This window comes from Giraffa tippelskirchi, chromosome 7 (genome assembly GCF_054371585.1).
Source record: "Giraffa tippelskirchi isolate mGirTip1 chromosome 7, T2T-mGirTip1v1.2.pri, whole genome shotgun sequence".
NCBI lineage: Eukaryota > Metazoa > Chordata > Mammalia > Artiodactyla > Giraffidae > Giraffa > Giraffa tippelskirchi.
Window position 1 is genome coordinate 74990849 of NC_137281.1, and position 72089 is coordinate 75062937.

At 38.9% G+C, this 72089-nt stretch overlaps 2 protein-coding genes and 1 non-coding gene across 8 annotated transcripts in view; 1 reads left to right on the forward strand and 2 right to left on the reverse strand.

The window, feature by feature from the left end:
- The first annotated feature begins 6371 nt into the window (after positions 1 to 6371).
- AGGF1 (angiogenic factor with G-patch and FHA domains 1) lies at positions 6372 to 47537 on the forward strand. The gene is made up of 14 exons (XM_081505935.1): positions 6372 to 6929; positions 10930 to 11032; positions 12000 to 12202; positions 13024 to 13188; positions 15639 to 15827; positions 28320 to 28650; positions 29450 to 29561; positions 30724 to 30775; positions 34781 to 34882; positions 35760 to 35925; positions 37441 to 37523; positions 42169 to 42296; positions 43917 to 44016; positions 45251 to 47537. The coding sequence occupies exons 1-14, from the start codon at positions 6720 to 6722 to the stop codon at positions 45449 to 45451; spliced, it is 2145 nt and encodes a 714-aa protein (XP_081362061.1). The 5' UTR covers positions 6372 to 6719; the 3' UTR covers positions 45452 to 47537.
- An 8592-nt stretch (positions 47538 to 56129) lies between these two features.
- Positions 56130 to 72089, reverse strand: part of ZBED3 (zinc finger BED-type containing 3) — a 17913-nt gene continuing 1953 nt past the window's right edge. Inside the window, exons 2-4 of one of the 6 annotated variants that reach the window (XR_014058460.1) lie at positions 61134 to 61249; positions 58034 to 59607; positions 56130 to 57475 (exon numbers count right to left, since the gene is read on the reverse strand). Coding sequence is in view for 4 of the 6 variants with exons in the window: in XM_081505942.1 (XP_081362068.1) it covers positions 58958 to 59593 (636 nt within the window). In the remaining 2 variants the exon portion in view is untranslated. Of the gene's footprint in view, positions 59608 to 61133; positions 61250 to 70992; positions 71183 to 72089 lie in introns of all 6 variants that reach the window. The other 5 variants (XR_014058461.1, XM_081505942.1, XM_081505941.1 and 2 more) reach the window with 5 other exon arrangements.
- Positions 69328 to 69465, reverse strand: LOC145516021 (small nucleolar RNA SNORA47). Its single transcript, XR_014061203.1, has one exon. It is a non-coding gene; the product is annotated as a small nucleolar RNA SNORA47 (small nucleolar RNA).

A 72089-nucleotide genomic window follows, 5' to 3' on the forward strand; every position in this document is an offset into this window, starting at 1 on the left:
TGGATTTATTTTAGTTAGCAAAAACAGGTACCAGTGTAGGTCTTCTGTAGACGTGAAGTGGTATAACACAAGCTATAGAAAAGTGGGGAATTTTCTCCAGATATATGCTCAGGAGTGGGATTGTTGGATTATATGGTAGCTCTATTTTTAGTTTTTTAAGGAATCTCCATACTGTTCTCCATAATGGTTGTATCAATTTACATTCCCACCAACAGTGTAGAAGGACTCACTTTTCTCCACACTGTCTCCAACACTTATTGTTCGTAGATTTTTTGATAATGGCCATTCTGATGGTATGAGGTGATACCTCATTATAGTTTTGATTTGCATTGCTCTAATCATTAGTGATGCTGAGCATCTTTTCATGTGCTGTCTGGCCATCTGTTCATCTTCTTTGGAGATAAGCCTATTTAGATCTGCTCATTAAAAAATTTTTTTTTATATTGAGTTGCTTGAATTACTTATGTATTTTGGAGATTAATCCCTTGTTGGTCACTTTGTTTGCAAATATGTTCTCCCATTCTTTGGGTTCTCTTTAATCAAAGAAAACCATAATTTGAAAAGATACATGCACCCCAATATTCATTGCAGCACTATTTGCAATAGCCAAGACATGGAAACAACAGAAATGTCCACTGACAGAGTGGTAGATAAAGAAGATGTGGTACCTATATACAATGAACAAAATAACGCCATTTGCAGCAACATGGATGAAGCTAGAGATTGTCATACTGAGTGAAGTAAATCAGACAGAAAAAGACAAATAATAACCTGTAATAACTTATATGGAAAAAGAGTCTAAAGAAGAGTGGATATATGTATATATATATAACTGACTCACTTTGCTGTACAGAAACTAACACAACATTGTACATCAACTCTAATAAAAATTTTAAAAAGAAATGATAAGGAATTGATTGAAGCTTAATTCAATCAATTGAAGAACTGATGCTTTTGAACTGTGGTGTTGGAGAAGCCTCTTGAGAGTCCCTTGAACTGCAAGGAGATCCAACCAGTTCGTCCTACAGGAAATCAGTCCTGAATATTCTTTGGAAGGACTGATGCTGAAGCTGAAGCTCCAATACTTTGGCCACCTGATGCAAAGAACTGACTCACTGGAAAATACCCTGATGCTGGGAAAGATTGAAGGCAGGAGGAGAAGGGGAAGACAGAGGATGAGATGGTTGGATGGCATCACCGACTCCACAGATGAGTGTGAGCAAACTCTGGGAGATAGTGAAGGACAGGGAAGCCTGGCGTGCTGCAGTCCCTGGGTTGGCAAAGTGTCGGACATGACTGAGTGACTGAACTGAACTGAAGGATAAGGATAGATTTATACTTAAGGACATATGGCATGGAACAGCAGACTAAGTTATGTTACTTAGAACCTTCATGCAATTCCTACTTGATACACAAAGCTTTTTTTTCCTCAAAAAATTTGTCACTCTTTCTTCTAGACTAATGGTCAGAGGTAAGTTATAGATTAGTGGCAGGATAGGTCAGAATTTAGGATTAAATGGATTACTGTTGAGCCAAATTAAAAAAAAATTACTTCAAGTAGCAGCTAATAAGTTTATTTATTCATTCTATAAGGAATGGTCAAAACTTAAAATCTCATCTATAAAATGAGCTAGGAAGTACCTTTACCTTAAAGTTACTTACAAGTGGTGTTTATGGGATTCTTTATCCCACCCCACCCTACCCCAAAGGTGGAAAAATAGCTTTTAACATAAAGATCTGGACAAATTCTTGATAAGACTCATAATGCTGTAAGGTAGGTTAGATGGGGGGGCGGGGGCAGCACATCTCTATTTTACAGCAGAGAGGACATACTGTGTCTTCTCACTAAATATCTTTTGATGGCTAGGAGAGCACCATGGTTCCTTGTTGAAGGACTCTTAAAGCCTAAGGAATAATGTGTGCAGGACCTAGAGAGGGCAGGTTCCCGCTGGAGAGCTCACCCCCTGTGACTTAACTAGCAGAAAGTGCACGGACAAAAAGCAGTCACAGCGGCCACTGAACTAGGACATCTGACAGGATTCTTATGTTCATCAAATATTTAAGGATGCCTGCTCTGTGACCGGCACTGGGCTGAGCCCTGGGAGAAGACGGACAAGATGTAGTTGCTGACCTCCATACACTCAGGGCCAGCATTCTGAGGTCAGGCTCTAATTCTAAATGACCCTGGCTAAGGAAGGGAGTGTGTTTCAAGAAGCCCTCATCAGTTTAAGGGCTGCTGAGCAAATGCCAGTTTAATGTAGACGAAACACCAAATAGACCCATTGAAACAGAAAAACTTTCTCTCTTGCTTGCATAGAATCTTGCTGCTTATTTTCCCACCAGGGATGCTTCCCTCTGCAAACCAGACCTAAAGAAATTTGCCTTCTTGTACTGGGGGTTCCTAACCTCACAGAATCTGCAGAAGCACTAAGTAAGCAGAGTATCAGAACACTACGTTTCAGTCCTGGTTTAGTATTAATTCTATGGTTTGGTTTAGTCGCTAAGGCGTGTCCGACTCTTGAGAGATCCCACAGACTGCAGCCCGCCAGGCTCCTCTGTCTATCGAATTTTCCAGGCAAGAATTCCAGAGTGGGTTGCCCTTTCCTTTTCCAGAGGGTCTTCCTGACCCTTTTCATACTGTTCATGGGGTTGTCAAGGCAAGAATAATGAAGTGGTTTGCCATTCCCTTCTCCAGTAGACCACATTCTGTCAGACCTCTCCACCATGACCTGTCCATCTTGGGTGGCCCCATACAGCATGGCTTAGTTTCACTGAGTTAGACAAGGCTGTGGTCCATGTGATCAGATTGGCTAGTTGTCCGTGACCGTAGTTTCAGCCTGTCTGCCCCGATTCCCTCTCTCAGTGTCCACCATCCTACCTGGGTTTCTCTTACCTTGGACACGGGGTCTCTCTTCACAGCTGCTCCAACAAAGCGCGAACAGTATGAAAAGGCAAAAAGATAGGACACTGAAAGATGAACTCCTTAGGTCAGCAGGTGCCCAATATGATACTGGAGATCAGTGGAGAAATAACTACAGAAAGAATGAAGGGAATGGAGCCAAAGCAAAAACAACACCCAGCTGTGAACGGGACTGGTGATAGAAGCAAGATTCAATGCTGTAAAGAGCAATATTGCATAGGAACCTGGAATGTTAGGTCCATGAATCAGGGCAAATTGGAAGTGGTCAAACAGGAGATGACAAGACTGAACATCGACATTCTAGGAATCAGTGAATTAAGATGGACTGGAATGGGTGAATTTAACTCAGATGACCATTATATCTACTACTGTGGGCAGGAATCCCTTAGAAGAAATGGAGTAGCCATCATGGTCAACAAAAGAGTCTGAAATGCAGTACTTGGATGCAATCTCAAAAACGTCAGAATGATCTCTGTTCGTTTTCAAGGCAAACCTTCAATATCATGGTAATTCAAGTCTATGCCCTGACCAGTAACGCTGAAGATGCTGAAGTTGAACAGTTCTATGAAGACCTACAAGACCTTCTAGAACTAACACCCAAAAAAGATGTCCTTTTCATTGTAGGGGACTGGAACGCAAAAGTAGGAAGTCAAGAAACACCTGGCATAACAGGCAAATTTGGCCTTGGAGTACAGAATGAAGCAGGGCAAAGGCTAACAGAGTTCTGCCAAGAGAACGCACTGGTCATAGCGAACACCCTCTTCCAACAACACAAGAGAAGACTCTACACATGGACATCACCAGATGGTTGATACTGAAATCAAATTGATTATATTCTTTGCAGCCAAAGATGAAGAAGCTCTACACAGTCAGCAAAAACAAGACTGGGAGCTGACTGTGGATCAGATCATGAACTCCTTATTGCCAAATTCAGACTGAAATTGAAGAAAGTGGAGAAAACCACTAGACCATTCAGGTATGACCTAAATCAAATCCCTTATGACTATACAGTAGAAGTGAGAAATAGATTTGAAGGACTAGATCTGATAGACAGAATGCCTGATGAACTATGGATGGAGGTTCATGACATTGTACAGGAGACAGGAATCCAGACCATCCCCAAGAAATAGAAATGCAAAAAAGCAAAATGGCTGTCTGAGGAGGCCTTACAAATAGCTGTGAAAAGATGAGAAGTGAAAAGCAAAGGAGAAAAGGAAAGATATACCCATTTGAATGTACAGTTCCAAAGAATAGCAAGGAGAGATAAGAAAGCCTTCCTCAGTGATCAATGCAAAGAAATAGAGGAAAACAATAGAATGGGAAAGACTAGAGATCTTTTTCAAGAAAATTAGAGATACCAAGGGAACGTTTCATGCAAAGATGGGCTCAATAAAGGACAGAAATGGTAGGGACCTAACAGAAGCAGAAGATATTAAGAAGAGGTGGCAAGAATACACAGAAGAATTGTACAAAAAAGTTCTTCACGACCCAGGCCGTCATGATGGTGTGATCACTCACCTAGAACCAGACATCCTGGAATGTGAAGTCAAGTGGGCCTTAGGAAGCATCACTATGAACAAAGCTAGTGGAGGTGGTGGAATTCCACTTGAGCTATTTGACATCCTGAAAGATGATGCTGTGAAAGTGGTGCACTCAATATGCCAGCAAATCTGGAAAACTCAGCAGTGGCCACAGGACTGGAAAAGGGCAGTTTTCATTCCAATCCTAAAGAAAGGCAATGCCAAAGAATGCTCAAACTAGCACACAATTGTACTCATCTCACATGCTAGTAAAGTAATGCTCAAAATTCTCCAAGCCAGGCTTCAGCAATACGTGAACCGTGAACTTCCAGATGTTCAAGCTGGTTTTAGAAAAGGCAGAGGAACCAGAGATCAAATTGCCAACATCCGATGGATCATCGAAAAAGCAAGAGAGTTCCAGAAAAACATCTATTTCTGCTTTATTGACTATGCTAAAGCCTTTGACTGTGTGGATCACAATAAACTGTGGAAAATTCTGAAAGAGATGGGAATACCAGACCACCTGACCTGTCTCTTGAGAAACCTGTATGCAGGTCAGGGAGCAACAGTTAGAACTGGACATGGAACAACAGACTGGTTCCAAATAGGAAAAAGAGTACTCAAGGCTGTATACTGTCACCCTGCTTATTTAACTTATATGCAGAGTACATCATGAGAAACGCTGGGCTGGAGGAAGCACAAGCTGGAATCAGGATTGCTGGGAAAAATATCAATAACCTCAGATATGCAGATGACACCACCCTTATGGCAGAAAGTGAAGAAGAACTAAAGAGCCTCTTGATGAAAGTGAAAGTGGAGAGTGAAAAAGTTGGCTTAAAGCTCAACATTCAGATTACTAAGATCATGGCATCTGGTCCGATCACTTCATGGCAGGTAGATGGGGAAAAGTGAAAACAGTGGCTGACTTTATTTTTCTGGGCTCCAAAATCACTGCAGATGGTGACTGCAGCCATGAAATTAAAAGACTCTTACTCCTTGGAAGGAATGTTATGACCAACCTAGATAGCATATTAAAAAGCAAAGACATTACTTTGCCAACAAAAGTCCGTATAGTCAAGGCTATGGGTTTTCCAGTGGTCATGTATGGATGTGAGAGTTGGACTATAAAGAAAGCTGAGCGCCAAAGAATTGATGCTTTTGAACTGTGGTGTTGGATAAGGCTCTTGAGAGTCCCTTGGACTGCAAGATCCAACGAGTCCATGCTAAAGGAGATCAGTCCTGGGTGTTCATTGGAAGGACTGATGTTGAAGCTGAAACTCCAATCCTTTGGCCACCTGATGCGAAGAGCTGACTCATTGGAAAAGACCCTGCTGCTGGAAAAGATAGAGGGCAGGAGGAGAAAGGGACGACAGAGGATGAGATGGCTGGATGGCATCACCGACTAAATGGACATGGATTTGGGTGGACTCAGGGAGTTGGTGATGGACAGGTAGGCCTGGCGTGCTGCGGTTCATGGGGTCGCAAAGAGTCGGACACGACTGAGCCACTGAACTGAACTGAACTGAACTGAACTTCCTGACCCAGGGGATATGGAACCCGCGTCTCCCGTGTCTCCTGCATTGCAGGCAGATTCTTTACCGCTTGAGCCATTAATTCTTGGCAAATCATTTCTTGGAGATTCACTCTTCTTCTCTGTAAAATAAGCAGGTAGGAAGTGAACTCTGTGCAAAAAGTTTGAAAACGTTTGAAAAAGTACGATGGTAAAAGCCTGCAAGATTGCTCGACCTAGTTCATCTCTCCCGGTGTACAGTCTGGAGCAGCTTTCGCATTGGCTCTCCACGCCCTCGGTACCGCCTCGCCCCGCCCACCCGGTAGCCGGCGCTGTGCGCCGTAAGGCCCTTCTAGACTCCCGTCGCTTCCTTTTCCGTCTCGGCCCGCCCACCGTCGGCACCATCGTTTCCGGTTCCGCCGAGAAACGGTCGGGTTGCTTCGGTCCCTTCTCTAGCCCGCCCATTTCTCTAACGTTTTTGCGGCTTACGGGGTCGGTTGGACGGGAAGTTACCAATAAAGTTTTATTGTTTGAAAGCCGGCCTGGCTGGGCCGTGCCCACTATCCTTTCCCTTGTTTGTTTGGCCGCAGTCCCTCTCGGCTACAGGGAGCAAGCTTCAGGGCGTCATGGCCAGGGGCCGCCGCGGCCGGGCGGAGCTGAGGCCGCCTTTCGCTGCCCACGCGCTCCCTTGGCTCCCGGGTCCGCCGGCGTCCACCTCAGTCTGAACGCAGCTCCCTCCGCACCCACGGGCCGCCTCGTGCCGGACCCCATGGCCTCCGAGGCGCCGCCGCCTTCGTTGTCTCCGTCGCCGCCTCCGTCCCCCGAGCCTGAGCTGGCCCAGCTGAGGCGCAAGGTGGAGACGTTGGAACGCGAGCTGCGGAGCTGCAAGCGACAAGTGAGGGAGATCGAGAAGCTGCTGCATCACACGGAGCGGCTGTACCAGAGCGCCGAGAGCAACAACCAGGAGCTCCGCACCCAGGTGCGCCGTCCGGTTCCAATCCCACGCCCCACCCAGCCCGCGGCGAGGCCTTCGAGGGCTGGGATCGCCTCGGGAGGGCTCCCTGGCAGGGCACTGGGCTGCTTTAGAGAGTACCTGAAAGAGTTAAAAGTTTTGTGCTATTTTAATTACAAGAACCTTTGGAACAAACCTAAGAGTTGGGGTACTCGGTTAAGATGAAATGCGTGAGCTGCAGTTGCGGCCGGGCGTGAAGTGAACTTAAGGACCTTGAGTTTTCATTCTCAGTTGTAAAATCCCCTTGGCAGTAGGCACATTTATAATATTCCAAATCACTTTTTGAGTTTGTAAAGCACCGATTGCAATCAGAGTCCCATTTATCATTGTCTAGAAGGGTGAACTGAAATTGAGCTTTCCAGTTCCAGTTCAGTCGCTCAGTCGTGTCTGACTCTTTGCGACCTTGGTTGAGCCTTGAATTGAGCCTTGGTTGCCCGTAAAATGAGAATGATGGCATCAACTGATGAAGGTTAAGTCAAATTAAGCGTCAATAAACTTTCACCGGTTTGATCGCTATGTATACGTGAGGAGTGGTAAAGGTGGCTCAGTGGTAAAAGAATCCACCTGCCAATGCAGGAGACGTGAGGGGGGGGGGGTCCAGAAAATCGTGTGGAGCAGGTAATGGTAACCTCTTCCAGTATTCTTGCCTGGGAAGTCCCATGGACAGAGGAGCCTAGTGAGCTACGGTCCGGAGGGTCGCAACGAGTCAGACACGATGAAGCGACTAAACAACAAGAACGTATTAATGAGGTTGTTTCCGGGCATTTATCTTGAATTGTCTGGTGGAAGTCGGGAAGATAGAACTCTTGCTTGTTAAAGACACTAAGCAGCTAACTCTTTCCCATAAAATATACAGTAAGGGCAAATATTTAAACTAACAAACATCTGCTGCTACTACCAAAGCTGAAACTAGAGTGAAGCAAACAAGGCATCTAAGGCACAAAATTTAAGGAGGACTAACACTTAGGCTAATGAAAGTTTAGGATAGTACCTGAGAATCACTACCCCTTTGAATTTTTAAACAGCATAATTTTTCCAGCTTGATTTTTGGGGGCTATTGCACTCTTTCCCAACAAGTTGTATTTACACGTAATTATTAATTTCAGTTAAACTTTGTCCTTTGACATATATTGGTACATTTCCTAAAGCCACATATGTAGGCTGAAAATTAAAGTATCAGACTTTGTTATGCTTTGTCAAATAAGGTATGCAAATAAGTGCTGAGTTGCAGTGACTTTCTGTGACCATTGTATGGAGTTGTAGAAAATTTGTGTTTGGTTACTCAACAGCTATTTCTTGGACACCTACAGGAAACTACAAATACGGTTAAAATATTGTGGGGAAAAGGGAGCAAAATTTGATAGCCTTAAAAAAAAACGCCTCTTTTAATTCTAAATTGTGAAAGTACTGCCTGCTACAGAGATTCTAAAAACCGTTTCTGCTAGTCTTTGAAGAGCCAGCATTTTGGTTATTAGTGTTAACTTGATAGTCATCTAATATGAAAAATTGAAATGCACAGAAAGCTGTAACTTTCCTAGTGATAGTAATGACTCTACTATCTTTCTAGTCAGCCTCCCATGGTGTTGGGTGGAGTTCGTTAACTGTGCTTGTTAATTACTAGATAGTGGTTTATCTGGAGCAGTAAAAAATTGGCTTGAGAATTGAAGCTGAACTAGCAGGAAAATACATAATGTACAGGCTTTGGAGTCAAAGAAACTGTGCAAATTACTTTATCTCTTTAGATTTCTCATGTTTAAAATGGGGATTAGGACAGCCAGTTTGTAAGGTGATTTTAAGAATGAATGAGATGTCATCCAAATTACCAAGTGCAGTGCCTAGAATGTAGCATGTGCTAAATAAATTATCTTCTTCACAGTAATAGTAGTAGTAGTAGCCAGAGCCAGGACTAGGGCAAAGCAGTCAGTAGCCTAAGGTGAAAAATTCAAGGGGGTAGTGATTCTCAGGTACTATCCTCAACTTTCCTGAGCCTAAGTGTGAATGCCTCCTTAAATTTTGTGCCTTAGGTGCCTGCTTGCTTCACTCTAGTTCCAGCTTTGGTGGTAGCACCAGATCTGATCATTTATGAAATGCATAGATAATCAGTATATAATCAGTCTTACCACCTGTCTCTTTTTATTCTCTGTGTAACGTGAAAGAAATACATGGAAGCTTGTATTTTAGTTTCATGCTTATAAGGAATATAATCTCACATTGCATCATCGAAAAAGCAAGAGAATTCCAGAAAATCATCTATTTCTGCTTTATTGACTATGCCAAAGCCTTTGACTGTGTGGAACACAATAAACTGTGGGAAATTCTGAAAGAGATGGGCATACCAGACCACCTGACCTGCTGCTTGAGAAATCTGTGTGCAGGTCAGGAAGCAACAGTTAGAACTGGACACGTAACAATAGACTGGTTCCAAATCAGGAAAGGAGTATGTCAAGGCTGTATATTGTCACCCTGCTTATTTAACTTATATGCAGAGGACATAGTGAGAAACGCTGGGTTGGATGAAGCACAGCTGGAATCAAGATTGCCGGGAGAAATATCAATAACCTCAGATATGCAGATGGCACCACCCTTACGGCAGAAAGTGAAGAAGAACTAAAGAGCCTCTTGATGAAAGTGAAAGAAGAGAGTGAAAAAGTTGGCTTAAAGCTCAACATTCAGAAAACTAAGATCATGGCATCCAGTCCCATCACTTCACGGGAAATAGATGGGGAAACAGTGGCTGACTTTATTCTTCTGGGCTCCAGAATCACTGCAGATGGTGACTGCAGCCATGAAATTAAAAGACGCTTACTCCTTGGAAGAAAAGCTATGACCAACCTAGACAGAATATTAAAAAGCAGAGACATTACTTTGTCAACAGAGGTCCCTCTAGTCAAGGCTATGGTTTTTCCAGTAGTTATGTGTGGATGTGAGAGTTGGAGTATAAAGAAAGCTGAGTGCCAGAGAATTGATGCTTTTGAACTGTAGTGTTGGAGAAGACTCTTGAGAGTCCCTTGGACTGCAAGGAGATCCAACCAGCCCATCCTAAAGGAGATCAGACCTGGGTAGGACTGATATTGAAGCTGAAACTCCAATCCTTTGGCCACCTGATGCGAAGAGCTGACTCATTTGAAAAGACCCTGAGGCTGGGAAAGATTGAGGGCAGGAGCAGAAGGGGACGACAGAGGATGAGATGGTTGGATGGCATCACCAACTCAATGGACATGAGTTTGGGTGGACTCCGGGAGTTGGTGATGGACAGGGAGGCCTTGTGTGCTACAGTCCATGGGGTCGCAAAGAGTGGGGTACGACTGAGCAACTGAACTGAACTGAACTGGTCTCACATTGAGATCCTGTTTGACTGAGGTGTGCTAATAAGGGTGCTCCTATCTGTTGATGGGTGTTTTTCACGCTCTGTTGCTCTGGCCTTGACTTTCAGTGAGGCACAGGGAGGCCAGATGCCCCTCTGAGGCAGTCACCTCTGTTTCCTTCTGCTCCAGTTATTTAGGTATAAGATTACTATTTCAAGAAAAAAGTGTGTTAAATTATATGAGTGACATTATTTAAGTGAATAGTTAATTCCACGTGGAGAACACTGAATGATACTAGGTAATTTAATTCTCCTCAAGGGGAGCTGCTGACCGGTTAAGATGTTATTATAAAGACATTCTTATTTTGTTAGGAATAAAATAAATCTGTTCACAGAGTCTTACTAATTTAGTCAGTCTGATTTTTGGGAGGAATAGTCTGAGGTTTTGCAAGAGAGTATAGGAATAAAAACATCTCCCTTTGCAGATGTAAAAGGTGAAAGCCAATTATAGTATTTTCAGTTTTTCTGAAAGGAAACTAGCTGATACTGGTACTTCTGCAAACTTTTACCAGGAAAAATAATTATTGTAATTTTAGGAGAATAATGTACATATTAGTAGATTGCGGTATGGTTTATTTTTCCTAAAGCCTTGTTTTCTTTCAGGTAGAAGAGCTCAGTAAAATACTCCATTGTGGGAGAAACGAAGATAATAAAAAGTCTGATGTAGAAGTACAAACAGAGAACCACCCTCCTTGGTCAATCTCAGGTATTCATCTTATAGTGAAGCTATCCAAATACTTTTACCTTCAGATCATGCCAATGTGGTGTTTTCTTTAAACTTAAAAAGTGTATACATATAGATAAATAGACCTGTTACAAAGTTGACTTTTCTCTATATGACTTGGTATTTTCAGATAATCTATTTGCTCTTGTGGTGGGAAAGTAGAAATTATTGTTACTCTTATAAATACATAATATTGCTGATGTTTTCAGTGGCACATTCACTGAGTAATTTTTGCTCTGCTGTAAACCATCTCCTCTCATCTCGCCTTACTTGTGACCAGGGGTTATGTTGATGTATTCCACTTAGCATCAATTCAGTGTCAGTCTCTGAGGTCCTTCTGTGAGGAGGATGGGCCTACAACCATGGCCTCATCAATGGCATGATGTTGTGAGGCAAAATAACTGAGCACCTGGGTTTTAATAAACAGAAATCACAGGAAATGGTCTTTCCCAATCAATTTTGCCTTCTTTATTCTGTGCACAGCTTAGCTGAATTATGATATTAGGTTTTCTTAAAAAGTCAGCACCATGACTGAAATTTGATGGAAAAATGAGCCCTTGACATGTTGTCTTTATTCCTGTGTCATTTGATATTCAACAATACTAAAGTATGTGGTTAGATATTTTTAAGAGTTGCTAATTTTTTTTCGACAGAGCAACCTATCTACCTGTTTTCTTTTTTTACTCTTGCTATGGAAAATCCAGATCTGCTTACCTTTTTTTCTTTTTATCTCGACAACTAGGATACTGAAGGTGACATTAGAATCAAAGATATATACTTCTGCAGATTTACTTGCACTATTCATTTTAATCTGTTAAAATGTGTATAATTGTAAAAATACAAGTTGCATGCAATATGTGCTCTTTTGTGTTCACTGGCAATATTTTGGAATTAAGTTCTTTTTATATACACTATTCTAATATAATACCACTTTTTGTTTTTGTAATAGATTATTACTATCAGACATACTATAACAACGTTAATCTTCCAAATAAAGCATCTGAACTCTCAGTTCAGGAAGATAAGGATATCAAAGCTTCTACTTTTAATTCTAAAGACCAGTCACACATAGAAAATGATACTTATGCTGGTACTGATATAACAGAAGATGTCAATTTTGAACAAGAGGACCATTTTGCCTCGAATTCACAGGTAATAGAATGCTTTACTTGAAACTGTTATTACAGGAACTTGTTCTTCTTTGTTGTTATTACAGAGAAAAATAGAGTTCTTTCTTTTATCACAGCATATGCAAGGGTTGTAAACATGCTGTAATTATGTAGTAAATTACACACTTTTTGAGAAGCAAAAATTAGAACTTATTCATATGTGTAATTGTTTTCCTACTCTATTGTGTTCCAAAAAAAAGTAAGATACACAAACTAAAACAAAATTTGTCAGTATGTTTTGACTCAACCAAAAAATCTTGAACAACCACGATACCGTGTTCACACCAACTTCTTTTAATGCTTCCTTTATGTCTAATATCATGCCATTGTCAAATTTCCCAGAATGTTTTATAAATTAGTTTCTACAGTTTGTTTGAATCAGGATCCCGTAACGGTTATACAGGGCAACTGCTTAGTATGTGATATATAATTCATAGCTTTCCTCTCCCATCTGTTTTCTAAAATTGTTTCCCTTTGTGCCTGTAACTGTTGAAGAATCCTGATCATTTGTATTAAAGAATAGTTCAGTCTGTATTTTGCAGATTGCTTCCCTATTGTATTAGATATTTATTTTTGAATAATGGTCACTAACTTGTAGTGTCTTCAAAACTGGGTCAGATTTGAATTAACTGACATATATTTTTTAAAGTGAATCAAATTGTAATTGATAGCCATCCCTTTCCATTGCAGAAACTAAGGTCTTATATTCCACATAGTTTATAGGTCTATTTATTGTTTCAAATTCTGCTACTTTTTAATTTAAGGATGTTTTTGTCCTGTTTGACATGATTGTACCATATCTAGGAGCCAGCATCTGCGTTAGCAACAGAGAATACATCCTTAGAAGGTTCGTCACTAGCTGAAAGTTTGAGAGCTGCAGCAGAAGCTGCTGTATCACAGACTGGATTTAGTTATGATGAGAACACTGGGTTGTATTTTGATCACAGTACTGGATTCTATTATGATTCTGTAAGTATCTCAGACTTTTTCATGCTGGATGCTTGTGTTTTTAGCCGCTTGAATGCTTAATATTAAACCTTAGGTTGAATTAAGAAGAGCAGGGAGCTGCATGTAAAACTTGTTTGATTCAGAGCTATTTGATAAGAATAAAGGTTTATAAAATAGCTTATGGTACTATACTTTTATGTTTATTTAATTAGATGAGTTAATTGTGTTATTATAGATTATTGTTTTAGAGAGATCTAATAACCTTTACATGTAAAGTAACATACAGAAATGTTAGCATATTTATTAATAAAAAGAGATGAGAACTGCATTTTGTAAAATGTTTAGAACTTAACATTTTTTCATAGAATTTATATAGAAGTAACATTGTTAGTTCTAGGCTTGGGGTGAGATTTTTCTTTTCAATTGTTTCAAATACCTGTATCTTTGTGAATTCATTTTAGTCCACAGAGGAGTCTTTTTTTAAGAAATTCTTTGTGGCATGTTTATTAGTTAGTGTTCTATTTTCTGTGGCTTTTAAGCTTTCTACTTAAAAAAAATCAATCTGTTAACAGTGAGAACTAGGGAATTAGTGTGGAATCAGAAATACAGTGAACCACTAACTAGGACAAAACCAGAAAATAAAATTCTTGATTTATAATGCAGTGTTTTGACTGTTGAAGATCTAGTACTTAGTTGGATTTTTTCAGGTTTTGATGACAGTAATGATGGAACTCAGTATACCCACATTCTTCAACCTCTGTGGTCTGCAAATATGATCTGGTCCTCAGGAATTACAGAATGTAGTGAGTGCCACAAAGTGGAGCAGATATTCACCATTCCAGTTATAGCAACTGTTATTAACTAATCTAGGGAACATAATGATAATAGTAAATACTTTAGATAATCGATTTCATTAGCTTGTCAGTTTGCACTTGGTATAGTACTTTGTAAATACTCTGTAAAGAGAGGGTTTTCTTTCACAGAAGTATGCCAATTGAAAATGTTAATTAATACTCAGAAAATAAATGTTTAAACTCTTATTACCAAAGAAAATAACGATTAGTTAATTGGTTTCTAGGAAAATATGCAATTTCCAAGTATATGACATTAGTCTTTGTCATTCTTCTACCTTCCTTTCTTTTTTCTTTTTTTTTATAAATTTATTTATTTTAGTTGGGGGCTAATTACTTTACAATATTGTAATAGTTTTTGCCATACATTGACATGAATCAGCCATGGGTTTACATGTGTTCCCCTTCCTGGACCCCCCACCCACCTCCCTCCCCATCCCATCCCTCTGGGTCTTCCCATTGCCTTCCTTTCTGTAACTTTCCTCCTGACATCTCTTCCGTAAATGCTTAATTACATTCTGCAGGTTGTGTGTCTTTGGAGTAGGGACTTCATTGTTTTGCCATTTTTATTTTGCTAGTTTTCATTTTAATTAAATAAAAATTTTCTTACATATTTTAAATGTCCGTATTTTGGGCTAAAAGGTAGCAGATTAAAAAGATTTCAGTTGTAGAAGTTCTGTTATTGCTGGAAATAAAGATTTAAAGCTTCCATTCAGTTTTTTAGCTAAAAGAAAGATAGTGAGAATTATAAATATCTTTTGTAAGAGATTTACAAAATGAATTAGTAAATTGCAATAGTATCAACACTTAGAAAAATAATTCTTTTTCAGGAAGCTTTAGTTGCTTAATCTCAGTGTATTGCAAGATGTTTCCAGGTCTGGTCTGCATGGATTTATGATGTAAATAAGATATAGACTGTTCAGTTAAATCTTGGCCAGTATCTAATAAATGCAGATGATTCTGTAATTTTATCTTTCTAGTTTTTATCCATAATTGACCAAAATTCTGTATTGCATGGCTGCTTTACAGTAAGTCTTATGTAGTTACTTAGTGTAGAATTGATTAGTGAAGACAGTTGTTTGATTTCTATGTAAAGAATGTTATGTTACAGTATTGGTGAGCTTAATTTTATTTTCAAATTTTCTCCAGAGTTTTGAATCATGAACTGTAAGAGGCAAATCTTTGTTTTATGACATTGAGAGGAGGGTTTAGGGGTTTATACTACCAAATCATTACCATGTAATTATATAGATAATGAGTCTGGAATTGCTTTTATGTGGTCAGCTTTTTCTCATGCATACCTTAGTTTTCATGACTTCTAAAGATTTCTTGTTGAACCATCTGAAGTTGCTATTTCTGTAAGCATAAACATGGTCAAATGTTGGCAATTACATGAGATTTAATTTAATATATGTTATTTATTTTCCACACTAGGTAAACTAGAGGAGATATTGAATGGTAAAGTATTTTGGAAAGTTACAAGCATTTTTATTATGTTATCTTTATTATTTTTTTTCCAGAAAAAACTGTAATTCTTTAAAGAAACACATTTACTAGGAAGTTTAGTTTTCTATTTTATTTCGTCATGAATAGAACTTACTGTTCCCTTCACTTTGAAAGGAAAACCAGCTGTATTATGATCCCTCCACTGGAATTTATTACTACTGTGATGTGGAAAGTGGTCGATACCAGTTTCATTCTCGAGTGGATTTGCAGCCTTATCAGACTTCTAGCACAAAACAAAGTAAAGATAAAAAGTTGAAGAAGAAAAGAAAGGATCCAGATTCTTTTACAACAAATGAAGAAAAGGTAACGTCATCATAATTTTTAAAACTTACACAATGGTGATATAGTTAAGCCAGTTTTGTTTTTTTACATTCTACTTTATTTATTTGGCTGCTCTGGGTCTTTTTGTGGTGTGCAGGCTCTTTATTGTGGTGTGTGGGCTTCTCTGTAGTGCCCAGGCTCAGTTGGCTGGCAGCATATGGAATCTTGGTTCCTCCAGCAGGGATAGAACTCCAGTCCCCTGCTTTGGAAGCTGAATTCCTAACCACTAGACCACCAGGGAAGTCCCAAAGCCAAAATTTTTGATGCAACTGAAAATCATTAGTAACTCTGCTTTTTTTTTTTTTTTTTAATTTAATTGGAGTATATGTGCTTTGTAGTGTTGTGTTAGTTTCTTCTGAACAGCAAAGTCATTCAACCACAAATATGTATGTCTTCTCTTCCTTGGATTTCCTTCCCATTTAGGTCACCACAGAGCACTGAGTAGAGTTCCCTGTGCCATACAGTTGGTTCCATTAATTATCTATTTTATACATAGTAGTGTGTATATGACTTCCTGGTGGTGCAATGGGAAGGAATCTACCTGCCAGTGCTAGAGACACAGGAGACGCAAATTCAGTCCCTGGTTCAAGAAGATCCCCTGGCATAGGAAGTGGCAACCCACTCCAGTATTCTAGCCTGGAGAATCCCATGGACAGAGAAGCCTGGTAGGCCACAATCCACAGGGTCACAAAGAGTCAGACACGACTGAGCAACTGAGCACACACCTATAGTGTATATATGCCAGTCCCAGTCTCCCTGTCCACCCTACCCAGTAAGACTGTATTTTAAATATAGCATTTAATTAGAATATTATATCATTATAATATTATAAGAACGAGATACCAGAATATTATCAATCAAGAAACTTCTACATGGGGCAAACATGGACTTTTTACAAACTCTCAGTTACTAGAAGTAGAAAAAAATTTTTTCTTTTTTTTAGCCTGAAATAAGCCTTATTTTATTGACCACTGAAAAAAATTTAAGTTTGAAGCAGGTAGATATAGGGCAGATAAAGTGCTCTTGTGTTGTGTGATTTGGAAGAAGACCATTCAGAGCGTCTATTGATAATCTGATGTCGGTGCACAATTCACAACAGAAGAAAAACAGAGTTTATAAGCAGATATGGGTAAAAGTTCAATATTCTTAGTTGTGTTGAGCAGTTACTTATGTTAGGAAACGTAAGAGAAACATCCCCTGCTAGCAAATATAGGGCATATGTGCGTTTATTGGTTTAAACTGGTCTCTTTTGGGAAAATAGGCTGCTTGCTTGCCTGTGTGCTCAGCCGTGTCCGACTCTTTGTGACTCCGTGTCTGTTTCTGTCTTGTAAGTAAGTTTATTTGTGTCATGTTTTAGATTCCATGTATAAGTGATTTATATAATATTTGTCTTTCTCTGATCTAGTTCATTTAGGATGATAATCTCTAGTTGTATCTACGTTGCTGCAAATGGTGTGATCCTTCTTTATGGCTGAGTAGTAGTCCGTTCAGCTGATCTGTCTGTGAACTTTTAGATTGCTTCTGTGTCTGCCTGTTATAAATAGTGCTGCTGTGAATATTGGTGTGCATGTGTCTGTTTGAATTACTTTTCTCCGGATATCTGCCCAGGAGTAGGATTGATGGACCATAATGTAGCCCTCTGTGTGCATGCTCAGTCTTGTGTGCATGCTCAGTCGTGTCCCACTCTGTGCGACCCCATGGACTGTAGCCACTAGGCTCTTCTGTCCGTGGGATTCTCCAGGTAGGAATACTGGAGTAGGTTGCCATTTCCTTCTCCAGGGGATCTTCCCAACCCAGGGATCGAACCCGTGTCTCCTACACTAGCAAATGGATTCTTGACCACTGAGCCACCTTGGAAGCCCTGTGTAACTCTGTTTTTAGCATTTTAAGGAACTTCCCATACTATTTTCCATAGTGGCTGCACAACTTATATTCCCATCAACAGTATAGGAGGGTTCTCTCTTCTCCACACCGTCTCCAGCATTTATTATTTGTAGACTTTTTAATCATGGCCATTCTGAACAGTGTGGGATGTTACTTCATTGTAGTTTTGATTTGTATTTCTCTAATAGTCAGCAAAGGAGCATCTTTTCATGGGCCTTTTGGCTATCTATATGTTTTCTTTGGAGAAATGTCTGTTTAGGTCTTCTGCCCAATTTTTTGATTGTATTATTTGTTTTTCTTTTCTTACTGAGTTGTATGAGCTGTTTATGTATTTTGGAAATTGTCATCAGTCACATCATTTGTGAAAATTTTCTCCCAGTCTGTAGGTTGTCTTTTTGTTCATTTATAGTTTACTTTGCTGTGCAAAAACATTTAAGTTTAATTAGATCCCCTTTGTTTATATTTCTGTTGCTTTGAAACACTGACATATGAAAACATTGCTACTATTTATGTCAAAGAATATTTTACCTATGTTCTCTTCTAAGAGTTTTATGGTAGCATGTTTTAATATTTAAGTCTTTAAGGCCATTTTGAGTTTATTTTTGGGTAGGCTATGAGGGAATGTTCTAACTTTACTGATTTTTATATGTGGCTGTCAGCTTTCCCAACATCATTTGCTGAAGAACTGTCTTTTCTCCATCATATATTCTTTCTTCCTTTGTTGCATTTAAGTCTTTAATCTATTTTGAGAAAATGGTCCAGTTTCACTTTTTTGCATTTAGCTGTTTAGTTTTTCCAACACCATTTACTAAAGAGGCAGTCTTTTCCCATTGTATATTCTTGCCTCCCTTGTCATAAATTAGTTGCCCATATAAATGTGAGTTTATTTCTGGGTTCTATTCTATTACATTGATCTGTGGGTCTTCTTTTGTGCTGGTACCATACTGTGGGTTACTGTAGCTTTGTAGTATATTTTGAAATTAGAGTGCATGGTACCTCCAGCTTTGTTCTTCTTTCTTAAGATTGTTTTGGCTATTTGGGTTCTTTTTTGTTTCCCTACAAATTACAGAATTTTTCTAGTTCTATGAAAAACACCATTGGAATTTGATAGGGATTGCATTAAGTATGTAGATTGCTTTGGATATAGTATAGCCATTTTAACAGTATTAATTCCCGTAATCCATGAGCACACTATATCTTTCCCTTTCTTTCATCAATATCTTAGAGTTTTCAGAGTATGAGTCTATTATTACCTCTTTGGTTAGATTTATTCCTAGGTATTTTATTCTTTTTGATGCAGTTATAAATGTGATTGTTTTCTTAATTTCTCTTGTAGTTTGTTGTTAAGTATATAAAAATACAGCAGGTTTCTGTATTTTTGTAGATTTGTGTTCTGGAACTTTACTGAACTCATATTAGTTCTTATAGTTTTTGGTAATGTCTTTAGGATTTTCTATTTATTGTATCAGGTCACCTGCAAACAGTGACAGTTTAACTTCTTTTCTGGTTTGGATTTGTTTTCTTTCTTTTTCTTGTCTGTTTTCTGTGGCCAGGACTTCCAATATTGTATTGAATAAATGTGGCAAGTGTGACACCTGTCTTGTGCCTGATCTTAGAGAAAATGCTTCAGCTTTTCACCATTGAGTATGATGTTGGATATGGGTTTGTCATATGTATGTGTGTGTGCTAAGTAGCTTCAGTCATCTCTGACTGAAGCTTTGTGACCCCATGGACTATAGCCCACCAGGCTCCTCTGTCCATGGGAGCCTCAGGCAAGAATACTGGAGTGGGTTTCCTCCCCCTCCTCCTCTGAGGTGGGGGGTTGTTATCTATGACCTTTATTATGTTGAGGTATATTTCCTTTGTATCTACTCTGTACTTTATCATAAGTTGATGTTGAATTTTGTCATAAACTTTTTCTGTATCTGTTGAGATATTCATATGATTTTTATTCTTCAGTGTGTTAGTGTGGTGTATCATGTTGATTGATTTGTGGATATTGAACCATCCTTGCATTCCTGGGATAAATCCCATTTGATCATGGTGCATGGTCTTTTAATGTATTGTTGAATTTGGTTTGCTAGTATTTTTACATCTGTGTTCATCAGTGATATTGGCCTGAAATTTTATTTTACTTGTGGTGTGTTTGGTTTTCGTGTCAGGCTGATGCTGGCCTTGTAGAATGAGTTCAAAATGTTCCTTCCTCTTTAACTTCTTAGAATAATTTGAGAAAGATAGGTTTGTTAGTTCAGTAGTTCAGTTCAGCTCAGTCGTGTATGACTCTTTGTGACCCCATGAACTGCAGCATACCGAGCTTCCCTGTCCATCACCAACTCCCCGAGCCTGCTGAAGCTCATGTCCATTGAGTCCGGTGATGCCATCCAACCAGCTCATCCTCTGTCATCCCCTTCTCCTCCTGCCTTCAGTCTTTCCCACCCTCAGGGTCTTTTCCAGTTAGTCAGTTCTTCGCATCTGGTGGCCAAAGTATTGGAGCTTCAGCTTCAGCATCAGTCATTCCAGTGAATATTCAGGACTGATTTCCTTTAGGATTGACTGATTGGATCTCCTTGCAGTCCAGGGGACTCTCAAGAGGCTTCTCCAACACCACAGTTCAGAAGCATCAGTTCTTTGGTCTTTAGCCTTCTTTATGGTCCCACCTCTCACATCCATATATAACTACTGGAAAAACCATAGCTTTGACTAGACGGACCTTTGTCAGCAAAGTAGTGTCTCTGCTTTTCAATATGCTGTCTAGATTGGTCATAGCTTTTCTTCCAAGAAACAAGCATCTTTTAAATTTCACAACTGCAGTCACCATCTGCAGTGATTTTGGAGCCCCCCAAAATAAAGTCTGTCACTGTTTCCATTGTTGCCCCATCTATTTGCCATGAAGTGACGGGACCAGATGCCATGATCTTTGTTTTTTGAATGTTGAGTTTTAAGCCAGCTTTTTCACTCCCTCTTTCACTTTCATCAAGAGGCTCCTCAGTTCCTCTTTGCTTTCTGCCATGAGGGTGGTGTCATCTGCATATCTGAGGTTATTCATATTTCTCCCGGCAATCTTAATTCCAGTTTGTGCTTTATCCAGCCCGGCATTTCTCATGATGTACTCATTACATACAAGTTAAGTAAGCAGAGTGACAATATACAGCCTTGACATACTCCTTTGCCAACTTGGAACCAGTCCGTTGTTCCATGTCTGGTTTTAACTGTTGCTTCTTGACCTGCATACAGATTTCTCAGAAGGCAGATTAGGTGGTCTGGTATTCCCATCTCTTTAAGGATTTCCCACAGTTTGTCGTGGTCCACATAGTCAAAGGCTTTGGTGTAGTCAATAAAGCAGAAATAGATGTTTTTTGGAACTCTCGTGCTTTTCTGCCTTTTCTAAATCCAGCTTGAACATCTGGAAGTTCTCGGTTCACGTACTGTTGAAGCCTGGCTTGGAGAATTTTGAGCATTACTTTGCTAGCATGTGAGAAGAGTGCAATTGTGCGGTAGTTTGAACATGCTTTGGCATTGCCTTTCTTTGGGATTGGAATGAAAACTGACCTTTTCCAGGCCTGTGGCCACTGCTGAGTTTTCCAAATTTGCTGGCATATGGAGTGCAGCACTTTAACAGCATCATCTTTTATGTTTGTTAACTATTCTCTAAATGTTTGGTCGAATTCACTTGTGAGGTCATCTGGTCCTAGATTTTTATTAGTTATGAGTTTTTTGATTACTGAATCATTTTCATTTCTGGTAAATGATTCATTGATATTTTTTATATTATCCTGATTCAGTCTTGGGAGACTATTTTTCAGGATTTATCCATTTTATTCTGAGTTGTCCATTTTATTGGCATATATGTTGTCCATAGTAAACTCTTATTCTTATTTCTGCAATATCAATTGTAACTTCTCTTTGATTTCTGATTTTATTTATTTGGGTCCTCTTTGATGATGAGTCTGTCTAAAGGCTTAACAATTTTGTTTATTTTTTCAGAGAACCAGCTCTTAGTTTTACTGATCTTTTTTCTATTTTTAGTCTCTGTATCCTTTCTTTCCTCCTCCTTTTTTTTTTGTCTGTGCCTTGCAGCTGCAGAATCTTAGTTCCCCAACAGAGGTTAAACTTGTGCCCCCCTGCAGTGGAAGCACAGAGTCCTAACCACTGGACCTCCCGGGAATTTCTTGTATCGTTTATTTCTGCTCTGACCTTTATTATTTCTTCTCTTAACTTTGGGTTTTTTCCTTCTTTTTCTAGATCCTTCAGCTGTAAGGTTAGATTGTTTATTTGGAATTTTTCTTATTCCTGAGGTAGGCTTGTCTTGTTCTTAACTTCTTAGAACTGCTTTTGCCTCATCCCATGGATTTTAGATAACTATGTTAACATTTTCATTTGTCTCCAGTTATTTTTTCAGATCTCCTTTTTGAATTCACTAGTGACCAGTTGCTTGTGTAGTAGCTTGTTGTTTAGATTCTTATGTGTTTTTTGCAGTTTATTTCTTACAGTGGGTTTCTAGTCTTTCACTGTTGTGATTGGAAAAGCTGCCTGATAATTCAGTCTTAATTTTATTTGAAATTGAGAAATTGAAGTATAATTGATTTACAGGATTGTGCTAATTTCTGCTGTACAGAAAAGTGACTCAGTTATACACACATATATATTCTTTTCTTAAAATATTCTTTTCCATTAACGGTTTATCCCAGGAGACTGGATATAGTTGCCTGAGCTATACGGTAAGACTTTGTCTATCTATTTTAAATGTAGTAACTTGCATCTACTAACTCCAGACTCCAAGTTCATCCCTTTCCCTCCCTCTCTCCCCTTTGGCAACCACAAGAGTGTTCTCTGTGTCTGTGAGTCTGTTTCTGTTTTGTAAATAGGTTCATTTGGGCCATATTTTAGATTCCACATGTAAGTGATAGCATATGATATTTGTGTTCCTCTTTCTGACTTACTTCACTTAGTGTGATAATCTCTAGTTACACCTCAAGCCTTAATTGCTTGAGGCTTGTTTTGTAGCCTACCATGTCATTATCTTAAAGAATGTTCTATCCTCACTTGAAACAAATGTGTATCCCTGCTGCTTTTCAATAGAATGTTTTCTGTGTATTTGTTAGGTTCGTTTAATCACATGTGTCGTTTCAGGACAGTATTTCCTTACTGATTTTCTGTCTAGATGATCTGTGCATTGATGTAAGTGGAGTGTTAAAGTCCTCTACTATTATTGTGTTGTCAGTTTCTGCCTTTATGTTTGTTAGTATTTTCTTTATGTACTTAGTAGGTGCTTCTATGTTGGGTACATAGATATTTATATATACAGTTGGTATATCTCCTTGTTGGCTTGATCCCTTTAGCATATAATATGCTTCTTTGTCTCTTTTTGCTGTCTGTTTTGTCTGATGTAAGTATTGCTCCCCCAGTTTTCTTTTTGTTTTCATTTGTATGGAATACCTTTTTTCTGTCCCCTTATTTTCAGTCAGTGTATGTCTTTAGATCTGAAGTAAGTCTCTTTTAGGCAGCATATATGTGGGTTTTTTTTTAAAAAATCCATTCAGCCACTCTTGTGTCTTTTAATTGGAGCTTTTAGTCCATTTACTTCTGAAGTAATTATTGATAGGTATATATATATTGCTATTTTGTTGATTGTTTTGAAAGGGGATTGTAGTTCCTTTTTGGTTCTGTTTTCTTTTGCTCACTTCCCCTATGATTTGATGACTACCTTTAGTGTTATGTTTGGATTCCTTTTCTTTCTGTGTATCTGGTATTGATTTTTGGTTTTTGGTAACCATCAGATTCATTCATATCTGACAACCTATATATATGTGATTGGAGTTTCCCAAGTGGCACTAGTGGTAAAGAACCTGCCCCAGCTACCAGTGCATAAGACATAAGAGACCTGGGTTCGATCACTGGGTTGTGAAGATCCCCTGGAGGAGGGAATGGCAACCCACTCTGGTATTCTTGCCTGGAAAATCCCATGAACAGAGGAGCCTGCAGGGCTACATTCCATAGGGTTGCAAAGAGTTAGACATGATTAAAGCAACTTAGTATGGTACAACAGCACATATATGTGGTTATTTTAAGTTGATGATTTCTGAAGTTTGAATGCATTCTAACTGCTATTTTTACTGTCCTTGCCCCCTACATCTAATGGTTTTGTGGTCATATTTTATGTTTTTGTTTTGTTTATCCCTTAACTGCTTATGTGGCTGGCTATAGATGCTTTTTACTACTTTTGTCTTTTTCTACTGGCTTTATCAGTTGTTGATTTGCTGCCTTTACTGTACGATTGCTTTTACCAATGAGATTCTTCCCTTCATAAGTTTCATATTTCTAGATATGGTTCTTTGTTTTCTACTTAGAGAAGTCCCTTTAATATTTCTTGTAAAGCTCTTTTAGTGATGCTGAACTCTTTTAACTTTTGCTTGTCTAGGAAGTTCTTCATCTTTCCTCCCAATCTGAAGGATAGCCTTTCTGGGTAGAGTGTTCTTGGTTGAAAATTTTTTCCTTTTATCACTTTGAATATATGGTGGCATTCCCTTCTGCTGAAAAGTCAGTGATAGCCTTATGGTAGCTCCCTTGTGGATAAGTAGTTGCTTTTCCCTTGTTGCTTTTAAAATTCTCTTTCTTTAATTTTTGCCATTTCAATTATATTTTGTCTTCACGTGAACTACTTTTGGTTCATCTTGTTTGGGACTCTGTGCTTCTTGGACCTGGAGGTGTTTACTTCCCCAGGTTAGGGAAATTTTCAGCTATGATTTTTGTCACATACACTTTGTGGTTATTAGTATGCTTGATATTGTCCAGAGGTACCTTTAACTATACTCTTTTTTTGTTATCTCTTCAGCTTGAGTGGTTACTACTCTTTGCCAGATTGCTAATCTGTTCCCCATATCATCTAATTTGTTGTTGCTTCTAGTATATTTTCAATTTCAGTTTTGTATTGTTTAGCTCTGTTTGGTTCTTCTTCATATTTTCTAACTATTGAAATTTTATGTTCATTCATTCTTCTTCTAAGTTTGGTGAGCATCTTTATGATCATCACCTTGAGCTTTTTATCCAGTAGATTGCTTATCTCCATTTGTTCTTTTTTTGCTGTGATTTGACTAGATTTTAATTGTATTCTTTGAAGTATGGGAATATCTTATAAAATAGTGGAAAAATCTTTTTTAAACCTATATTTTAGAAGAATGTTCTTTTTCTGAGGTTATGTCTTGTACCTTTGTTGAGAACATATTCCTCCGTCTCCTCACTGTGCTCTATTCACTGTATTTATTTCTATGTGTTAGGTAGACATCAAGGTAGGTAGGTTGATTATGTTTCCCATCTTGGAGAAGTGGCATTATTTAGTAGACCTCCTCTGGGCCCCAAGCAGCACATGCCCTTCTGGTCATCAGAACTTTTTACTCTGGGGACGTTCCCTCTGTGGGCTGTACACATCCTTCTGTTGTGGTGCGACTGATTACTGTGGGAGCGCTGGAAGGCAGGGCTGCCCCTTGGCTTGGTTGGCTGTGAGGCCAGACCTTGTATGGTGATTGCAGGCCCAGTCGAGAGAAGGGTAGCCTTCCTGTGAAGTTGACTGTATCACATAGGGGGCTCAAGGCTGTTCCTGGCCCGTTGGATGAGTCCCTGTGTGGCTCTCTTTTTGGAAAGCCAGGGGCTTGTGCTGGCCAGCAGGTGGGCAGGGCAGGGATGCTAGCACTAATAGACCAGAGGAAAGATTCCAGAATAATGTGTTCCAGTGCCAGTGTTACTGGGGGTAGAACAGATTCCCCAAAATAGCTGACCCAGCCTCCTTTCAAACTACTGCCTCTCTGTTGAGACTTAGAACATGTGACATCTTACATATGCCCTTAAGAGCTGAATCTTATTCCTGTATCTCTCCAATTCTCCTAATCGTAAACTCTGCTAGTTTTTCAAAGCTATATATTCTAGGGGCTTGTCTTTCCAGTTCAGGATCCCCAGGCTGGGGAGCCCCATTTGGGCCTCCCACTCCTCACTCCTTGGAAAGAACCTCTGTGCTTGTGATATCCTTTCCATTTGTGGGTTGCCAACGCAGGGGTATGGGTCTCCACCTCTCCTACCCATCTTGTGTGGTTCCTTCTTTATGTCTTTAGTTGTGGAAAATCTTTTCTGCTAGTGTTCAGGTATGTCATTCTCATAGATAGTTGCTCTGTAAGTAGTTGTAATATTGATGTGTCCGTGGAGGAGATGAGTTCAGGGTCTTCCCACTTCACCGTCTTGGCCACCTCCTCTGTTCTTGAAATTTTATCTCAGTTCTCTATTTGATTTGTTTTTATTTCTCTATTATTTTCATCGACAGTACCTACGAATTGAAGAGTAAGTAAGAAAAATGCCAAAAGTTATTTTTCTTTTTTTCCAAAGACCTCTGTGTTAGTGTGGAGAAGGCAATGGCAACCCACTCCAGTACTCTTGCCTGGAAAATCCCATGGACAGAGGAGCCTGGTAGGCTGCAGTCCATGGGGTCGCAAAGAGTCGGACACGACTGAGCGGCTTCACTTTCACTTTTCACTTTCATGCACTGGAAAAGGAAATGGCAACCCACTCCAGTGTTCTTGCCTGGAGAATCCCAGGGACGGCGGAGCCTGGTGGGCTGCCGTCTATGGGGTCGCACAGAGTTGGACACGACTGAAGCTACTTAGCAGCAGCTGCAGCTGTGTTAGTGACTCCTACCTACTAGTAGTCATTGAACTATTTGAAAGGATGTGTTAATGAAACTATTTCTCCCAGCAAAGCAAAGAATATATAGGGGTCCTCAAATGACCTTTTCTGACAAACTAGATGATGAAATTTGATAGCATTCTGTGAGATTTTGGTCCAGTTTAGCTCTCATGACCATTCATCTTTACCATCCTTCTGTAAAAATATGTTAATTTAGGACAAGGACTTAAGAAAAATACTAATAAAAAATTTGAATTTCCCAGAGTGTATAAAAGGTAGTTGTGTTGCGTGGGAGGAAACCAGTTTTAGGACATCCTCATCCTTTTCTTGAGTTTTAAGATATTCTTGGGCCTCACTTTTTGGAAGTGCAGAGTATACGGAAGGAAGGAAGTAGGGTGAGGAGATTAGAGCAATAACTTGAAATATGCATATATGCCTGATGTAGGCCCTGGGCCTGCCTTTTATCTTAATGGATATTTATCTAACATTCGAGACTGACAGTTTTAAAAAGCAGTAGCTATTTCTATTTTGCTCATTTTCCTCTACATGTGTTGTCCTATAAACAATAATAATAATAAAATATATAATATTGGAAACTGCTTTTCTTTTAAGCATATATAGATCAGGAAATTATTTGGCTATAATTTACAGTGGTCTTTAAAGTGCCTTATAGCTTTTCAGGAACTTGCTCTTGTTATTGTCCTTGGTGAGTTTGTGTTGCTGGAAATACGTATAGTTTAGCATGCTGTGAAGGTTTAGCCAGTCTTCAGACTGAATTTGTGCTACTCTTAAAAATATGTGTTTAGGATGCTCTCGTATTTTATAAAATAACAGCAGAACATATGACTTCACCTCATCATGTTGCCCTAAGGTAGAAAGAAAACTAGAGTGTGTTACAAATTAGAGGAAGAAACTCTGCTTCTTCTAAAGTTAAAATAATAGATGTGTTCATTTGTCCTAGGGTATGCCCAGTATGCATGTATAATAATTAATAAAAGGCTTATGCCAATTAAGTTGAAAGTTCAGAATAAAAGAGATGTAATTGACTCATCTGTACTATTTTCTGTGTCATCAAACTGACTCTATGAAGTATTTTAGCAAAACTTCATTTCTGATATATTAGGTACATTTAGATCTTTAAATCCCTGCTCTAATTAGTGCTAATTCTTTAATTCATGTATGTTGACTTAATAATTGACTCAAAGTTCAAAAAGAAAATTTAGGTTTAGTTGTATTCTCTAGGCCTGCGCTGTTCTGCCAGCTCCATGTGGCTACTGAACACTTTAAATGTAGCTAGGATACTTTACCTAATTGAGTATAAACTATACTCAGTTTTGAAGACTTGGTACAGAAAATCCATATAAAGTATTTGTAATAATTTTTATATTGATGAAATGTCATCTTTATATATAGTTAATAATATTTTGTAAGTACTGGGTTAGGTAAAGTAACGAAATGAATTTCACCAGCTTCGTTTTACCTTTTTAATGACCCTGTTAGATAATTTTAAAGCATATATATATATATACGTATACACATATAAAACTTGCATTTTATTTTTGACAGCATTGTTCTAGGCTCTAACATGGTCCAAGCAATATGTGATGAGGACCTGGATTGAGACAGTTAAGAAAATGATACTAGATAAGGAGAGAAAATTGGGATCAATTTCAAATATAGTCTGTAGCCTCAGTAATTGATTCCATGGAGTGGTTAAGGAGATGTCAAAGACTTTTGATTTGGATAAGTGGATGGTAACATCATTAAGAAAGGGAACATGATAAGAGGAAGAGGCAATAGAGATAATAGGTATTGTTATTTCACTGAACATATGTCTTCACTAATTCATTGAAACATTTAGGGTTAAACATTATAAGATGATCATGATTAAGATTCTTCTCTCCTGTTCCCACCTCTTTCCAGAATTTGAATTCAGAAGATCAGAAAACTTCCAGTGTTGAACATATAAGCTGCAGTGAGGGAGAAGATTTTGCAAATGTGAAAAAGAAAGCCAAAATAGACATTCAGTACAAAAATAGTCCCCCCAAATACACTGTTCCAGTTAGTGCAAAGACTGTAAAATCTCCTCTTTATGAAAACATTTATAATTCAGCTTCATTTAAAGATGAGAAAATCATAGACACTGATAGTGAGCCTGAAGAAGGTGAAATTACAGACTCTCAGACCGAGGACAGTTACGATGAAGACATGACCAGTGAAGACAATGCAACTGCAGAAGATACTGAAGATGAAGGTGAGTAAATAGCCATTATTTGATGGTCATTGTAAAAGTACAACACAGTAGTTAAAAGTGTTAGTAGCCCATATATTTGCCAAAAATTGATTGTTTTAAAGAGATTATTTCAATAACATTATTTAAAATGATAACTTTGGTTATATTTACAGTAGGGTGTGAATGAATGACTACTACTTGGATCCTAAAGTTTAATTGCATTGAATGGCCTACTTGGTAGAATAAAAAACCAAATTACCTACTCTTTCCTAAAGTCTGTACTAAGTCTGTTTTAATGGATTAGATATTTATTGTCCACTTTTGTAGTTGAGGGAGGGAAGGCAGTTGCCTTTAAAGAGTAGGCCATGAATTCAGCTACATAGGTATTATGGTAAATCTGATTTTTTTTTTTTTTACTTGAGGATATAATGATTTACTTTTAAAACTCAGAATTTTGTATTAGTGTGTACAAGCTTATTTTGTTCTTAATGGATTTTCCTCTCATTTTTTTCTTAAAAGGGTAGACTCAGTTTTTCTCACTTAAAAATGCTTTTTTGGGGGGCATATTTTCAAATACCAATACCTTAAAAAAGAGTTGATTATTTTGTAACTGTGATAGCTGCTGTATATCTTTAGGTTGATTATTTTAAATTGCTAATGTTGTTAAAACTTACTTATTGTGTATGTCATATAGCAGAATTTGAGAAGGTGGTTTTAAACAGAAGGAAGATTTTTGATCAGTTTATTTTAGCTTTATGTATGCCTTCTGCTGTTCCCTGGGCATTTGTTATTTTTGAAATAATACCCGTTTCTTTGGCAGATGAAGAAAAAATCTGGCCTCCATGTATTAGAGTAATTGTAATTAGATCACCTGTGTTGCAGACAGGATCACTTTTTATCATTACAGCTGTAAATCCTGCTACAATTGGAAGGTAACAATGTTTATCGTATTCTGTTTATTTTTCTTATTCCAATTAATCATTAAATATGCGTGGTACTTGTAGAATAGACAAAAAATGATGTCCTTGTCCCTTCCTCTCTCACTCAGAAAATATTCTGACACTTACCTTTTGTCACGTGCTTTTGGAAGTCAGTTGCAGATATAACTTGTCCCTAGAGCAGTCTACCTGTGTAAAGAAATAAAATCTTGGTGATACCATCCACAGAGATTTCATCATTTTCTTAGCTTTGGTATTGCTTTTTTTAGGCTTAAGTTACTTACTTAAACCCAGTATGACCTCCTTCTTTGATCCTTTTCCTTTACCCCTATATAACTCAAACCAGCTTGGTAGAGAAGTAGATTTTAATCGTGAGTAGGATAATTTCCTTTCTTCCCAACTGGAAAGATAATATATCTTTAATTCTGGTTTCTTGCAGTATCTTAATTTTAAATTCGTGGAGAATAGTGTGTTCCTTTTACACGTAGTAATAGAGGTGGAAACATAGTCAGCAGATGTGGACTGACATTACTGCAGAGGCGATTTTGTCCTCCTGTATGTTTACTAGATGTGACAGACGTACCAAAGCAGGGCCCCCAACCCCTGGGCCAGTTAGGAGATGAGTACTGGGTGAGCGAGGAAAACTTCATCTTGTTTATAGCTGCGCCTTGTCACTCGCAACACACTTCAGATGTCACTGTTTCCTGTCGCCTCCAGATGGGACTATCTAATTGCAGAAAGCCAAGCTAAGGGCTCCCACTGATTCTACATCATGGTGAACTGTATAATTATTTCATTGTGTATCATAATATAATAATAATAGAAATAAAGTGCACAATACATGTAATGCACTTGAATGATCCTAAATACCCTTGCCCTGATCTGTGGAAAAACTGTTTTCCACGTAACTGGTTCCTGGTGCCAGAAAGGTTGGGGACCGCTACAATTACCTTATGAGAGTTAAGGTAATTCCGGGACCTGCTTTCAAACATGAAATTTAGAGTAGCATTACGGAAACTGGGTTTAGTCTGATAGAGAGACTTGCATCCTAACATTATCTTTTAAAGCAAAATTATCTTTAAAAAAATTTTAAATATGACATTTAAATATGCTTCAAAAAGTATTAAAGGCATTTTAATTTTACTTAACTCTGCAGAGAAAAAGGTATGGAGCATACTCTCCGAATCCCTGAAGTTGGTGTCAGTAAGGTAAGTTCTTTAATTTTTCAGATACAGCCCCCTCGATGTGACTTTGTAAATCATCATTACGGCAGAAAGCTTAGGGTTTTTCAGATGAAAAAGAAAGGTTAATAGTCAATATAGTAATGGTAATGAAAGTAATGCAGGTTGTTTATTCCATTACTTGAGAAAAAAAAATTCTCCATCAAAATTTGGATGAACTAAAATAATGTTTAGTTTTTAACAGTCTGGAGCAGGATTAGAAAATGTAGACTAAGTATTAAAGTAATACCTGTTTAGCATATATTTATTGAGTGAAGTCAATATGCTGGATATTGTGGCAGTTCAAAAATAAATCATACGTGGATTCAGGCTACTTTAGTGCATAGTTGAGTCCAGAGTATTTTTCAACTCAAGAATATTCTCTACCATTCAAGGCTTTTCCTAGTTGATTTTACAGCTTTTCCTAGTTGATTTTCTAATGGTTTCAGGAAAAAGAGCAGTTGGGTTTTTCAAAACAAACAAAAAAGAACAGAGTTGCAGCTAAACTTATAAGGTTTAACTATCAAAAGTCTCATTTATCTTTTTTCTTTACTATATTTTCTGTGGTTTTCCCCCTTCCCTTTTATAACTCTTTTTTTTTTGACCTTTCATCAACCCCATTTTGTTTCTATTTAATGGATTAGAATATGATTCTAAGCTATGTATTTTTTGTGATTTTTGTCTTTTTGGAATGAAATTTGTTTTTTCATTATTAGCTGAAAGTCTTATTATTTTACTTTGTTTGGATTCACTCAGGGGGAAGGAAGTCCTTGTCATCTTAATTCAGACCGAATTATCTTGCTTTTTTACCTTCTCATGATGCTTTATTTTTCTGCCTCCAAAGAAAACCCTGTCTATAACTTAAATAACAAAGACGTCCTTCTACTTCATTCTGAAATGTAGGTAGTTCTCTTGTGGCGTTTCTGCTTTTCCTTTCTTTGAAACAAACATGTCCACTGGTAGGGTAGGTAATTTGTTAGTTGTGTGAAATCAGTTTGATAGTATATATCACACATATCCAGGTATATGAAAAAGTTAAAGTCAAAAAACTCCAACATATTTCATATTAATAGTAGGAGAAAAACAGAAACGAATATTTAACCAGTGGCTAGGAGAGGACTTTCTAAGTTTAAAAAAAGAAACAAAATCACAGAAGATGGGGTAATTTTGAATAATTTAAGTTTGAAATTCTTTATATTAAGAAATAAATTTAAATGGCAGTCTAAGATAATCAGATATGGTAAAATATATATCCCTTATATTTTAAAAGCTCATACAAATTCATTTTTTTAAACTCCACTCTGATACCAACAGGTAAATGAGTGAAGGACATAGAGAAGTAATTCACAGTAGAGGAAATATGCTTAACATGTGAAAACCATTCAATATTTGTAGTAATTCAAGAAATACAAAAGAGACCAAAGTGTCAGTTTTCATTCATCCTGTTTGTTAAATATCATTCCTATTGAGAGCGTAATTTAGAAAGGTCTTTGGAATAAGGTTTCCAGTCATAAGATTTGAAATTATTTAAACTCTTTGATACAGTTTTTCTAAACAACCCAATTGAAAGAAATGTATGAAGGACATGAAGAGAAAGTTTGCAGAAGACGAAACCCAAATGGCTAATAAATATAAGAAAAGATTTCAGCCTCACCTGTAATCGGGAAAATGCAAATTAAAACCACAGTAATGAAATTTAATTTCACACTTGATATGCTTGCAAAAGCTAAAAATTCTGACAATACGAAGTGTTACTTAAGACTGTATAGATCAACGGGAATTCTTATAGACTGGTGTTGAGAGTATAAATTGGTCCATCCACTTTGGAAAATGATATGTGTGTGCTTAGTCATGTCTGACTTTTTGCGGCTCCATGGACTGTAACCCACCAGGCTCCTCTGTCCATGGGATTATCCCAGCAGCAATATTGGAGTGGGTTGCCATTTCCTACTCCAGGGGATCTTCCTGACCCAGGGATCAAACTTGTAGCTTCTGCAGTGGCAGATGGATTCTTTACCACTGAAGCCACCTGTGAAGCCTGGAAAATCGTATGGCAGTATCTAATAAAGTTTGTTTGCATGCAGATGGCTTAGCAGTTTCATTCTTAAGTGTATACCCCCAGAGAAACCCTTGTATTGTCCACAGGAAGAGTGCATGGACAGGGTTGTTCATAGAAGCATTTTGAAAAATAGTAAAACCTTGGGGAAAAAACCTGGCTGTTGGCATTAGAAGAATATGTATTATAGCTTATGGTACAGCCACAACTGTACTACAGCTAGATGGTATTAAGCCAAAGATGCAAGATAAAGGAGGTAAATACTGCTAGTGTACATTTGTCAAAGCTCATCAGGCTGTATATTTAAGACCTATGAATTTTCCTGCCTATAAATTATATCTCAATGAAAAATTTATACAGTGTGATTCCTAATTAAGTTCCAAACAAAACAAAATGAACATATGATTTTTATGAATATATACATACATGGTAAAAGTATAAAGAGATGCATCATGGTTAAGTAAACATCAAACCTCTGAAAGGAAGGGTGGGGGATAGATAGACTGAGGTACACATCGATGAATAATAATTTATTTTGTTTTAAGTATCTGAGGTAAATGTAGCAAATTGTATTAAAGCTGGGTCATGGGTAGCCACTTTTCAATATATTCTTTACGTGTTTGAAACATTTTATAGTAAGTTTATATTTATGAAAATTTTTAAAAACTTTATTGAGATACAGTCTATATACGATATACAATTTACCCTTTGAAAGTACATAATTCACACGTTTTAGTGTATTCACAGTTGTGTAACCATTGCTACAGTCAATTTTAGAACATTTTCATCACTATGGAAGGAAGTATCATACTCAACAGTAGTCCTTCCCCATTCCTTCCTGACCTCCCACAGCCCTAGGCAACCACCAGTTTACTTTCTGTTTCTGTAGATTTGCCTGTTCTTCACATTTCATGTAAATGTAATCATCTATTAATAATACAGTATGTAGTCTTTTATAACTAGCTTGTACACTTAGCTTGTCTTCAGGATTCATCCATGTTGTAGCAAGTATCAGTACTTCATTTGTTTTTATTGCCAAATAATACTCCATTGTTCAGATACACTATAGTATTTTGTTTACCTGTTCACCAACTGTTAGACATTTGAATTGTTTCCATTTTTTCAGTTATTAAGAATAATGCTAAGTTTGTTTGGAAGTGTAGTTTTCATTTCTTGATACCTACCTTGGAGTAGAATTGTTGAGTCATATGGTAACTCTCTGTTTAACATTTTGAGGAACTGTCAAACTTCCCCACAAAGCAGCTGCATCATTTTACGTAACCACCATCTATGTATTGTTTACGGAATTTTAAATTAGATATTTTTACAGCTCTATATCCAGTTAAATGTACATGTATTGAGTACGTGCCCAATATATGTGAGGTACTATATTATATACTGAGTGGTAAGCAAATTGTCAACTAAATGTAAGCAATAATTGTAATCAGTACAGTGGCATTCACATATACAGTAACTTTGTGTAGTTTAAGTGTTATATAAACAAAGTGCTGTGGAGCAGGAGGGAGTGATTAGTCCTGAGTATTGAAAATTTGGAAACTCTGAGAAGTTGACCTTGAATATTTCAAATCACCTTTGTATTAAAAATTTTTAATGATGTGAACAACTATATTAGGTGAAAAATTATTTCAAATTATATATAGTATAATCTCAAGAATATTCTAAAAGTAGAAAAGATAGGACACATACTAAGTTATTAATGGTAATTATAGGTGGAGTTACAGGTGGGTGACTTTTTCTCCTGCAGTCTTCTTATTTCTACTGGAAGGATTATAATTCTTTTGTATTCAGAAAAAAAAATGTATTAAGAATAATACAAGTTAAATCATTAGAGTCCACTGCATTTTATCATGGAGAAATTATTATCTATGGTTTAAAAAAGTATAATAATTTATAATTACTTGGTTTCTTTTTTTAAGTTTCATGCAGAAATTTATTTTGACCATGACTTACAAAGTTATGTCCTTGTGGATCAAGGCAGTCAGAATGGTACAGTTGTTAATGGAAAACAGATTCTTCAGGTGAGTGTATATTTATTAATTAAATACTTGCATATTCTTTTAAAAAACCAAACTGAAATAGTTTATCCCTCAGGGCATAGTTATCATAGTGATTATACATATCATTTAGTTCAGATTGGTGTTCAAGCCCAGATGTATTAATGTGGGAGAGAACTCTTAGAGCTGAAAAATATATACAGTAAGTAGATACTTAACTGCTAAGTTTTGCCTTCTAATTATGTATCTGTGCCTTATTTTTAGAGATAAATGCATTTTAAAGCCATGCAAAGTAAATATTCTTATAGCAACTTTAGGGGCCATCCTTTTTTTGTGTTTTTTATTTTTTTAGGCTGTTGTAACAGAAGTGTTAAATTGGAAAACTCCTTAAAAGCAGAGGCTGTGTCTGTTCAGTTAACTCTTCTAACATGTAGCAGAGTGGTTAGCACCTAATAAGATAATATGTGGAAGGAGGAGAGGGAGGGAGGTCTTAGTCAAGGATCAAAGATGAAATAAAACTTAATTATCAAGAGAAGAAGGAAAAAGGGAAATATGATGCAATTTATCTCCTTAATACGTCGTCTTTTTGACTGATGATTATTCATTTTGGTAATAGATTGAAGTTTGGGTTGTATATTTCTCTGATAGAATTGGTATGGAGATGGGGAGATTACTGGATTTTGATAATATAAAAATGAGAAGTTGCTCAATTCATCTGTCTTCTCCACTAATAGAATATTATGCATCACCCTCATGTTGTGGAAATGTGTATGTATACATATGTCTGTCTCATTGAGAACCATCTCAAAATTTTTTGTTGTAATCTGACATTATTTACAGTAACCATAAAATAAATAATCATATGTAACTCTTGTATTTCTGTTTTTTTTTTCCCCTTTAGCCCAAAACTAAATGTGATCCTTATGTACTCGAGCATGGGGATGAAGTGAAAATTGGAGAGACTGTGTTGTCGTTTCATATTCACCCTGGCAGTGATACCTGTGATGGCTGTGAACCAGGGCAGGTTAGAGCTCACCTTCGTCTTGATAAGAAAGATGAACTTTTTGGTATGTGAAACATACTATTTATGTGTGTGATAACTTTTTAATTCACCAAAGTGTTCTAAAAAATCAGTAGCTACCAGCTTCATATCTAATTGATATAATACTCTATTGAGATACATTTATATTTCAGTGAATATTATCAGATGAGGCTAAAAAGATAACATGTTTTGAAATGCGAGACTTAGGTAGTAGATTATGCTTGTAGTTGATTTTTCTATGTAATAGTTTAGTTGTACTGTTATAGCATTAGGTTACTTTCTGACCAGGAATGATAATTATTAGCTCCACTGTTGCTAATCCAGTCTGTAGGCTTTTTATCTTTTTAATTATTTGTTTATTTGACTGTGCCGGGTCTTAATTGTGGCATGCAGGGTCTTAGCTGTGGCATGCAGGCCCTTTCTTGCTGTATGCAGGATGTAGGTCCCTGACCAGGGAGTGAGCCTGCGCCCCCTGTAATGGGAACACAGAGTGTGAACCACTGAACTACCAGGGAAGTCCCAATTCTGCAGGGCTTTGAAGCAGCACTGCAGTGGTAGCTAAATGTCCTTCAGAGGAGTAATTGTGACCTAGTTAAAGATTTGTTGTGTTAGTCACTAAGTTGTGACCTTTACAACCCCACGGACTATAGCCCACCAGGCTCCTTTGTCCATGAGATTTCCCCGGCAAGAATACTGAAGTGGGTTGCCATTTCCTTGTCCAAAGGATCTTCCCAACCCAGGGATTGAACCCACCTCTCCTACATTGGCAAGTGGATTCTTTACCACTGAGCTACTTGGGAAGCCTAAGGTTTCTCTTTAACATATATTTACTGCTATAAAAAGTCATCCACAGTTAACTCTGATGTAAAATAGTAACATAGAAAATAATACGCTGAGGTATTAAGACTTATTGGTTGATATGTCTGCTTTCCTAATTACAGTTTGTTGATGTATTATCTGTATATACCATTATTTTCTGTAATAGTACTGTAAAAGGTTGCTATCTTGTTAAAACTTTCTTATCTAAGGCTTTAAAAATTGAAAGAGATACTCTGAACTAGTAATTTTCCTTACATAATTTTTTCCTCTTAATGCTAACTAAATATGTTCATTATGTGTTTTTTGTTTTCTTATATACTACATTATGAAAATGAGCAGGGTACATCACACAATAATGTGACTCTTGAATTCTGTGTTTTTTCTTTTGCACAAACTTATGTTCTTTCAGAGAATTCACAATATTTCTACATCTGGGATTCTACTACAATAACCATATTGAAAAATTAAGATGTTCAGTATTTCTTTCAGTATCTAAACTGTAACATTCTTATACTCTTTGGGGTTTGATTTACTTTCCAATTGGATTTAATTACCAAAATGCTGAAAGGACATCATCACAACCCAAGATACTTTTATATTAATTTATTTGAACTTTTTGTTAATCTGGAGATGGAATACTAGTACTATTAGTTTTTCATTATTAAATAAACAGTATTATATCAAACTTAGTGTGTTTTTTTTAAATCAATTTTCCTTTTAGTTGGTCCAACACTAACTAAGGAGGAAAAAGAGTTGGAAAGGAGGAAAGAATTAAAGAAAATACGAGTAAAATATGGTTTGCAGGTAAGGAAGTTAAATATTGTTACGTGTGCTAAACTGTGTGTCTGGTTTTGTGTAAAACTGCCTTTAGATCAGCATGCTGTGCTGAGTTGCTCAGTCATGTCCGACTCTTTGCTACTCCATGGGCTGTAGCTCACCAGGCTCCTCTGTCCATGGGACTCTCCAGGCGAGAATACTGGAATTGATTGCCAGGCCCTCCTCCAGAGGATCTTCCCAACCCAGGGATTGAACCCAGCTCTCCTGCATTGCAGGTGGATTCTTTACCGTCTGAGCCACTAGGAAAGCCCAAGAATACTGGAGTGGGTAGCCTATCCCTTCTCTAGCCGATCTTCCCAACCCAGGAATTGATCATTGCTCCTGCATTGCAGGCAGATTTGTGACCAGCTGAGCTACCAGGAAAGCCCTTAGATAGCATAGTCAATTTTTATGTATAAAAGAGAGGAGCTACTCTTAATTATTTTGAGATTCATGTAATTCCTGCTAGTTGTTTACTGTTTACTTCAACAACTGTTGAGATTGGAGTAGAAAAGTGATGATGATACTCTACATTTCAATAGCCATTTCTGATTTTTAAAAATTACATTAAAACAATACCATTGAAAAATACAGTCAGAGTGCTAATGCTGCCTGATTCCAAGACTTATTATAAACTTATAATAAAGACTAGCATTGGCAAAAAGAGAAACAAATATGTTGATGGACAGACTAATGAGTCCAGAAATAGACCTACATAGACAGATGGATGCATAGATAAATATGTATATGTGTATGTGTGTGTGTATGTATGATTTTCAGCAAAGGTATAAAGACAGTTTCGTGGAGAAACGATAGTCTTTTTCCAACAAAGGGTGCTGAACTAATTGGAAAGTCAACACGGCACATACCACAACAAAAGCAGTAACAGCAGCCTTGATCCACACCTCATAACATACAAAAATGAACTCAAAATGGACTATACATATACATCTAAAACTTAAAACTATAAGACTTCTAGAAGCAAACCTTAAAAAAAGAGTTAGGCAAAGAATTTTTAGATATCTAACACTAAAAGCACAATCCTTAAAAGCACAAATTGTACTCTTCCAAAATTTCTATTCTTCCAAAGATGTGTTAAGAGAATGAAAAGATAAGCCACAGACTGGCAAAAATATTTGTAAATATTTATCCAATAAATGTATCCAATAAAGTTTACAAAGAACTCTCAAAATTCAGTAAAGGAAGACAATTTTAAAATGAGCAAAAGATTTGAATAGACACTTCACCAAAGCAGATGGCAGTTATGAAAAGATGTTCAGTATCATTAGTTACTAGGGAAATGCAAATTAAAACCATGTAAGACGGTATTGTGTTGCTGGCATGTGGAAGAACTGGAACTCTCATATAGTGCTGATGAGAATACATGTGGTACAGTGGCTTTGGTAAGAGTTTAATATTTTGTCTAAAAGTTACGTGTACACCTACTGTATGATTCACCATTCTACTTCAAAGTATTTACCCAAGAGAAATGAAAGCATATGTTCATACAAAGACTAGGGAACAAATGGTCACAACAACTTTTTTCCTAATAGCCAAAAACTGGGAAAAAAAACTTATCTCCATCATTAATGGATAAACAAACTATGTTAAATGTATATGTTAAACACTCCTAACAATAAAAAAAAGAAACAAACATATGCTGTTAATACAGATTACAATGTGGATGGATCTCAAAATGATTATGCTGAGTGATTATGCCAGGCAAAAAGAGTGCAGATGACTATTGAACAACACAGGGATTAGCTGTGCCGAGTCTCACCTGAGTTGAAAAATCTTCATGTCTGTACTCAGCCCTCTGTAACTACAGTTCGTCTATATCTGGTGTTCTGTACCTGCAGATTCAACCAATTACAGATAGGGTAGTACTGTCATATTTACCAGTGGAAAAAAATCTGTGTATCAGTGGACCTGCAAAGTTCAAATTCATGTTGTTCAAGGATCAACTGTACATACTATGGACTTCAATTCTATAAAATTCTAGGAAAGCAAACTAATGTATCGTGGCAGATCAATGTTTGCCTGGATACAGGAGACTAGGGATGCACAGGGAGAGGGACTGAAGGGATGGATTATAAAAAAAAGGATAAGGATACTTTTGTGGGAGATGAATATCTATTATCCTAATTGTGATGGTTTCATAAGTGTATCAGTTCAGTGCGGTCACTCAATCGTGTCCAACTCTTTGCGACCTCATGGACTGCAGCATGCCAGGGTTCCCTGTCCATCACCAACTCCCAGAGCTTGCTCAAACTCATGTCCGTCAAGTCAGTGATGCCATCCAACCATCTCATCCTCTGTCGACTCCTTCTCCTGCCTTCAATCTTTCCCAGCGTCAGGGTCTTTTCCAGTGAGTCAGTTCTTCGCATTAGGTGGCTAAATTATTGGAGTTTCAGCTTCAGCATCAGTCCTTCCAATAAGTATTCAGGGCTGATTTCCTTTAGGATGGACTGGTTGGATCTCCTTGCAGCCCAAAGGACTCTCAAGAGTCTCCTCCAGCACCACAGTTCAAAAGCATCAATTCTTTGGTGTTCAGCTTTCTTTATAGTCCAACTCTCACATCCATACATGACTCCTGGAAAAACCATAGGTTTGACTAGACAGGCCTTTGTTGGTAAAGTAATGTCTCTGCTTTTTAATATGCTGTCTAGGTTGGTCATAGTTTTTCTTCCAAGGAGCAAGTGTCTTTTAATTTCGTGAATGCAGTCACCATCTGAAGTGATTTTGGAGCCCCAGAAAATAAAGTTTGTCACTGTTTCCATTGTTTCCCCATCTATTTGCCATGAAGTGATGGGACCAGATGCCATGATCTTAGTTTTCTTAATGTTGAAATTTAAGCCAACTTTTTCACTCTCCTCTTTCACTTTCATCAAGAGGCTCTTTAGTTCTTCTTCGCTTTCTGCCATAAGGGTGGTGTCATCTGTGTATCGGAGGTTATTAATATTTCTCCCGGTAATCTTGATTCCAGCTTGTGCTTCATCCAGCCTGGCATTTCACATGATGTACTCTGCATATAAGTTAAATAAGCAGGATGACAATATACAGCCTTGACGTACTCCTTTCCCGATTTGGAACCAGTCTGTTGTTCCATGTCCAGTTCTAAGTTCATAAGTGTATACAAATCTCAAAAGTATCTAATTGTACACTTCATGTATAATTTATTGTTTGTTAATTATGTATCAATAAGGCAGTTAAAATTACCATTTAATTCTATAATAGAGCAAGAAAGTAATTAATATTGCCAGTTTACATTGGAGAAACTAGATCTGGTCATCCAGCTACTAAGTGACAGAGCTAGAAACAGAATGTAGGTCTTAAGTGTATTTGTCCAGTGCTTTTTATACTTTATGAAGATATCAGAGAAGATGCTGCCAAAATAACATATTTTTCTGCAAAATTGTATTTTTTGTTGTTACTGTGGTACTAAAAGAGAAATCATAATAGAAAAAATGTCAAGAGGTTAATTTGGGAGGAAAGTAGAAGATCTATAAGGAGACAATAAAATGTTTTCTCAAAACTTTAGCTCAATTTCTGCATCCTTTTCTGAGGGTGAATACCCATTAGGATTGGTGGTTCTTTATTTTTCTGTTTTGAAAGCAAAATTAAGTAAAAACTTCTATGCTGCTTTCCTTACATTGCTCTAGCAGTCTGTAGTGTGTTTTTTGATGAATGTTTTTTATACTTTTTACATGTGTGTGATCAGTCATGTCCAATTCTTGCAACTCTGTGGACTCTTGTGACCCTATGGACTGTAGCCCACCAGGCTCCTCTGTCCATGGGATTTTCCAGGCAAGAATACTGGAGTGGGTTGCCATTTCCTACTCCCAAGTTTTTGTATAAAGGTTAGCAAATAGTAACAAAAGGGAAGAGAATTTTTTCTTTGAAACCCCACACTGAATTGCCTCTTTTATGCCACTGGCATGCCTTGGGCATACCTTTATTGTTGAACCAGTCTTACTGTAGCATGCTGAAGATTGTATGTCTGCACTTGAGGATTATAAATTTCTTTGCATTCTGCCACCTTGCATAGAGCTTAATTTACTATTTACTCAGTAATTTTTCATATAGTGAAGCTGTATTGAAGTAAAAAGCTATTATGATTGCCAGTATAAAAGAGTATTTGGTTTTTATCTATTTTTTAAAAGACGTTCTACATTTTTCCCTTTTAAGGAACAGTATCAAAACTTTTTAGATCTTTTGGAACTTTCAGTTCCTTAGAGAAAAGGAGAAGTAGGTTTTTTTGCCAACCCCTGGGGTTCTCTATGTTTCTTTTAATACTGGTAGTCATATGAGAATATGAATACATATTATTAATTCAAAATATACTATTTTTTTTACTATATTTTCATATAATTACATATTATAATTTATATATAGTTTATATTATCTTCTATGTACAATTTATATTGTAGCACAACTTGAAACAATAATAAACATTTTAAAGGGGATAGACTAAAAATATTAATAGCATAATTGTCTTAATTTGTATCATGTCTTAATTTATATCATGATTTATTTAATAGAGACCACATTGAACCATATTCACTAAGCAAGGCAAATATACAGACATTTTTTCAATTTTGTTTTCCTCAATGAATATTTCATGTTTATAAAGAATACAGACTACGAAGATGAAAAGGCATTGAAGAATCCAAAATATAAAGATAGAGCTGGAAAACGTAGGGAGCAGATTGGAAGTGAAGGAACTTTCCAAAGAGATGATGCTCCTGCATCTGTTCATTCGTAAGTATTAAATTTTAGTTGCTTGAAATAGTCTTTGTACCATAATCACACTCATAGGACAATCTGATTTATAGGACTGTGGAAGTTCTACTTCTGTTTACATTTTCCTCTAATATTGGTATTCTGCTATTCCGTGGAAAATTACTGATCGTATACATGAATATGGATACATACCTATTTATCACATATAAACTTACACACACACACACACACATATATATATGTATAAGTAACATTCTTGCCACCCAACTGAGTGACCATACATTTATATACTGTGTATTTAGAAGGCTGGGCTAGTAAGAAATTGGCAGTGGATTGATACTTTTGATAGTTATTTCAGTACTCAACTGCTTCTTTTCTTGACCCTGAAATACTATTTTTCTTACTTATTTTTGATTCAGTTCTTTCCTCTTGGTAAAGTAGCATTGATAAACATGAATAAACATGAAAACTGTAATTTTGAAACCTACAATATTTCTACATTTAATCATATATTAGCTACATTTTTTCCTCAGAATATAAATTCTAGGTTTAGTTATTTAAATTTTTCATGTAGAACTAGCAATTATTAAATTTTGACTTAATATCATATTTTATTGGTTCTAAGACATATTACTTGGATAGAATTTTATAGTTACATATAATAGCAATTTTTTCATTATGGTACGTAAACTAACAGTGCATCTTTGAATTTATGGAGTCAGATTTTATGAAATACAATATTTTAGACTACGTATACCAAGCAACTTGACAAATATTTTTAAGGTTTAATATTTTTGAAATAATTGCTGGACAATATGAAGATTACATTACAGTTAATAAATAATGAAATACATTGATCTGGCATTGCTTCGTCTATTTTTATTAAAGAGCTAATTTAACATTTTGTAGAACTGAAAAGACAATGTGATAGAACATAAAATACCCTTAAATTAGACCATAAAATCATAAAACAAAATGCAACTAGTTAATGAAAGTTTTACTTTCATTTTAACTTTTTAAATTGATGTTAAATTCATAAATATTCAGTATTAATATTAATTATATATCATAAGATTAACACATTGCAGAATCCAGTCTTGGTCAAGAAATAGAAAATCATGAGTAACCCCAGAAACCTGTCCTAGTGCCCCCTCTTAATCACTACTCCTCTCTCCTCCCCAAAAGTGACTCTTCTACTGACTTCCAACAGTGTCAGATTAATTTTACTTAATTTAAAATTTTAAGTATATGGAGTAATTTAGTATTTATTTTGTGTCTGTAATTTTTTTATCCATCATTACTTTGTGAGGTGCATTTTATTTTCATTGCTGTATATTCTCCTGTATAAATATGACACAATTTATCCACTTTACCACTGATGGACATCTGAACTATTTCTGATCTGTGGTTATTGTTAGATTTGGCTGTAGAAATTCTTGTCCATGTCTTCTTGGTGCACTGTATACATGCTTTCCTGTTTAGTATATGTAGGATTAGAATTTCTGTGTCTTCAATTTTATTAGGGAAAGCCAAGTAGTTTTCTAAAGTAGTTGTACCAATTATTTTTAATTCATTAGTTTATTATAAATGTGATTTAAATGGTCTCAAAATCAACTATCATCTTACTTTTCTCTAAAGTGAAATTACTGATAGCAATAAAGGTCGGAAGATGTTGGAGAAGATGGGTTGGAAAAAAGGAGAGGGCCTAGGGAAGGATGGTGGAGGCATGAAAACTCCGGTAAGACTTGTGATTTCTTTCATTCATTACTCTTATAACGGATATTATTTACTGTATACTTACTATATGCTAGGGCGTTCTGTAAGTGCTAGGAGTATGGTAGCAAGCAAAGAGACATGATAACTACCTTTGCGGCAATCACAATTACCAAATTTTTGTGTTTATGATTTGTTTTGTTTTTAGGGAGCCTCTTAGAGACTTCCTAAACCTCTAGATAGTCAGTGTTTCCTCCTGAGCCAGAAGTTCTTCTCTGCCTTTTATTTTCAATGGCTTTGTTTACTGTGCCTTGTCCTAACATGGAGGAACAATCAAGTGTTACTTTATGAATAGTCAGATTCTGTACTAGCTGGAGAATCTGTTTTAGGTTCAAGATTCAGAGCATGTAACAGGCAATAGAGTGAATCATGTCTAGAAAACAATACAGTGGTTTAATTCTGCAGTCCCATGGTTCTTTGGAGGTTCAGATTCTCTTTCACAGAAACGTTACAAAGTAGTAATACGAGCAGCGAACATTCTTGATAATGACTTGGTACCTAAAGAAATAACGGAAGATTTAATGTAAATCCTCTCATTGGAGGTACAGAGGAAAGAACATGGGTTTTGCAGTCAGGTTAGAGTATGTGCTCTGTCATTTGCTGTGCGACTTAGGGCATGTTTGGACTTCAGTTTTCATATGTTAAATGGGGATAATGAGAACTTTTTCAGGAATATCTGAAAATAAAGCCCCTAGGTTGATGCCTGACATACCTTAGACACTCAGTAACTTGTGGCTTCTAATGGTTCTCAAAATAATGAGAAGTCCTCCCCTCCTTTTATGAAAACAATCAAGGTTTCTCTTTATGACTCAGAGGTTTAACTTATCCTTCACTTAACTTAGGTGAGGCTCAGACTGCAGGTTTAAATACATCCATTGCTTTTACTTGTGGTTAGAGTAGATGACAGATTGATTCTGCAGCATCCCAATGAAATACGGTGATTGCTGTTTAAGGACCACTCTGTTTTATTATAGAGTCAACTGTACTTACTGATAAGTAAGACAGTGTAGAAAAATGAGTGTAAGTTCCACGTATAACCATATATGTAATACTCCCGTATGTATTTGATGCATTTGACAGTTTTGTCTTATGCATCAATCTTTTCTAATTCAAAGAATTATAAAGTATCAAATTGGATATAGCAGCTTTCAGTCTGTTTAGGTGCTGCAGTAAGTTCTCTTCTCAACTTTTGGTAACAGATCCAGCTTCAGCTTCGGCGAACACACGCAGGCTTGGGGACAGGCAAGCCATCTTCAATTGAAGATGTTCACCTTCTCCAAAACAAGAGCAAAAAGAACTGGGAGAAAGCACGAGAGAGGTTTGCTGAAAATTTCCCAGAAACTAAAGCTCAAAAAGATGCACCAGGGACCGTGCCTTGGGTCAAAGGGACTGTAGAGTGAAGGTCAGTCATAGAACACAATTAACCTATTTTATAGAGTTTGGAAACTCTTGTATAATTGCAGAAATTTCCCCTCAAAAAGAGTCAGTGACATGAGGGAACTGTGTCAGTTTACCCCCTCATGATTCAAAAATTTGTAATAAAGTGTGGTTTGCAGAGCTTTTAAAAAACATTTTTAAAAACTAATAAATAGTGACTGAATCAAGTTATGCTGTGAGTGGACTAAAGTTCACGGGGCATGGATGGGCTTATCAAACTTTGTTATTTTATTTTGTCATTTGCAAGACCCATATAAACAACTAGCCATATAAGCAAAATTCATGTAACCACTAACGTAAGTGTACATTTGTCTTTGTCTCCTTATATTCATTATTGTAAGATGCATAACAGAAGAAACATCAAAAGTTTATAAAAACAACCTGACTGTATGCATCCTTGTTTATACCCTTTAGGACCTAGATAGAAAATGTTGAAAAACATAGGTAGTGGTGTATACATTATATTTGAAATAACTCAAGACAAATTATTAAAGAACTAATGAACAGGTGACATGTAGAAAATCAGTCTTCCATTGTTTTCTTCTGTGAAGAATCTGTGGATTTGTATTATATATTAAGCATTTACATTTGGTTTGTTTCATAGCTAAAATATGAACAATTGAGTACAGTATTGCATTATTCAATGTGCTGGCATTTGTAGTTTTGATATATCCCATTGCTGGCAATGGAGTTGTGCCAGAAATATTTGATTTCTACTGCAAAAGGATTACCTAGCCAAGGCTCCAAACTCAAGATGTTTATTGAAAATGCCTTCAGATGCAATAAACATTATAACATCAAGAAAAAATAATTCATTGAACCAATAATTCAAACATTCTGGTCTGCTTTGAACTCAAGACCAGGCAGAATTTCCCTCTGTAAATTGACAGCACAGTAGTGAAACCAGCCAGAATTTTCCTCGGAAAATTGACAGCACAGTAATGAGAGGAGATAACCTCCGATCTGGGGAGACTGCAGTGCAGCTTTCTGAGTGCAGGTGTCACTGCTCTGCCGGTTATCGCTGTTTTTTTCCTTTGTGGTCAACTTTTCTCTCAGCTTTTTGCTGGGAAATCAATGCTGAAACTGATCTTTTATCACAGTGAATATAAACTACAGCTCTTTCATCTACTATAGTGTCTTCAAGATACAGAAATAGGCAAGGAAAATTCTGGGGAAAAAAGTATTTCAATAGGGAAGATAATTCAGAAAGAAAAGCTACCTTTTGGAATTTCTAATCTTAATGGTAGAGGATACTTAAGAAGAAGGAGGGGTGTGAAAAGAAAATGTATTACTAAAGACGAGACATATGACCAAATTTGTCAAGTCGCTGCAGATGGGAAAATCAGAGGTCTTATAACTCCAAATTTGGATTAAGTATTTTTCTGTATCCTTTCTGGCCACTTACGGTAACACACACACACACACACACACACACAAACACACATGGTCACTTACATACCCTAACACACACACAGACACCTGGCCACTTGCATACCCTAACACACACACCTCTTCCTGTCCGCTTACATAGCCTAACACACACACACCACACACCTCGCCACTTTCATACCCTAACACATACACACACACACAAGACTTGGAGGCAATAGGAGTGTCCTGGATTATTTTCTCTAAAGTAGAAAAATTACTCATGTAAATGTGGTTCTGTTCCTGGTGCCCTGTATACAGGTAACAATATAGGACCTTCAGAGTAAACTTGCTTCTGATAGCTATCCCTCATTGGGTTAGTATACAGTTGTCTATATAATATTTCCCACTTTTATTATTAGATTGCGGAAAACTTTTTCATTGTTTTCCTTTGTTAAGAAAATGGAAACTTGAAAATGGTGAAAAAAAATTGATAAATATGTGATGTTTGCATTATTAAAACCCTTTGCAGATCTAAAGTCTCAGGGCTATACTGTATACTGGTTAAAGCACTGAATAATGTCTGGTTCTATTTCTACTTGTGAAATGAGAGTAATATTTAACTCACATGTTTGTCTCGAATAAAAAATGAGAAAATGTATATAAAAGCACTTTGTAAACTATGAAAGTAGTACAGATGTGAGCTTCTGTTTGTTTAGAAGCATAAATGTGGATTATGTACAATTTGAATTATACATAAAAGTGTTTTGTTTCTAATATTTAAAATTATAGTTTATTTACACAGTATAAATTTAGTAATTTAATAGCCTTTAAGTGTTTGTTTAAAGTGAAGCTGCAAGTTGCTGAATTTTGAGAAATCTAACATATTTTGCCAGAACATGAGAAGCTGGCAAAATTGAGAACGGAAGATAATGTCACCATTATAGTAAAATAACAGAAATTGTCTTCTAAATGATAGTTAAAAAGCACTTTTTCTCAGAAAGGGAGGGGTTTTATTTTTCTTCTGTTTTTAAAGGTTTTTACTTCTGTTTAATTTATTCTAGTTGTGAACTTACGAAGTTATGGTTCACCCAATTAAAATACCTCCCAGCTTTTCATGTAAACGATTATTTCTTAATTTGGCACATTTTCAAAGAGCAGCCAAAAGAAGATATAAATTTCAACTGAGGAGAAGAGATGTCAGAGATTGTGTACAGAGGCCGTCCTGTTGGGTTGCAGGACAGAGGGCTGTGCTGGGCAGGGAGCCAGAAAGGCGTTTCTGGACCCAGCACCTGAAGTTGTTCTCAGGAACTGTTGATGATGTCTTCCCCATTGTGTTGTTCTAAGTGTGCTTCGTATTTTTTTAGGGCATCACTTATATCTCTGCCTTGAATCTTTAAAACATTTCATTTTACTTTTTTTCAGGCTTTAAAGTGGAAATACATTTGCATTCTTTAAAATGTCAGTGTTTATCTGTGTGTCTATGTGTATCAGGACCCAGGCTCTCTCTTTGTCTTTCTGCTTTACTGCTCTTAGTTCTGGCTTATGTCCTTGTAATTGCAAAAGGACTTTTAAAACTCCAGTCATCACATTCAAGTCCAAAACAGAGGAAAGAGCAGTATTCCTGTTATTTCTCCTTTATCATGAAAGCAAAAGCTTACTCAGAAACTCTCATAACAGACTTCTCCTTAGAGTCATTAGCCAGAACCTGATAACATGACTGCCCATGGCTGCAAGAGAAGTTGAAAAGGTGGGCAGCAGGATGGTGGGCAACAGGATTGGCCTAAGCCAATCGTGAGCCATCACAAGGTGGAACATGTTGCTGTTCGAACAAAATCAGGCTTCAGTGAGCAAGACAGAAGGAGGTCAGTGACTACTGAATGGGCAGTAACTGTCTGCCAGATAACCCAACTGTCCATCAGTGGTGACTGGGGGGTTGGTTAAATTGTAATGCAGGCCCACTATGTAATACTGTAGCCATTCAGGTGAGTAAGATAGAACTGTCTGGATGATGATGGAGAAGAATATTCTTATTACATTGCTGATTTTTAAAAAAAGATTTTAGAAAAGTATGTAAAGCATAATCCCACTTAAAAAATATATAAGGGTCATATCATTATTAATTACCCATAGAGTGAGCAGATTTTTGCTTTTTATTATTTCTATATTTGAACTTTAACACAGATAAAACCTGTGTTGTTAACTGTGTGTACTCAGAGACATTATAGTAAGTAGGAATGTAAACACCAGGACGTGGAGAGGCCTTCAGGGCGCAAGCCCAGGTGTTTTCCTTATGCTCATAAACCCAATTTCATTTACCACCTATACTTCCATGGCTTCCAGGTTGTCTTAGCCAGGATACGTGTCCAAGCAGCTTCTTCAAGACGGAACCCAGAGTCTTCTCCAAACCTGATCTTTTTCAGTTTACTGTCGGCAAGCAGCATCATCTACCCAGTTATGCAAGTCAGAACCTAGCAGTCAATCTCCATTTCAATACCACACCCTTTTTTCTCTTCCCTTGAGGGCTTCCCTGGTGGCTCAGACAGTAAAGCGTCTGTCTGCAATGCTGGAGACCCGGGTTCGATCCCTGGGTCAGGAAGATCCCCTGGAGAAGGAAATGGCAAACCACTCCAGTACTCTTGCCTGGAAGATCCCATGGACAGAGGAGCCTGGTAGGCTACAGTCCATGGGGTTGCAAAGAGTCGGACACGACTGAGCTACTTTACTTTACTGACTTCCAATATATTGAATCAGTTCACTGTCACTATTCACCCGGATTATTCTACTAGCTTCCTAACTTGTCTCCCTGCAGTCACTCCTTCCCTCTAGTCCGTCTTTCACTCTGCAGAACATAGTGTCTTCACAACTCTTTACTCGTCATCTCCTGCTTAAATCCTTCCATGGCTTTCCATTACTCTGAGGACAGAAAACGAAACCCTAGCGCCTAAGACCCCAGCTGGTCTAGCCACTGCCAGCCTTTCCAGTCCTGTCTTGTGTTGCCCTCCCACTCATTCCCTGGGCTGTTTTTCAGTTCCTCAAACATTCCACATCCTCTCTCATCCCAGGGCTGCCTACATGTTGTTCTATTTGAAATGCTCTTCCTCTGCCCATTTACCTAGTTAACTTTGACATGTTCTTTAGCTCTCTGCTAATGGATTCTTCTATAGGGATGACTCCCTTGTCTCCTGAGACTGATTGCCTTTGGTTCATGTTCTTGAAAATCCAGATTTGTTTCATTTAGACTACTGACTTGGGTTCACAGCTAAGTATTAGTGTGATTCGTATAATATTTGTCCACGTGAGCAAGATTTTGGTTTTCCTCACGACTCATTCCTAGTGCCTTGCACCATACACTTACACAGAAGAGGTGCCTAGCACCATACACCATGGACACATAGAAGAGGAAGAGCAGGTTGGATTTGAGGAACCACAGTGGTTTGGTATCAATGGAGCTTTATGTGACTGAGGAAATGGAAGAAACCAAGGCTACAAGAGAAGGTAAAGCAAAGGCTTTCAAGCCATTTTGACCATGATCTGCATTAAGAAATACAGTTTATGTCACAGCTCACTGCGTGAGGGTCTGTGTGTACATATATAACAGGTTTTATATATACCAATACTGCTGCTGCTGCTGCTGCTAAGTTGCTTCAGTCATGTCCGACTCTGTGCAACCCCATAGACGGCCGCCCACCAGGCTCTGCCGTCCCTGGGATTCTCCAGCCAAGAACACTGGAGTGGGTTGCCATTTCCTTCTCCAATGCATGAAAGTGAAAAGTGAAAGGGAATTCGCTCAGTTGTGTCCGACTCTTAGCAACCCCATGGACTGCGGCCTACCAGGCTCCTCCATCCATGGGACTCTCCAGGCAACAGTACTGGAGTGGGTCGCCATTGCCTTCTTCTTATGGGCTTCCCTGATAGCTCGGTTGGTAAAGAATATGTCTACAATGCAGGAGGCTCCAGTTCGATTCCTGGGTGGGGTAGATTCACTGGAGAAGGGATAGGCTACCCACTCCAGTATTCTTGGGCTTTCCTTGTGGCTCAGCTGGTAAAGAATCTGCCTGCAATGCAGGAAACCTGGGTTCAATGCCTGGGTTGGGAAGATCCCCTAGAGAAGGGAAAGGCTACCCACTCCAGTATTCTGGCCTGGAGAATCCCATGGACTGTATAGTCCATGGGGTCACAAAGAGTCGGACATGACTGAGTCACTTTCACTTTCACTTAGCCATTAGTTCATGTAATGCATTTTTATTTTTGTTCTCCAAATCACTGATTCCAATCACTGCATTGATTTTATAATCCACTAATGGGCTGAGCCCTACAGTTAGAAGAACACTGATCTAAACTTGGTTTTCAAACTGTTTGATAGAACCTGTGGCATTGCCTTAGGAGCTACAAGTGTGTGAGTGTGAGAAAAGAGAGATATAGAGGTGGCAACAGGATGGGATGCTAAACTGGTGAGTCCAGTTCTCATGCCATTGACAGAAGAGGAGCAGGTTACCATTTCCTACTGTAGGGGATCTTCCTGACCCAGGGATGGAACTTGCTCTCTTGTGTCTCCTGCATTGACAGGTGGAGTCTTTACCACTGCACCACCTGGGATATAAACAATACTTTCAGATTTGTCTCTAAATCAGACATTTTTAGGGGAATCTTACAAACTCTGCCTTCAAAATATTTCAGTCATGTTTTTAAGGGTTTTGGATATATAGACAACAGTAGAACCTTAGAGGCTGCAAGCCTCTCACTTGATTATGCATCTTCTCTGACTACCTGAAAATATTAGTACCTCTGCCTCATCAGACATTTGGGTTTTGTCGTCCTAAGTCTGTGATCAATAGAGCACTGAAGTACCAAAGAAACAAAACAAAACAAAAAACATTTATCAAGTTGTTAGAACTTGGAGTTGATGGAAAACATTTAAATCAAAAGTCCCTGGAGGATGAGGAGCAGACACACTTGGGGAAGCTACTGTGATGGACACAAACAGTGTCTTGTGTGTGCTGAGTAAGGATGACTTTCAGAAATCCTCCCAACAGAAAGCCAGCTTTCCTTATCTGTGTTAAAATGCCATGGTGTTGCATTGCCCAGAAAGCAAGACAGGGAAAAGTTGGTGGAATATTATTAAATGTATTTAAACATGTGACAGTGTGTTACTTAGCTTCCAATTACTAGCAGACTTCAGAGGCCAGGAAGGTTGCCAACTCATTCATCTGATCATTACTTACCTTGACCAAAGGCCCAGGAGAATATATACTGAAATAATAAAGCTCTCATTAGCATTTAATGCTTTTCCTTAAAGCCTTCATTTTAATACTATGAAATCAGATTTCAGAGAATGTCATAATTAAGATTTTCATAAAGAGAAACATTTAATACTGTTTAAATATGTAATGACTCCCAGTGCCATCTGAATTCATTCACATCATAAACCCACTAAAATGGGCTTTAATCGCCACTACGATTATGCTCCCTTTACTTAACCTTAATGTACAACACCTTCAAGGCCAATTTATGAACCACACACACACAGAATTATTGCTGCTTTATTATAATCACACCCTATTAACCAGAAATGTTAATCTGGTTATATTCATCAAACTGGGCTCTGAGTAACTGGCAGCTCTTTTCAAAAATCAACTTTTCCTGGAAAGATGAATATTTGGTAACTTTAGAACACGCCAGAAACTCCAAGGGCTACTCTGAAAAACAGAGTTCCAGAAGTGTTTTAAGCATGGAAGCATTTGTGGAATAACTATATAATCTTCAAAGGTGATAACTTTGAAGGCAGAAGTGCATAGATGGATCGGCTTTGATATATTTACCTGTAAGATTGGTCAGATGAGTTGGTAGTCATAAGTCATGTTGAGTTTGACTGGATTAGCTTATTTGGCAAATCAGGTGTGAAATTTATGTTTTAATAGAAAAGTAGTTCCATCATGAGGGAAAATGATTTGGCAGACCCTTGTGGCTTATGTTCCTCTCCTCTGGGGAATCATCCCAGGGGAACTTGCTCTTTCTGAAGTCCTTTGGGTTGGTTTTGAGCTCTCTTTCAGATAAGTAAGAGAAAAAAGAAAAAAAAGAAGTCATTGTTACTGAGTTTAAAGTATGTCAGAATTTGCCTAAATAGTAATCATAATAGCAACTCTGTAAGGTATGTCTTACCCCATTTTACTGATGAAGAAACTGGATTTCAGAGAGATTGAAGTGGTTGCCAAGGTGATATCTAACATAGGTAGTTGGAAGCTTAGATTTTATTTTTAATTTTTTGTGTTTCAACATTTTTACTAATCATAACATTTGAGTACTCTTTTTTTTTTTTTTAAACTTAAGAGTTCAATTCACATCTGACTCTAAAGACTCAATCAACTCTTCACACACATACACCAGCCTTTCTAGTCAGTGTACAAATTTATAAATCCCAGAGGCATTCTTCATATCACTTTGTAGGTATCTTTCTCAGAAAAGCCTATGAGGACTGCCTGCCCTGGGCAGAGAGACTGAGGAGGACACAAGAGGGAAAGATGAGGACCCCCAGTGAAGTGCTGATTCCCAAGGAAGAGGGGCTCCTCATCAGGCACGTTCCTTTCTCACACCACCCCCACCCAGACCCGGCTCAGACAGTGTAATGTGCTATGGTAGGTAGATAATGCCTGCCACTTCCCCACCTCCTCAAGTGCCTATATCGTAACCCCTGGAACCGCAGTACTAGCTGGCAGGGGAGAATTCAGTTTGCAGATAGAATTAGGTTCCTGACCAACTGAACTTAAGTTCAGTAGACAGTCCTTTAAATGCGGACGAGGGAGGCAGAGTGATGGGTTGTGAGAAAGACTGGTCCTTGCTGCCCTTGAAGAAGAAGCCAGAATGTGGGCAGCCTCCAGAAACTGGAAAAAGCAAAAAAACAAAAAACGAGATTCTCTCCTGGAGGCTCTGGAAAAGAACACAGCCCTGCCAACCTTTGAGATGCATTTTAAGACTTCTGCAGAACTGTAAGTTAATACATTTGTGTTGTTTTTAGCTACCAAGTTTGTGGAATTTGTTACAGCAGCCATAGGAAACTAATAATGGCCAACTTTGCTTCCTCTCAGCACCAGAGCTTGTGGGTGGGAAGTAGCCAACATGGACCCAAGTGTCAGCAGACACTCAGGCCATGATACAGAGGTCAGGCAGTGGTGAAGAGGTGGGTCAGAAGAGAGTCATGGAAGGAGGTGCAGCTGTTTGGTTCCACATCTGGCTGGGACCCATGGATTGAGGTCCAGCCTCCAGTCTGCTACTTAGGAGCTGTGGTCTTTAGTAGGCCATTCACCTTGTTGAAGTGTGGGGCCTCATGGATGATTATACCTGTCCTGCTTGCAGGGTGTTGTGAGGACAGAAAGAATGGGGAATGGGTGAGCACACGTACACACATTTTCAGTTCTAGGTAGTGAATCTCATAGAGTTAGTACTTCACTTCTGTAGAAGAAGTGTGATATACTATTGTTATTTTTATTTTTTATTTTTTTTATTTTTAATAATAAACACATACATGTGACTTTAAACACTTTCTTCTAAATCTATAATTAACAGGAAAATCTAAACAGAACAACCGATTCACTCAAAGATTGATGTTTCACTGTACTTTATGTTATCATAGTATATTACAGCCAAAGGGGACCTTAATGATCACTTCATTCATTTTCCAGACAAAGGAGCAGATTGAAGAAGATCAAACCTTTAGAAACAGAATTCCCCAGTAAGTCAATGGTAGCGAAACAAAAACTTGGTTTTTATGAATCCCTTCTGAGACATTAAGACATAGACAGCTTTCTAAAGTAGAAATTCAGCCCAAACTAAGCAAGCCGTTCCCTTCTCCAGCCCCCAAGGATGACACTTTAGGTGCATAAAGAGCCCTAGCTCTTTCAGCCTTGGTTGTCATTACCCTGATTTGCCCACACCCTCTTTGCCGAATCTCAACTTAAAAGAAGTGACCCATCACTTGACATCATGGCAGGAGTTCAGGAGTTGGATTCAGGGCATTCTGCATCCCAGTTCCAGCCATCCACCTTCCCACGTGCCTTGCCCTCAAAGGCAGCAACTGTCTGCTGCTATTAGCAAGCCTTATTGTATCAATGAGGGAAGTTCTGCCAGTATAAGAAGGGCACATCCCCATCACCCATTTGCAGTGACAACTCTAATGTGAGCAGACTGGGGCAGAGAGACCGATGCTATCCCCGGAACCCACCTCTGCACTTTCAGATCCCAGCACTTACCTGACAGGATGCCAGCTCAGCCAGTTGGTCCTGGTAGCCGTTGTGGTTTGCCAGGTGAGCCAGCAGAAGCCCTCGGGGCCAAAGAGGCAGAATATCTAATGAGGACGGAGTCAGGTGAGCCATCGTAGCCACTAAGTGGATGAGCCACTCGGGCTCATTTTTCTCAACTGTCAAATGATGGAGTTGGACTGCATTTCCTTCTAGGCTTTTCTGGAATTGCAGGTTATCTCAGTTCTTGTGTGGGAAGCTTTGTTTATCTTAAATAGTAAGGATTTTCCATTTGTAAGAAGTAATTTTTTAATTATGGAAGTAATTTATGCTTGATATGAAAAAGCTATAGCAATGCAGAAGTGTAAAAAGTGTGTAACTCCCACAACCAGTAGTAAGTCATCAGTCAGGCTAATTGCTTTCCCCATCCCCTGAACAGATGACTGGTGCACCCATTAGCCACCTTTCTTGAAAGAGTGGTTAAGATTCTAAAAGCCACTCTTTGCTTATTTTAATGATTCTAACAATTGGTGAAACTGAAGAGTGACATTTGTATTTTTTTTTCTTCCTAGAAGTCCAAATTCAGATTGTATAGCCCAATTATAAACACACATGAAGAAGTTAAATTTCAGTTCTTAATAGAAATAACATAACTGTTTTTAGAGTAATACAAAAATTGCAGGAGACAGAAGAATAAAATAAAATGTTACTAGCAGTCTGACTAAGATGACAGGACTTTGGGAGATTTTTTTTTTCCTTTCAGTTTTTCTTCCTAGATTGGGGCATTGCATTTGTATTAATTGTGTAACGAAAAAAAAAAAAATTTTAAGAAAAGTGTTCCTGATAATTGACATACTATGTGATTAGATTCAAACCAAACAGCCCCTGACACATTAAAAGTTCACTGACTAAACAGCTTTTAAAAATTTATTGCTACTTCCTTTTAGGCTACTTCTTTTTTCTTTTAGGAATTCTACTCAGAATTAAAGGAATAATTGTATTAATTGGGAAACCTCATAAAAATCTTAAACACACTGAATGGGTTTATCGCCTCAAATATTTATTGAGCAGCTACCACAGGTGAGACACTGGGGGAGCCGGATGAATGAACACCAGCCCGGCTCCCAAGGGTACCCGCCAGAGGGCCTTCCTAAAGGGCTTTGAGATAACGAAATGCTGAGAGTCCAGAGAAGTAAGGAATCATTTCTGAATGTTGAGGAATCCAGGAAGGCTTCATGTAGGGATTTGAATTTGAGCTTATTCTTAGAAAATGGGTGGTATTTGTCATACCATCCATTTGAAGGGGTTTTTTTAAGAGGCGGAAGTGCAAACAGGCACAGAGGTGCCAAGACCAAGACACATCAGCAGAACAAGGAGTCCAGTTTGGCTGAAGCATACAGCGTGTATAGAGGGGACAGGTAAGACTGGCATAGGGCTGGAGGGGACTTGAATGTCAGGCCACAAAGTTAGAACTTGTAGAGGATGGGTGATCTCCAGTCTTGAGCAGGAAATGTGATATAATCTGTGTCAGAACAATTCCTCTGGTCAAGTTGAGTGTCAGGTAGGTGGTAGTGTGAGAAGACAAGGATGGAAAGGTGAATCCCAGCTGAATGGTAAACGGGTCCTGAGCTGGGCAAGTGACATCAGAAGGAAGACAGGTGTAAAAGTGAAAGTGTTAGTCACTCAGTCATATTTGACTCTTTTCGACCCCATGGACTGTAGCCCACTAGGCTCCTCTGCCCATGAATTCTCCAAGCAAGAATACTAGAGTGGGTTGCCATTCCCTTCTCCAAGGGATCTTCCTGACCCCAGGATCGAACCTGGGTCTTCTTCATTACCAACTGAGCCACTAGAAATAGACTCAGTAGATCAGGGGCCTAGGATTCAGCAAGACTGATGCTCAAATCCCATTCTTCCTCAACATTACTTAGTTCCTCTGAGCCTGTCTGTCTCTCTGCAAAGTGGGTGTAGGAGTAATTATATCATGGGGTTGCTGCATGGTAGGCAATTATTCTTGTACAGCATTTTTGCACAGCTCTGGCATGGTGAGTGCTCAGTACATGTCAATGTCACTGATGGTACGACCTGGAGCTGGAATTAGGAAGCAAACAGGTGTCAGCTGGGATGAGTAACAAGGGCAATAGTACAGCAGCCGGGAACATGGCATCTGGAGGTAGAGATTGGATTGGACTCCTGACACTACTACTTACCAGGGGTCATCTTGTACAAGCCACTTAACCTCTCTCAGTTTCATTAGCTGTAAAATGGGCAGAGTGATAGATAGATAGTGATAGTGAAGTCGCTTAGTCGTGTCCGACTCTTTGTGACCCCGTGGACTGTAGCCCACCAGGCTCCTCTGTCCATGGGATGTTCCAGGCAAGAATACTGGAGTGGGTTGCCATTTCCTTCTCCAGGAGATCTTCCTGTCCCGAAATGGGCATAGTATTAGTATTAATATGCCCCCCTCGCCAGGGAGCTGCTATGGAAATAAAGTGAGATAATACATGTAAATGTACCTGACACATTTTAAGAGTCCAGTAATTCTTAGTCATTGGGTCAGGGGTGGGAATGTGGAATTGAAGACATTCACCCCTTCCATTCCCAGTGGCAAGATGTCCAAGTAGAGGTGGAGATATGCTGCAGGGGACTGAACATGAAGGATAGACCAGGGAAGAACACACAAGGCTGGAGGTAGTCAGGAGTTTCTGGCATGGAGGTGATTGTTGTAGCTGTCCGGGTAGATGAACCAAGAAGGAGTACATAATTTGGCCTAAGGAAACAATCAGACAAATCCAGAATATCGGACATTCTATAAGACAGCCATGGGGCTTCCCAGGTGGCTCAGTGGTAAAGAATCTGCCTGCAACACAGGACCCATGGGTTTGATCCCTGAATGGGGAAGATCCCTGGAGTAGAAAATGGCAACCCACTTCGTATTATTGCCTGGGAAGGAGCCTGGGGGACTACAATCCATGGGGTGGAAAAAGAGTTGGACATGACTTAGCACGGCAACAACAAAAGGCCCAATAAAGGTGAAGGAGGTGGCCTCAGATGGGCGGGGGGGGGGGTGCCTTCCTCTTGGCCAGGTGTGAGGAATGAGGAGACGTGGGGGAGGAAGCTCTCTACCTGTCAAGGAGGGCTGAGGTCAGGTCTTGCTAGTAAGGTGGCAGGTGTGAGGCAGTAAAGTGGGAAACTTAACCACAGCTGCCATCAGGCCTGCAACAGCGGAAAGAAGATGGCGGAGGTGAGACAAGGCGCTTGGTACTGGGGGGCCAGCTGGGGAGGGGAGCAAAAAGAGGGCTTCTCCAGGACTGCCTTCCTAAGGCACTAGGAGTGATACGGTAATGAGCAGTTCTGGAAACTAAACGGCCTCCCGTTCTGATCTTGGTGCTGCGCAAGGGTTACTCATTACTCGTTAGGAATTAAGTAAAACTTTTGGGGGGTAAAAGTGCCTGATCCTCGTTTCAATGCACACTCTACCCTGGGTTGCGGGCACATGGTGTGATAGTCCTTGGTGCGTAAGCAAGTTTTGGTCCTTTCAAAGTTACCAGCCACAGAATGGCCATGGCTCCAAGTGCTCTAGGTTCATGGGGCCGGTGGACTCTCTTCCAAAGGCGGTCAGAGGAAAACCACCGCCTGCGCGGACCCCACGAAACGCCACCAGCAGAGGAGGCCGCCGGAGAGGACCACGAGCATGTTCTGGTTCTCCTTCTCAAGACCCTGCATTTGGCGATTTCAACTGGGCAGAGGGGTCAAGGGACTAGGATCCCGTTCCCGGGTGAGGCTGAAGACGCTGGTCCGCGGGCCACACGTGGACTACCGCTGGTAGAGTTGGGGGAGGGTAGGTGGCGGGGGAGCGGCCAAAACCTACAGGACCTTCGTGATGACGCAGCCGTCCCTGGGGTCCCCCTCGGGCTCGTCTTTGAGCGGAGTGTGCAGCGGGGGGACCGGGGCCAAGGCGCCCTCGCGCCGGCTCACTTCCCGTTGCCGCGCCTGCAGCGCCTCCCTCTCGGCCTGCAGCTCCCGGCGCGCCTGGGCCGCCGCGCGTTCCTCCTCCTGGAGCGCCCGCCGCCTGCGCTCCAGGGCGCGCTCGCCCTGCTGCACGGCCGCCTCGCGCCGCGCCAGCTCCCGCTCGCGCAGGCTGCCCCGCACGGCCAGCGCGCCCATCTGCTCGAGCAGGCGCGCCCAGTCGCCCTCGGCGGCCGCAACGGGGCCAGGAGCGGCGGGTGGCGAGCGGCGGGCTGCGCTCTCTGCCAGCTCCCGCCGGTGCGCGCTCTTCAGGTGCTTCCACAGCGCCGGAGTACTCGCGTGCCAGCCCAGGCCGCGGCCCACTTGCTCCCCGCACAGCCGGCAGGTGGCCCAGGGACCCGCCGCGTGACCGGGGCGCGCGGGAGCCAGGTGGAAGTACCCCCAGGCCTCGAAGTACGGCGCCCCCAGGCGGCCCGCAGCCGCGTCCGACCCGCCGGTCTCTTCCATGGTCACGGCCGGCTCTTCGCTCCTCATTCTTTAGGCAGCGCCTGCACCGAGGGAGACAGGGTTAAGACGATCGCAAAATTACACGTGCAACCAGACAACTGCTCCAACACACAGCTTCTAGGACTAGATTTAACCTGTGAAGAAACCATGCCTCGCTCTCACTACTGATAACATCCTGTAGTTTGTATAGTCACTTGCATTTCTTTCTCAGTTCAGTTCACTTGCTCAGTCATGTCCGACTCTGTTGAACCCATGGACCGCAGCACGTCAGGCCTCCCTGTTCATCACTAACTCCGGTGTCTACTCAACTCGTGTCCATCAAGTCGGTGATGCCATCCAACCATCTCATCCTCTGTCGTCCCCTTCTCCTGCCTTCGATCTTTCCCAGCATCAGGGTCTTTTCCAGTGAGTCAGTTCTTTGCATCAGGTGGCCAAAGTACTGGAGTTTCAGCTTCAGCATCAGTCCTTCCAATGAATATTCAGGACTGGTTTCCTTTAGGATGGACTGGTTGGATCTCCTTGGAGTCCAAGGGACTCTCAAGAGTCTTCTCCAACACCACAGTTCAAAAGCATCAATTCTTCAGCACTCAGCTTTCTTTATAATCCAACTCTCACATCCATACCGGAAAAGGCAATGGCACCCCACTCCACTAGTCTTGCCTGGAAAATCCCACAGACGGAGTCTGGTAGGCTGCAGTCCATGGGGTCCCTAAGAGTCTTATACGACTGAGCGACTTCACTTTCACTTTCATGCACTGGAGAAGGAAATGGCAACCCACTCCAGTGTTCTTGCTTGGAGAATCCCAGGGACGGGGGAGCCTGGTGGGCTGCCGTTTATGGGGTCGCAGAGAGTTGGACAGGACTGAAGCGACTTAGCAGCAGCAGCAGCACATCCATACATGACTACTGGAAAAACCATAGCTTTGACTAGACTGGCCTTTGTTAGCAAAGTAATGTCTCTGCTTTTTAATATGCTGTCTAGGTTGGTCATAGCTTTTCTTCCAAGGAGCAAGTGCCCTTGAGAAATACATCTTTCTCAGTATGTATGTTCATTTGTTTATTTCAGCATGTTAATTACTCAGAAAAAAAAAATGTTGAAGATGCCTAGGCCTTCTTTCCATAACCAGGAGTCTTCGAAATTCACTGAATCCTTACCTAACAAGTACTGAGACTAAAATTGGGAAGCCAAGCTTCCCATAAGAATAAGTTTAAAACGTGCTTTATATATATTTTTAGTTTAAACTAATCTCTTTTATGCTCTTTAACAGAAACTGACCTTTTCCGAATAAAAGCAAGGCTCCCTTTTGAATTCTTCTCGCAGTGTTGCAGAAGGAAGGAGTGGGGGAAAAAGAGTTTTAGGAATGAAAATTTTGTTTCTTAGACCTTAAGTCTAGGACTGAGCAGCTTTTTAAAAAACTTTCAGAGAAAACTTTTTTCAAGATAAAAATATCTTTCTTTTTGTGATTTTAAAAACCACATGCTTATGAGAAAATTGTCCCAAGAATCATTAAAATGCACATCTCATTTAGAAAACAGCAATATACAAGGCAGTTTTCTAAACTTTTACCTTCAAATGAGGCGGTGGGCAGTCTCAGCCATTGCCTCAGGGTTTCCAGCCAACCCAGGTTCTCAAGTGGAAACACTGCAGCGTGACTTCTGAGATCTCAAGAACCATCAGCTGTGCTAGGAGTAAATTCAGAGGACAGGCAGCCAGTAAAAGCCATTCAATTAAACAGCCCTGAAAGTAGACACTAGAAATACTAGCTAGTGCCATGACCTCTGGTGTTCATTTTCCCAACCCTCTCATAGTTGCTCCAGTCATAAAACAAATACAATTAGTTCACTGTGCTGCTTATCCCAACTAAATGGCCCTCTCTCTACATTTGCAAGATAAAAAGCTTGGTCAGTTCCTTTAATTAAGGAAGAAAAAAATAATAGTTGTTCGCTTTGTCCAACAAATAGTTGTAGTTAAAGGGATCCAAACACAACACAATGCCTCCATTGCAAGGTCTTTTTTATTAAGAAAGCACTTCCCGATGTGATGACCTATCAAATGAGGAGGGAGATAGAAAAGGTGACATTTCTTCTTTAAAAAAATAACTTCACAAAGGGTCAAATGTATGATTCTCAACAAATTTGCTTTGGAAGTTTAAAAACTAATAATGAGAACAACTTGGAGCTCTCCTGAGAACTTATTTCATGGGGAAAATTCAGGCCAAGTTGGGAGAATAATGGACAATGAGATGGCCACTGCTCCTTTTGTCAGGTTTTGAACCAGCAGCAGTGGAGATGGTGAAGTTCCAGAATCTTTTATTAAAGGCAACTAGGGATGACTGAAGACAAAGATGAGAACAGAAAAAACAAGTTGATTTAAAAAAATTTTTTTTTATTGAAAAATAATTGCTTTACAGAATTTTGTTGTTTTCTGGGCTTCCCTGGTGGCTCAGATGGTAAAGCATCTGCCTGCAATGCAGGTGACCTGGGTTCAATCCCTGGGTCGGGAAGATCCCCTGGAGAAGGAAATGGCAACCCACTCCAGTACTCTTGCCTGGAAAATTCCATGGATGGATGATCCTGGTAGGCTACAGTCCATGGGGTCGCAAAGAGTTGGGCAAGACTGAGCAACTTCACTGGCTCACCGGTCAAACCTCTACATGAATCAGCCATAGGAATACATATATCCCCTCCCTTTTGAACATCCCTCTCATCTCCCTCCCCATCGCACCCCTCTAGGTTGATACAGAGCCCCTGTTTGAGTTTCCTGAGCCATACAGCAAATTCCTATTGGTTATCTATGTTACATATGGTAATGTAGGTTTCCATGTTACTCTTTCCATACATCTCACCCTCTCCTCCCCTCTCCCCGTGTCCATAAGTCTGTTCTCTAGGTCTGTTTCTCCACTGCTACCCTGTAAATAAATTATTCACTACCATTTTTCTAGATTCTGTATATATGCGTTAGAATACAATATGTATCTCTTTCTGACTCACTTCACTCTGTATGATAGGTTCTAGGTTCATCAACCTCATCAGAATTGACTCAAAGGTGTTCCTTTCTGTGGCTGAGTAATATTCCATTGTGTATATGTACCACAACTTCTTTATCCATTCATATGTAGATGGACATCTAGGTTGCTTCCATGTTCTAGCTATTGTAAACACTGCTGCAATGAACAATGGGATACATGTGTCTTTTTCAATTTTGGTTTCCTCAGGGTATATGCCTAGGAGTGGGATTGCTGGGTCATATGGTGGTTTTATTCCTAGTTTTTTAAGGAATTTCCATACCATCTTCCATAGTGACTGTATCAATTTACATTTCCATCAACAATGCAAGAGTGTTCCCTTTTCTTCACACCCTCTCCAGCATTTATTGTTTGTAGATTTTTTGGTGATGGCCATTCTGACCGGTATGCGGTGATATCTCATTGTGGTTTTGATTTGCATTTTTCTAATAATGAGCGATGTTAAGCATCTTTTCATGTGTTTGTTAGCCATCTGTATGTCTTCTTTGGAGAAATGTCTGTTTAGGCCTTTTTCCCACTTTTTGATTGGGTTGTTTGTTTTCCTGGCATTGAGTTGTATGAGCTGCTTGTATATTTTGGAAATTAATCCTTTGTCAGTTGTTTTGCTTGCTGTTATTTTCTCCCATTCTGAGGGTTGTCTTTCTACCTTGCTTATAGTTTCCTTTGCTGTGCAAAAGCTTTTAAGTTTAATCAGATCTCACTTGTTTACTTCTCTTTATATTTCCATTGCTCTAGGAGGTGGGTCATAGAGGATCTTGCTTTGATTTATGTCATCAAGTGTTCTGCCTATGTTTTCCTCTAAGAGTTTTATAGTTTCTGGCCTTACATTTAGGCCTTTAATCCATTTTGAGTTTATCTTTGTGTATGGTGTTAGGAAGTGTTCTAATTTTATTCTTTTACATATAGCTGTCCAGTTTTCCCAGCACCATTTATTGAAGAGGCTGTCTTTGCCCCATTGTATATTCTTGCCTCCTTTATCAAAAGCAAGGTACCCATAGGTGCATGGATTTGTTTCTGGGCTATCTTGTTCCATTGATCTATATTTCTGTTTTTGTGCCAGTACCATACTGTCTTGATGACTGTAGCTTTGTAGTATAATATGAAGTCCGGAAGGTTGATTTCTCCAGTTCTATTCTTCTTTCTCAAGACTGCTTTGGCTATTCAGGGTCTTTTGTGTTTCCATATTAATTGTGAAATTTTTTGTTCTAGTTCTGTGAAAAATGCCACTGGTAATTTGATAGGGATCACGTTGAATCTATAGATTGCATTTGGTAGTATAGTCATTTTCACAATACTGACTCTTCCTACCCAGGAATATAGAATATCTCTCCATCTGTTTATGTCATCTTTGATTTCTTTCATTAGTGTCTTATAATTTTCTGTGTACAGTTCTTTTGTCTCCTTAGGTAAGTTTATTCCTAGATATTTAATTCTTTTTGTTGCAGTGGTGAATGGGATTGATTCTTTGATTTCTCTTTCTGATTTTTCATTGTTAGTATATAGAAATGCAAGTGATTTCTGTGTATTGCTTTTGTATCCTGCAACTTTGCTAAATTCACTGATTAGCTCTAGTAATTTTCTGATACTATCCTTAGGGTTTTCTAGGTACAATATCATGTCATCTGCAAACAGTGAGAGCTTTACTTCTTCTTTTCTGATCTGGATTCCTTTTATTTCTTTTTCTTCTCTGATTGCTATAGCTAGGACATCCAGAACTATGTTGAATAATAGTGGTGAAAGTGGACACCCTTGTCTTGTTCCTGATCTTAGGGGGAATGCTTTCAATTTTTCACCATTGAGAATAATGTTTGCTGTAGGCTTATCATATATGGCCTTTACTGTGTTGAGGTAGGTTCCTTATATGCCCATTTTTTGGAGAGTTTTAATCATAAATGGGTGCTGAATTTTGTCAAAGGCTTTTTCTGCATCTATTGAGATTATCATATGGTTTTTATTTTTCAATTTGTTAATATAGTATATCCCATTGATTGATTTGCATATATTGAAGAATCCTTGCATCCCTGGAATAAACCCAACTTGATCATGGTGTATGAGCTTTTTGATGTGTTGCTGAATTCTGTTTGCTAAAATTTTGTTGAGAATTTTTGCATCTATGTTCATCAGTGATATTGGCCTGTAGTTTTCTTTTTTTGTGTTTGTCTAGTTTTGGTATCAGGGTGACGGTGGCCTCATAGAATGAGTTTGGAAGTGTTCCTTCCTCTGCAATTTTCTCAAAGAGTTTTAGAAGGATGGCTTCTAAAACTTCCCCTATGAAGCCATCTGGTCCTGGGCTTTTGTTTTTTGGGAGATTTTCGATCACAGCTACAATTTCAGTGCTTGTAATTGGGTTGTTCATAATTTCTATTTCTTCCTGGTTCAGTCTTGGAAGATTGAGCTTTTCTAAGAATCTGTCCATTTCTTCCAGGTTATCCATTTTATTGCCATATAGTTGTTCATAATAGTCTCTTATAATCCTTTGTATTTCTGCACTGTCTGTTGTAACCTCTCCTTTTTCATTTCTAAGTTTGTTGATTTGATTCTTCTCTTTTTTCCTTGATGAGTCTGGCTAAAGGTCTGTCAATTTTGTTTATCTTCTCAAAGAACCAGCTGTTAGTTTTATTAATCTTTACTATTGTTTCTTTCATTTCTTTTTCATTTATTTCTGCTTGGATCTTTATGCTTTCTTTCCTTCTACTAATTTTTGGGCTTTTTTGTTCTTCTTTTTCCAGTTGCTTTAGGTGTAAAGTTAGGTTGTCTATTCGATGTTTTTCTTGTTTCTTGATTGTATTGCCATAAACTTTCCTCTTAGGACTGCTTTTGCTGCATCCCATAGGTTTTGAGTTGTCATGTTTTCACTGTCATTTGTTTCTAGAAAATTTTTTATTTCCCTTTTGATTTTTTCAGTAACCTGTTGGTTGTTTAGAAATGTGTTGTTTAATACCCATGTGTTTGTGTTTCTTACAGTTATTTTCTTGTAATTGATATCTAGTCTCATAGCGTTGTGGTCAGAGAAGATGCTTGATACGATTTCAATTTTCTTAAATTTACTGAGGCTTGATTTGTAACCCAAGATGTGGTCTATCCTGGAGAATGTTCCATGTGCACTTGAGAAGAAGGTGTATTCTTCTGCATTTAGATGGGTGTCATGAAGATATCAATGAGATCCGTCTCATCTAATGTATCACTTAAGACATGTGTTTCCTTATTAATTTTCTGTTTTGATGATCTGTCCATTGGTGTGAGTGGGGTGTTAAAGTCTCCTACTATTATTGTCTTATTGTCATTTTCTCCTTTTATGTCTGTTACTGTTTGTCTTATGTATTGAGGTGCCCCTATGTTGGGTGCATAGATATTTACAATTATTATGTCTTCCTCATGGACTGATCCCTTGATTATTACCTAGTGTCCTCCCTTATCTCTTGTAACTTCTTTAAGGTCTATTTTGTCTGATATGACCATTGCTACTCCAGCTTTCTTTTTCTTCCTATTTGCATGGAATATATTTTTCCATCCTCTCACTTTCAGTCTATATGTGTCTTGAGGTCTGAAGTGGGTTTTTTGTACACAGCATGTATGTGGGTCTTGTTTTTATATCCGTTTAGCCAATCTGTGTCTTTTGATTGGAGCATTTAATCCATTTACATTTAAAGTAATTATTGATATATATGTTTCTATTGCCATTTTCTTAATTGTTTGGGGTTTATTTTGTAGATCTTTTTTCTTCTCTTGTATTTCTTGACTGTATAAGTCCATTTAACATTTGTTGTAAACCTGGTTTGGTGGTACTGAATTCTCTTAACTTTTGCTTGTCTGGAAAGCTTTTCATTTCTCCATCAGTTTTGAATGAGATCCTTGCCAGGTACAGTAATCTTAGTTGTAGATTTTCCCCTTTCAGTACTTTAAATGTATCCTTCCATTCCCTTCTGGCCTGCAGAATTTCTGCTGAAAGATCAACTGTTAAGCATATGGGGTTTCCCCTGTATGTTACTTGTTGTTTCTCCCTTGCTGCTTTTAATATTCTTTCTTTGTGTTTAGTCTTTGTTAGTTTCATTAGTATGTGTCTTGGCATGTTTCTCCTTGGGTTTATCCTATATGGGACTCTTTGTGCCTCTTGGATTTGACTGATTGGATTTCATTCTTTTTACGTTATTCTCCTCTTCAGAAGTTATTTCCACCATTTTATCTTCCAGTTCACTGATTTGTTCTTCTGCTTCAGATATTCTGCTATTGATTTCTTCTAGAGCATTTTTAATTTCATTAATTGTGTTGTTTGTCTCTGCATGTTTATTCTTTAATTCTTCTGCTGCTGCTGCTAAGTCGCTTCAGTCGTGTCCGACTCTGTGCGACCCCATAGATGGCAACCCACAGGCTCCGCCATCCCTGGGATTCTCCAGGCAAGAATACTGGAGTGGGTTGCCATTTCCTTCTCCAGTGCATGAAAGGGAAAAGTGAAAGTGAAGTTGCTCAGTCGTGTCTGACTCAGCGACCCCATGGACTGTAGCCTACCAGGCTCCTCCGTCCATGGGATTTTCCAGGCAAGAGTACTGGAGTGGGGTGCCATCGCCTTCTCCGTTAATTCTTCTAGGTCTTTGTTAATTGATTCTTGCATTTTCTCCATTTTGTTTTCAAGGTTTTTGATCATCTTTACTATCATTATTCTGTATTCTTTTTCAAGTAGTTTGCCTATTTCCTCTTCATTTATTTGGACTTCTGTGTTTCTAGTTTGTTCCTTCATTTGTGTAGTATTTCTCTGCCTTTTCATTATTTTTTTAAACTTATTGTGTTTGGGGTCTCCTTTTCCCAGGCTTCAAGGTTGAATTCTTTCTCCCTTTTGGTCTCTGCCCTCCTAAGGTTGATCCAGTGGTTTGTGTAAGCTTCATATGGGATGAGATTTGTGCTGAGTTTTTGTTTGTTCGTTTGTTTTTCCTCCGATGGGCAAGGCTGAGTAAGGTGGTCATCCTGTCTGCTGGTGATCTGGTTTGTATTTTTGTTTTGTTTGTTGTTTAGATGAGGCATCCTGCACAGGGTGCTACTGGTGGTTGGGTGATGCTGGATCTTGTATTCAAGTGGCTTCCTTTGTGTGTGTTCTCACTACTTGCTACTCACTAGGGTTAGTTCTCTTGGTAGTCTAGGGGCTTGGAGTCAGTGCTTCCACTCCAAAGGCTCAGTGCTTGATCTCTGGATCTGATTCCACAGCTGCTCAGCTTCCTGCCTCAGTTGTCCCAGCTCGTTCATCCTTGAATTTCCTTACAGCAGAAACTAACAAATGAAATCCCTGGAGGGAGCTGGAGCCCTTGTGGGCTGGGGGTATGGAGGTCGGCTGGGTGCTCAGCAGCCCCTTGCACACACAACCAGCATACAGAGCACAGCCCACTGCAGAGACCAGCACCATGGAGATCCCCCGGCCACACCCAGGCCCACACCGTCCAGCGATCAACTCTGCAGCGCCACAAGTTGCTTTAATAATAGTATTTAGTGAAGCTTTTAATTCAGTTGCTTGTTACAGATGCATTATAGTTTTCTAAGTCTCATTTGTTTTTTTCCCCACCAAGTAATTCCTCCAAGATTAGGCAGGATATTTAACATATCTCTTGACTTAAAACAAACAAACAAACAAATTTACCAGAATCATCAAAAAACATAAGTACCAGGCCTCTTTTAACAAGAGAAATATCTATTTACATATCTTCTGATATAATAGGCATTGATTTGAAAATGACAATTAGTATAAAAAGTCTTTAGAAATTAAAGGCTAAATTTCCCTCAAGAGATTTACTAAACCACTAAACCCCCAAACCCCCAAAGCTGGATGGGTGGTATGAGAAGGGGAGTTACAGACCCCTTTCAAGAGTAACTTTTTTTATGTTAGTAAACATTATGTTTAGTAAACAGAGCTAGATTTTAGTTTTATAAATTTTTGTTGTTGTTGTTATCTAACTTTACTTAAATTTTTTTCTACATTTCTTTTTTTAGAATTCCATTTCTTCTAAATTAGAATCTTATCTTTTCAGAGTACACCACCTTTTTACTACTAGAAATACACAAAAGTGGAGATAATAGAAAATAGTAGTATTATGAGTCCCTGGTGGCTTAGCTGGTAAAGAATCTGCCTGCAATGCAGGAGACCCAGGTTTGATTCCTGGGCTGGGAAGATCCTCTGGAGAAGGAAATGGCAACCCACTCCAGTACTCTTGCCTGGAAAAATCCCATGGACGGAGGAGCCTGGTAGGCTACAGTCTATGGGGTTGCAAAGAGTCACACAACTGAGTGACTTCACTTTCTTTCACTTTATACAGTCCATGGGGTCACAAAGAGTCAGACACGACTGAGCAACTTTCACCATGAGTCCCTATATTTATAGATCAAGAGGTTTAAAGTTTTTGTTTAGTACCAAGACTATTGCTTTGCATTCTTGAGATTGTATGCTTTCTTGAGATAGGGGTTGAAAATGGTATATAAGCTTCAGATTCTCCTACCTGTGCCAAAGTCTGAGAGTTATTATTACTGATGTGCCCCTACAAGTGCTGGAGGTGACCCATTACTGTCATGCCTTATCTCCCTACAAGATGTCTCTGGGTTTCTTCAAAATCTGGGGTACCCAGAGGAGTGCCACACACAGGAGTGCCATCTGTTCTAAGATGTAAGGTGGAAACAGGGATGAGAAGCACTGATTTTGATGATTTAATCCTTCGGATTTAGTGGAGTGCTCATCTGAGCCAGGGACAAGCAAAACCACAAGTGTTGGCCAGCACAGTGCTGCCCCTCCGAGGGCGGCAGAGGGACTTGCTCTGCTTCTGCAGGCCTTCGCTCTCGGAGGTCTTAACCAGTGGAAGGCAGCATGGTTCACAACTGCCTCACCTTCTCAGTCCTCCGACAACAGCTACATTCTCTCTCAAAAGGGTCTTTTTTAACACTCAGTCTCTAAAGATGTGACCAGCAGTAACTGTGGCCACCAACCATTCCTAGGAGAGCCTTCCTACCTCTGCCAGGCAAGCCTTGAGCTCATTTCAACCATCCCTACAGTGCAGAGGGAGAGAAGCTCCTATCAGCTGGGCTTGAAAGAGAAGTCTTAGTCTTCAGCCACAACCATAATATACAAAGAGCTCTTACAAACTGGGAAGAAACAGACAAACAAGCCAGTTGAAAAATGGGCCAGAGATGTGAGTAGCTGCGTGACTCAAGAGCAAAATCAGATGGCCAGGAAATTTGTGAAAAGATGCACAACATCACTTATATTAAGTCTGTTGTTAGATCCCTTACACTAACACAAATGAAGAGGTCTGTCAGCCAAAGCTGGAAGGGAGGCTGAGAAAAGAGTATGCTCATGCATTCCTAGTGGAGATGGGAAGGCTTTTAGGAAAAGCAATGTGCAATTTCTGTTAATTAAAAATAGATATAATCAGGGATCCAACTCCTGGGAATCTGTTCTGTATAACTAAAAAGGACCAATATGTAAAGTAACATGTATTAGGATGTTTGTCATAGAGTTGTTTAGAATGACTAAAGACTGGAATCAAAGCAATGCCTATCGGCAGGAGAATGGCTGGGTAAATAATGTATAGTCACCCTGGGGAATATTATGCCACCATTAAAAAGACTGGACTGGTGCTCTGCCAGAGAGATTTCTGGAATAATGTTTCGGGAGAAAAGCAAGATGCAGAAAAATGTGTATAATATGATCTTGTATTAAATAATAAGTAGATCTGTATAGGGTATACAGATTAAAGATTTTTTGTATATATGAAGAAAAATAAGGAGACACACTGTGGGTTGAGGGGGTAGCAGCTGATGTGAAAGGAGAAGGGGAAGAAGTAAAGACAAGGGCGCTAAGGAAGCGTGCAGGTGGTTATGTGTCTACATTTAGGCAGAGTTATGTATATGGCAGAGTCTATATTTATATCTATGTACAAATAATATTGTATAAAACAATCCTCAAGCGTGTGAGTCAGGCAGGCCTATGTAGCCTTAACTCTGCAGGCTGGAGGGGACAGTCCCATTGGGTACAGTGTGCTGCCATCTGGCCCTGGAGGGGTCCCAGTGTGTGAGCTAGCTTCGAGCAGGTAGGTCGCTGTCCCCTGCCTGGGCAAAAGGAGATTCCAGAGAATGGGAGGATGCCATGGGAGGGCACCTCACTTTACTTGTCTCCCTGGCAGAGGGCAGGCATTCAGGGGACACTGCATTAAACAAAATGAGCCTGATCTTATGTTTCTCAGCCCCAGCTCATCCGAGTCCTCCATCTCCTCGTCTGTCAGGGGAAATGGTAAGATTAGTTGCCCCTAATAAACAGGTAGCTGAAATCAGATAATGCAAGTGATGTCACTACTGGATTCGCCAGTGCTATATCATTTCAAAGCATGAACAAAAGGAAGCTCCCAGTATTTACTGCTCACACATGCTCACCTGAAGATCTTAGTGGCTAAAAGGCAGTGCTGTTTTTCTCTTTAACATGTTGTATACAATAGAGGAGGTAGCTTAAGTAAGAATAATTCTGAGGATTTTTTTTTTTAATACAAAAGGCAAATAAAAAAGAATCATAGATCCAATTCCCCATCGTCAACCAAATTTATTTTCAGCTCCTCAGTTGATCTTTCTGCAAAATAGGAAGGTAGAAGATGATATAGAAAAGTAGAAGATAATATAGCAAGGTAGAAGATAATATAGGAAGGCCTAGTTAGCCGGTGTCCTGTGATATGTATTTCTTCCTTACTGATTACCCCCCAAAACCAAATATCTATTAACTGATATGGTTAGGTAAAAAGAGAATGAAAATGTAAAAGTTCTCCTTATTTTCCTTAAGCAATTTTTAAACTATCAGAAATATGCCAGTAAATGTGATTATTTGACTTAGGTCCATTCACTCCATCCACTCTTTCATTCAAACTCTTCTTGTGTACCTGCTCAGGGCCAGGCATGTGCTTGCCACCCAGGATGCCAAGAGGAGAACCACATAGTCCCTGACCTCCAGAAGCCTGCCATCTGGTGAGGAGAGATGCTTCAACATGCTAACGCCCATGATAAAGGTCAGAGCAGTGTTCACTCATGAGGACTGGGGAGGGGTGGGTTCAGGACCCTAACACAAACGTTCATGCAGACACCCCTGCTTAAGCATCCTTTCCCTATCTTGCTCAGGGTACAACAGTTACTAAAACACTTCACCATAGAGCTGAATCTAAAAAATAAAGCTGCAGTTCTTTAGTTGTATAATCTGGCTTCCAAGCTCATATTTTAAATAAAATTTCTTCAAGCTAAATAAAAGCTCTGCTAGCATGAAATTAACAGTGGAAATTTTTGAATCCAATTTCAGGCAGGAAAAAAAAAACTGGAAAAAAGAGTAGACTAGTTATTTTATGAAAAAGGAAAAAGTAGTGTTGATGGTATGATGCTTCTGAATTCTCCTTTGACGAGTTTTCATTCTATGATCCATTAATTGGAAAGGGTGATGTCTAGCTGGTGGAAGATAAGATATTTGCATTAATTACCTCTGCATTTGATAGTCT

Excerpts from the sequence above, each read along its gene's own strand:
- AGGF1 (XM_081505935.1), top strand. The coding sequence starts at position 6,720 with ATGGCCTCCGAGGCGCCGCCGCCTTCGTTGTCTCCGTCGCCGCCTCCG. Across the intron at positions 30,776-34,780 it reads CTGAAGTTGGTGTCAGTAAG|TTTCATGCAGAAATTTATTT; the intron begins GTAAGTTCTTTA and ends TCTTTTTTTAAG. Across the intron at positions 34,883-35,759 it reads ATGGAAAACAGATTCTTCAG|CCCAAAACTAAATGTGATCC; the intron begins GTGAGTGTATAT and ends TTTCCCCTTTAG.